At 43.0% G+C, this 71,091-nt stretch overlaps 3 protein-coding genes, 2 long non-coding RNA genes and 1 pseudogene across 7 annotated transcripts in view; 5 read left to right on the top strand and 1 right to left on the bottom strand.

The window, feature by feature from the left end:
• LOC148818247 (large ribosomal subunit protein uL3-like) overlaps window positions 1-4,993 on the top strand; it is a 10,704-nt gene extending 5,711 nt beyond the window's left edge. For both annotated transcript variants that reach the window (XM_088936777.1, XM_088936778.1), the window contains exons 5-10: window positions 1,623-1,809; window positions 2,512-2,672; window positions 3,517-3,618; window positions 3,707-3,802; window positions 4,093-4,212; window positions 4,791-4,993. In XM_088936777.1, the coding sequence (XP_088792903.1) occupies window positions 1,623-1,809; window positions 2,512-2,672; window positions 3,517-3,618; window positions 3,707-3,802; window positions 4,093-4,212; window positions 4,791-4,853 (729 nt within the window). In that variant the 3' untranslated portion in view covers window positions 4,854-4,993. The remainder of the gene's footprint in view (window positions 1-1,622; window positions 1,810-2,511; window positions 2,673-3,516; window positions 3,619-3,706; window positions 3,803-4,092; window positions 4,213-4,790) is intronic.
• Window positions 4,994-4,999: 6 nt separating this feature from the next.
• tex2l (testis expressed 2, like) lies at window positions 5,000-20,546 on the bottom strand. The gene is made up of 12 exons (XM_088936776.1): window positions 19,175-20,546; window positions 15,411-15,611; window positions 14,508-14,847; window positions 13,000-13,232; window positions 12,719-12,732; window positions 11,321-11,450; window positions 10,219-10,318; window positions 9,247-9,379; window positions 8,426-8,563; window positions 7,746-7,958; window positions 6,940-7,060; window positions 5,000-6,290 (listed from the first exon to the last, which is right to left on the bottom strand). Exons 1-12 carry the CDS (start codon window positions 20,540-20,542, stop codon window positions 6,156-6,158), a joined length of 3,126 nt encoding a protein of 1,041 aa, XP_088792902.1. The 5' UTR covers window positions 20,543-20,546; the 3' UTR covers window positions 5,000-6,155.
• On the top strand, window positions 6,303-12,864 carry LOC148818246 (uncharacterized). The gene is made up of 3 exons (XR_016094429.1): window positions 6,303-6,929; window positions 10,201-10,367; window positions 11,174-12,864. It is a non-coding gene; the product is annotated as an uncharacterized LOC148818246 (long non-coding RNA).
• Window positions 20,547-38,259: 17,713 nt separating the features above from the next.
• LOC148818244 (methionine-R-sulfoxide reductase B1-A-like) lies at window positions 38,260-41,228 on the top strand. Its single transcript, XM_088936395.1, has 4 exons — window positions 38,260-38,432; window positions 39,005-39,147; window positions 39,451-39,565; window positions 40,130-41,228. Exons 1-4 carry the CDS (start codon window positions 38,378-38,380, stop codon window positions 40,159-40,161), a joined length of 345 nt encoding a protein of 114 aa, XP_088792521.1. The 5' UTR covers window positions 38,260-38,377; the 3' UTR covers window positions 40,162-41,228.
• A 7,174-nt stretch (window positions 41,229-48,402) lies between these two features.
• On the top strand, window positions 48,403-51,429 carry LOC148818243 (uncharacterized). The gene is made up of 3 exons (XR_016094404.1): window positions 48,403-49,297; window positions 49,717-49,850; window positions 50,059-51,429. It is a non-coding gene; the product is annotated as an uncharacterized LOC148818243 (long non-coding RNA).
• A 9,869-nt stretch (window positions 51,430-61,298) lies between these two features.
• On the top strand, window positions 61,299-63,523 carry LOC148818242 (methionine-R-sulfoxide reductase B1-like; annotated as a pseudogene). Its single transcript, XR_016094437.1, has 4 exons — window positions 61,299-61,809; window positions 62,370-62,485; window positions 62,811-62,925; window positions 63,492-63,523. The product of XR_016094437.1 is annotated as a methionine-R-sulfoxide reductase B1-like (transcript).
• The last annotated feature ends 7,568 nt before the right edge of the window (window positions 63,524-71,091 follow it).

Genomic DNA, 71,091 nt, shown 5'->3' with positions numbered 1-71,091 from the left:
ATAAAAGTCCTCTGCACACTACATTAAAATAAAATCTTTCTGATGTCAAGCTGCTGGCTTGGGAGAAGCAGTGGACTACTAATTAACACTGTTTATGTGCTGGAATTTTCAAAATAATACAAAAATGTAAGATATTACAAAGGGTGCTTAATCGTAGCCCTGAGCAAATGTTGATTTTAGTGTGAGTCATGAAAGCACCACTGAAGCACACAATGCAGAAAAAACTTAGAATCTTTTTTATTTGTGGTTCAGATGTAATAAGCCAGAAGAAGCAAAACTGAAACCAAATCTATTGTATAAGAGTGTATCTGTTTCACCTTCAAGATGTGATTTTTAATGTTATTCTGATTATATCTGTTATTCATTTTTTATCTCCCTAGATTTGTTGTTATGGTTTCTTTTTCTGCTTGTTGTTACATTGCAAATGCCACTTTATTTTAAAGAATAAGTAAGTAAAGTAAGAGCAATAAGTAAGTAAGGTGGCCTGGCAATTAGCCCTGTTGCCTCACAGATCTTGAGGCCTGGGTTTGATTTCTGACAGGGGTGCTTGGGTGTGGAGCTTGCATGTTCTCCCCAGGCCCATTTACTGCTTCTCTGATGCATCGGTTTCCTCTGGGATTCAAAGACATGATGTCCAGGTGTCTTTGGTGTTTTCACCCCTGTTATGTGTGGTTTTAGGGTTGTGTGGGTGCCCTAGGTGTAGCCCGCCTCATACTTTTGGTATACTAGGCACAAGTGGCTTTCTGACTGAAAAGGAAATTACAAATTAAAAGGATTAAGGACAAAGGAAGGAAACAAGGATCACAATTCCAGACCTGGGTCAGCTCTCTAGTCATTTCTGAGGTTAATCTGCCATGGCTGTGTTTGTTAACACCAGTATCTTACCCTTGATTGTTTTGAATTATCAGAGCTCTATGCTCACAGTCAGGGGTCACAGATCAAGTATGGACCACATGACGCTGTCAGAGCAAGACTGTAGGCCACAGACATGCAGGTCTTGAACACACGAATGGATGATCTTGTGAACTCCTGGGCTTGCACACAAAAAGCTGAACTGATAGAGACAGTGTTTTTGAAACTAAGTAGTGGTGTGTTTTAAAATTCAACATATTTTATGGCCTTCAGAATTATACAAATAATAGGAAACAGCTGTGCCACTGTGTCCCTTTAACAAAGATGAAAAAGGTAATACACTTAGAATGTGAAATGAACAAGTAATAGGTTTATTCCCTGCTGAAAAGAGAAGAAAGAAAACACAATGTTTTGGCCATGGAGCCTTCTTCAGGTGTGAGTAAGACAGGCAGTATTGCTGATTCAGCTTGGTTCTGTGTGCAGGGAGAGGAGCACCGGGCTGCTGGTCTGTGGGAGTTTCTGAACAGTCCAGGGCTGTGTGTGTTGATGTGTGTGTGTCAATGTGTGTGAGTGTATGTATGTTTTGATGTGTTTGTGTGTGTGTGTTGTTGTGTGTGTGTGAGTTGGTGTGTGAGGTGATGTGTGTGTCTGTGTGAGTTAATGTGTGTTGACGTGTGTGTGTGCTGATGTGTGTTGATGTGTGTGTGAGGTGATGTGTGTGTCTGTGTGAGCTAATGTGTGTTGACGTGTGTGTGTGCTCATGTATGCAGATGCGCCTCCTGCCTCTGGCCCAGAAGAAGGCCCATGTGATGGAGGTGCAGCTGAATGGCGGCTCTGTGTTGGAGAAGGTGGACTGGGCCCGCGAGCGCCTGGAGAAGACCGTCCCCGTCTCGGCCGTCTTCACGCAGAACGAGATGATTGACGTCATCGGCGTCACCAAGGGCCACGGTTTTAAAGGTCTCAGCACAGCCTAGGGCACTGGGGTCTCATACCGGCCAGGGGGAGACCGGCGCTGCTTTCCTGTCGTGGGCGAGAAATACGTGAGAGGGCTGCCCAGGGCCTCCAGCCCTGAATCTGACTTCATACACTGTTCTCTGTCCTTGTTTCAAAACACATTTACATGCATTAACGGAAAGGCCAAAGTTTCCTTGCGTGTCTTTTTTAATTGCGAGTTGCCAGTTATTTTCATTACTTCACATGCAATTTGGAACATTTGTTTCTACTGTCCCAACTGGGAGAGCAAGGAAGTGTGGGCTGACTCTTTTGAAATGCCCACCTTCAAGCCGCACCCCTTCTCACACATCACAAGCAGCTCCGCCCCCTGCAGGGGGTTAGCTCTGATTGGAGGAGAGGTATGTCCCTCGCTGACAGCACCGCAGGCCTGCAAGCGTCCAGGAAGCTGAGGGGGTTGCTGTGTCGTTGAGACACGAGGCGGGGCTCAGCCAGTTATGCAGTACCTTTTTGGGAATCCCATTCACTGTCAGCTTGTGACATGACCCGGGCTCAAACCTGCAATCGTAGAACGCACTCTGCACCCAGGTGAGCACCTTCACCTGTTGAGCCACTCACGGGTCCCCCTTGCTTGTTCCTGGTCTTCTCTGTTCTGTTTCGGGATTCTGAGCTGTGATTCCGTGCCCTGCCCTCTTTGCTCTTTGGTAGGGGTGACGAGCCGCTGGCACACCAAGAAGCTGCCCAGGAAGACGCACAAGGGTCTGCGGAAGGTCGCGTGCATTGGAGCCTGGCACCCTGCCCGCGTGGCGTACTCCATTGCCCGTGCCGGGCAGAAGGGCTACCACCACCGCACTGAGATCAACAAGAAGGTGTGAGGAGCTGAGATGGCTGGGGAGAGACACTGTACTTAGACCATCCCCAGAGAGCAGCAATAAGCCTTCAGTACAACCTGGTGTAAATACTGCAAAGTCTAAGACATATGACACTGTTCTACTTCTTATGCTCAGTGCTTTCCCTTCTTTATACAGAAACACAATTTAATTAAAGTTTATTGCAGTCTGCTGAAGGTAAGCAGGATTGACTGGTCGAAGATAACACTCAATCCTCATGGAGCTGTGTTGTGCAGTTCAATGGAAACAATGGCACTCGAATTTCACCTGAGAAATAGATGTGTTTGAGGATTTTAATTAAGTATTAGGTATAGTGAGATTTGGGTTGAGCTGCTAAGCTAAGTGGGTTTGCTCCAGGTCCTCTGGTTTCCTCCACAGTCCAGAAAAGACTTACTGGCAGGTTAATTGGTTTCTGGCAAGACTGTGTATGTGTCTGTAAGTGTGCCCTGCATTTCTCCAGCTGCTCTTTGGGAAAGGGTGCGGCTCTGCAGCATCCCTGAATGGGAAGAAGAGGCTAGAAAACAAATGGATGTATAGATTACCTCGAGCTGTGATCCAGAATCTGATAAGCCTGGCATCTTCTTGTGCAAAGTGAGCTGTAGTAATAACACAATTGTAATAATCAAAGAAAACTCTAGTGGAGGAGTTTATTTTACCACCTTTAGATTTTCTTTTGTAAGGAGAGTGATTCATAAGCTCAATCAGATATAACACCACCTGAGAACCAGCAGATGAAGGTGCCAGAGGAAGAGATGAGGTTCTGGGGGGAAAGAGATGAACAGGAGGACAGCTGCTGTTCTGTTGTGTTTTATTCCCAATGCAGATCTACCGCATCGGCCAGGGAGCTCACATCAAGGACGGCAAAGCGATCAGGAGCAACGCCTCCACGAGCTACGACACCACTGAGAAGAGCATCACGCCTATGGTACCGTACCCTTCCCTGATGCCACTCTGCTGTCCGCTCGCCTGGCTCTCCTCTCCAGCTGTGCTAACTCTCGTCTCCTGTGCCCCAGGGGGGGTTTCCCCATTACGGCGAGGTGAACAGTGACTTCATCATGCTGAAGGGCTGTGTGGTGGGCACCAAGAAGCGCATCCTCACCCTCAGGAAGGTAAGATAACCCCTTCCCCCAATTCTCCAGCAGGTGAGAGTCGCCTTCATTATTACCTCTCATGGTATTGATTTAGCGCTGTGTCACTGGCCAGCCTCTGGACTATGGCCTGTGTAGGCAGTAATCTCAACAAGTCAAGGTCCAGAGTACTGCTGATGTGAGGAAGCATAGTAACCAGTGACCACCCTATCACAATGTCCATAAGGCAGTGACAGTGACCAGTGACCACCCTATCACAATGTCCATAAGGCAGTGACAGTGACCAGTGACCAGTGTGTCTGTGGTTGCAGTCCCTGTTGGTGCACACCAGCCGCAAGGCCTTGGAGCCCATCGAGCTCAAGTTCATCGACACCACGTCCAAATTCGGCTACGGGCGCTTCCAGACAGCACAGGAGAAGAGAGCCTTCATGGTATGTGAGGGGAGGGCACAAAGCTGGGGTGCCTCCTTCCAAATACAGAGTGCGAGCAGTGCTGCTCTCTTTACACTTGAAAACATACACAGCTGAAATAATTGATATTTATTTTGACACATCATTGATTATTTTGAGACATCATTTATATCTACTAGCCAACATGGAAAAGCAGTTAAAAAGGTACAAAACTGGTAGAATATGTCAATGAAAGCATTGGATTTCAATCCAGTGATGTTCTGTTAAAATTGCAGAATATTCTATAATTCATGCATAATGTATAAACATCATGGTAACTATATTAATCATAATTTAGAATATTGTGCATAATTGGAGATTAAAGGCATGTCGTACACTGACAAGCTGAAGGAACTGAACCTGTTTAGTCTTGAACAGGGAAACCTGATACAACCACTCACAATCCTCAAAGATATTAAGAAAGTCAATCTAGTGGACATCTTCAGAATCTATAGTGAAACACAAACCAGAGGAGACAAATAGAAAACAGTCTATAAATGTGTGAACCAGGAATGGTTTGACATACCTCTGTATGTTTGTCTCTCTCTCTTCTGCTAAAGGGACCCCTGAAGAAAGATCTGCTGAAGAAACTTCCCGTGCCACAGGAGGAGGAGGGGATGTAGAGGATCAGGGAGGAGCTAGGAGCGACTAATCTCAGGCGAACTTGAAATCAAGACTCCCATCCCAGAATGTGTATAAAGTATTCCTCCTGAGCCTTTATGCTTTTGAGAACTGTAATACAACACACATATCTTAAGCAAAACAGTAATGCAATCAGTGTCTCCTTTATTCTTTAATCAGAGTAATGATTGTTCAGGTACCTAAAAAAACAAATGCGGCTGGCCTTGAGCTACAACTGAGCTGGCTGTTCCAGGAGCATGAGAGATTACAAAAGAGCAGGGGTGATAGAAACACCCTCTCCCCCACAGCAGACAAGCACAACTGCCAGTACAGAAGTTCAATGTGCTCCTCCTTTATATCTGGCAAATTCATTGAAAGGATGCTGTAAATGCAAAGCAAGAACTGAACAAAATAACCAGTGAACAAAAATACATTGCCTGGCATCCCAAGATGCAATGCTTTGCCTGTGATTTTCAGTTCCTGTAGTATTGGCTCAATCCAGGAGAAAGTAAGAGAAATTAAAGTCTTTGAAGTTACCAAGACCATAATAGGAGTCTATTGATACTTACAAGATTTTCCCTGGATAGTTTTAGTGCAACAGATCCATCTCTACAATCCATCTCCATCTCCATTTGTCACTGGCTTTCCATGCTCTTGATAAGGGGAACATTTCACACTTTTCTGTTAAAATGCATGAGTATCATACAGTAGATGCAAAAATAACCATGCAGCCCAATATCCTTATTGCACTCATACAGGACTGTGTCACCTGTGAAGGTGATCTTTTGCTGATTTAGGAGGAGAGCTTGTCGAAGCTAGTTCCAGGACGTTGATCCCTCTGCCCTTACAGTGGTTCTCTCTAGGTTTAAGTAGCTGCGCAGGTCTGTGTGTTTCACTGAAGGGAAAAGTGCATGTACTGTCGACCTTATTGAGCAGCTGACGAACAAGAGAGTGTAAAGGTTGCAGGAAGAAATGAGGACTCATTTTTAAAATATTGGTTCAGGTAAATTCTTGATCCTGGAATCTCATCTGGCTTATTCTCCACAAGAGAGGCATATCCATGCGCTTACCCATGTTCCCTACAAGATGTCTAAGCAGCAGATTCCATATACAACAGTATTTTGTTTCACCTGCAAACCAAATTTCTCACACACACTCAGATACCATATCAGGACTGTTAGAGGTTAGAGGGAAAGGGGCTCCTAGTTCACATCAGGAACAGTTTAATTTGGGAACTTAGACCTCCTTTCCCTAAACTGGCCTCTGCGGATCCTGGTGTGTGTGCAACGCTCCAGAAGGGGGCACTATTCTTCAGCGTTGGCAATTTCTGCTCTTGCCATCTCCTCTGGCTGGGCTGGCTGAGAAGCAGGAGGGTAGTCAAGGCCAGAGTGCATAAGGGGAAGGTAGAGGTCGTCCATGTTTGGCATCACGAGAACTTTCTGGAAGGAGAAACATCTCTCTTTCAGCCAGGAGAAGAATGAAGCAGCAGACAACAGCAGCTTTCCTCAACCCCTACTCCTCCACAGGGAGCTTATTCTCCAGTCAAGCTCTTCATTGCCTAACTGAATTAACTAATTGCTCTTAATTGAGCCAGATGAATTCTTGTCCTGAGTCTAAAGGAGGAAATGATGTAATCATTGTAAACCCAACTTCAACATCTAAAATCTGACAGACCACAACCCTTGCACAAAGGAACTATTTAATAAAGCAAGAAAAATGCAGCCTGCCTTTCAAACTTGCAAGGAACAGGAGATTTTCTGATAGTCAAGACGTTTTTCAAACAGTTCCAGATGTACATCAGTGAAAGATAAGTGAATTCATACCTAAGCTCCAGGTGGTGATGTTCAGCCTTCACAGTAATTCAAAACATATTCTAGTTACCAATTTAAGGACAAAACATTTTAGGGGGATGCTTCCTAAGATTGGATTTAGACTTTTTTGATAAGTTACCAGTGAAAATTAATTTTAGGTCCATAAACTGAAGCTTATTTTTTTTGGAACAGGCAATGTGCATTTGAACTATGCGCACAGCTCAGCATGAGGTCAAGGGGTGAAACAAAACCACAGTTTGGCAGAAGGTGAGCGGACCTGGAACTCGTGCTGCAGTTTCCTCTCGATCCACTCGGTGACGTGAGTGAAGGTCACCTCCCTCTCGCCCAGCTTGGGCCTCACCCTTAGGTCCAGTCGTGGGGGAACACAAAAACTGTACCTGAGGGTAAAAGCACAAATAGTGAGGCACATCCCAGTCAGAGCTGAAACACTTCTGGGGGAAATATCTGTGATTTTCTGATGTGATGGGATTCACTAAAGTCAACTTGGCTTTCCCTTAGGTCAGTTCCAAAACAGCAATCTTTCCTTCAGAGCAGAGTTAATTTGCATTGGAGCATCTTCTAAAGCAAGCTTCTGTCCCTCAGCTCTATCCCTTACCCTGATGATAATAATCAATGAAAGCAAAGAAAGGACTGTGATCCTGGTCCTGGAGGGCCAGGGTGAGTGTCTACAGGTTTTCAGTCCAGCTGGACTCTAAATAACCTTAGTCAGCTCATTACTGGTTAGACTGGATCAGTTTATCAGCTTCTCCCAGCTCTTCAGGTGCTGCTGCTTAAGAGACATAGAAAACCTGTGGAGGCCCAAAGATCAGGGACCCCAGCTGTAAAGCCTTATCAATAACAATATAACAAATATTGGAACATCACAATAGAGAAAATTCAAAGCACTTGTGAATCAGAAAAAGTAAAATATTTTTTTCTGTGTATGTGTGTGAAGACATGAAAGGAGTAATAGATGAAGGAGAGGTCGCAGCAGCTAAAGACAATCAGGAGAAAGAAGCAACAAGCTCTGCCTGGGATATGGGGGAGATATGTCAGGTGGGAAGAGCATGGCTCTGGTCATACCATATTCGGTCAGTAGGAGGCGGAGGTATATTGACAGCGAGGAGCCCAGAGAGCTCCTGGACCTCCACAGTGAGAAGCAGGGGCGTGTTGGACACCTCCTCGATCTTCTTCTTGATGTACTCGTTCTCTGTGGCCTTCTGGAAATATTTGGACTTGGCAATTTTATCCACAAAACGCAGAATTTTCCTGCTGGTGCTACCGCCGGCAACGTGGCTGAAGGACAAAAAGAACCAGGCCAGAAGAGAAGCTGTTGCACTCAGTCAGCATGTTAAGAAAAAGCAGATTCATGCGCTTTCTGGCACATAATCATCTAAGCATTAAGCAGGCTGAGTTTGTCAGGTAATTACAGTATATGTTGTAGCAGCCTGATAGCAGTAAAAGACTGTAAAGCAAGGTGCTGTCTACAATGGTCAGATTCAATCCAATAGTTTGAATTATTATGTAAAATAATATTTTGTTAAATATGTTCGTTGACTAGAAAATCAATATGCTGAGAGAGAAAAAGGAGACTAAGATAGAGGGAAAGCACAACAGAATGAGAGAGTAGAGGGAATAAGAATTGTCTGAGCTACAGCGAACATAAAAGCAGGATTCAGTTGTATCTGGATTACGAGCAGGTAATGGAGGAACTGGGAGAGTGGTGGTAGTGAGCAAGGCAGAGAGTGAGAGGTGCCTTTTACCCCTCTGTCCCAGGGGGAGTGGCCCTCTCTCCCAGAATGCCCTGTGGTTCAGAAGGCAGGACTTCCTCTTCATCAGATGAGCCTGCGCTGGAAGACTCCTCATCACTGTCAGCTAAAACACACAACCTGGGTCTGGACCTGCAGACAGTAACACACATGCTGACTGTCAATTCCTACACAAGTACACACACTGATTGTCAAAGACAGAGCAAATATCACACATAAATACCCCTAAGGTCCTGCCCAGCAACAGGTGTGCATGCCTTTAGCATTTCTATTTAATGTGATGGGGACACACACCCCGTGCTATAAAATTCACTCTGGGAGTGCATAATTACAGAGCTTTACATTGAGTGACAAAACACACACTCAGATACCAGCCCATCTAAAGCCTTAAATTAAATTAAAGAGCTCTGTTGTTGCACCCATGGCTCAAGTTACAGTGAGGTCAGGTTGGGCATAAACAAGGCCAGTAGCTCCATCAGTAAATCATTACAGGAGGGCATTAGCAGTTTTTGGAGTAAGGTTAAGTAGACGTCTGTAGCAGATTAGTGAAACTGCTGGTCCTGTCAATCCACAGCCTCAGAACAGGAAGAAAATGTTTTGCCTAGGAAGAAAAAAGCCTTCCCGTAAAAGATAAAAAATGCAATTAAACTAGTCCGGTTTCACAGTAAACCAGTTCTGAATGTCTGGTGTTTAATCACTAGAATCCCCAAGGGGAGGGGTTTTTACCAGGGTCTGGATGTATATCGTGTCCTTAACAAGTAAGTCCTGGGGATACAGGGGTAGCAACAAAGAACAGAAGTTGCATTGTGACCTACCCCTCTCTGCTGGGCTCCAGAACACTGTCCAGCTCGCCCCCTATTTCCTTGCCCAGTTTGCACAGGTTCATCTTGGTCTCCAGGGTCATCTGTAGACAGCCTGTGTACATGATTTCCAGCTCCAGCCACAGCCCTGTGCCAGGATCAGCAAGGCCACAGCATACAGATTCACGCACAGAGACTGGTACAATGTACAGATTCCTGTACAGAGACTGGAACACTGCTGAACTCACAGAGCTTTAAAGAATGGAATGACAGGGTGCAATAACTTTTCCTGACCACTCAATTATTGAAATAGCTATACTGTATTCAATTAAGAAGCATGATTAGCTATTTTTTTAACGACATTGAGTAGGTTTCATACAAATGTGAAATTTGGCTTTTATGTTGGGTATGATCTGTAATACATCTGTTAATTATTACAGCTTGATGAAATGAACTCAGAGATCCATGTACACTTCAGAACACTTTCACAAAACCCCTGCCAGACACAATGCACCCTGAGATCTTCTAGTACTGATCAACAAGACTAAGGTACTTCACCATTTCTTAGTGGAGAAAGAGAACTGATTCTATAACAGCTTCTGCAGGAATACAATATCAATTTCACCAACAAATAAGAAAAAATGCAGTTTCTAAAATGGTCTTGCTGGGGTGTGCAGTTCCACCACTTAACAGGTTGCCAGTAGGGGGTGCACAGGGTAGCAATGCCATAGGCAGCCACATTATCAGTGCTCCTGGGTAATCCTCAACAAGTCTCAGCAGAGCACACACACATAGCAGAAAGAGGAATTGAAGAGAGATGCTTCACCAAATGCCCCTGGCAGAGGATTACAAAAGGATAAAAAGGTCTCATCTGATGTGAGCAGAATCACTATGTCGCCATGCTGTTGCCTTGAAGCTATGATTTTTTTAATTTCATTTTATTCTTTTTTCCCATCTACTCCCCTGCAGTGCAGTTCCCTGTCTCACCTCTGTAGTTGACCGAGGGCTTGGAAGTGCTGATCACCTGAGGCAGAGAGCTCCCCATGTCCAGCTCTGTGAGAGTCAGCTCGTTCATGAAGTAAGGCAACTGCAAGCAGACACAGGCAGAGATCAGACAGTGAAGATCCCCTTCTTAGGTATGAGTCTCAGTCTGTCGGATCAGGGTCATTCCTGGCAATGGAAATTCATCAACGTTTTCTGTTGGGGCTTATCCAGCAGCTGTCCATGTGAAGGTTAAGCCACGAACATCACAAAATCAAATGTATCCTTCTGCAATCTTCATAACAAAATTGTACATTGCTTTAGCCAATTAACCAGTTTATTAATTAATTGGCTTTATGGAGCATTTAATTAATGGGTAAACAGAAGAGAACATCTAGCGCTAGAAGAACCAGAAATGATTCCTTAACAGATTGTCTGATGACTATAAAACTGACAGGGTTTGCAGAACCACACTGTACATTTCTGCTTGTGACCTTGCACAGAAGCGTATCTGCACTAACTTTACTCACTCGGAACAGCAACGGCCTGCACAGTGTGAAGAGATGTCCTGCAATTTACAGACATCCCATTTCCTGTCTTCACATGCAACAGGGTTCCCCAGCTCAGAGACTGCTGATAATCTGAAGCCAGTATCCGACTACTAATCTTAACACCATCCTTTGCTGGATTTTGTCATAGATGGTTTATTAATTGTAATTTCAATTCGTAACTTATTTAATTATGCTATTAAAGAACTGGGTGTACCAAAGACATTGAATGAAATGCTTTGAATCTATCTACCTTATACCTGTTTTACATGTCAGACATCCTCTTTCATTTAGTTCAGGTGGGTAGCTGCGTCAGCATGCGTAGGCTGCAAAGGAACAAGTAATAGGTTTATTCCACACCTGAAGAAGGCTCCACAGCCGAAACGTTGTGTTCTCTTTCTTCTTTTTTTCAGCATGGAATAAACCTATTACTTGATCCTCTTTCATTTAGCCAATGGTGCAGAACATACTGGCTGCAGCTTGCTATTTATACAGAGCTCTTCACCTGAAACCCTGCTGAAGCCTACTGACTACCTGTTCAGATTACCAAGTCATCTTACCCGGATCTTACTCAACTTCTTCTGGATCCTGTACGCCACTTGGTCTGCCCAGTATTTCTCTCGCAGGAAGTCCCAAAAGATGCGACCAATCAAGGCATTGATCCAAGCTGACTGACCCTCTGTGCTGCCCCCATGTGGTTCACAGAGGAACTGTGAGACGAGAGACGGCGAGAACAGGTGGGAATGATCCCATCACACTACAGCTAGCCTTTGTGCTTTAGAATGTAACGATGGTCGCTGAAAGTGTAAGATAAGATGGATTTTTTTCTCGTGTGTTTATGTACCTGGATCAAACAGCCAGAATGGGAATACCACAATTCATCACATAGCCTTTCAGAGCTGGCATTAGCTCACATGTGAGACATGGAGTTCATACTGCTGTTGATCAGATTGGCAATGGTAGAATTTCACAAGCAAATCTTTGTCATCTGCCAGAGAACAGCGTGTCTCTTAGAGTGATTACCAAATGGTTTAAATTAATGCATCATCACAGAAAGCCAGCTGCCCATCTCAATCACACTTCCACAAGCTGGCAGGGTCGCCACACACTTTACTGGAGGTTGGCCAGTATCAACACTTCTCATTTTCTGCTCAGCTGGTGCAGAACACTTTTTCCACCTTTCCTGTTAAATTTCAGATTGTTGCAAAAGAGTAATAAAACAGACTTCCGCATTTTGCAGCAGTTGTGTATCTATTTCACTGAAACAGCAAGCAAATGCACTGAAATGACAATTGTTTTTCCACCTCTGCCACCCCTGGGGTTTTGTTGTGGGAAATGCTCTGTAATATGTGACCACTCTGAGTGCTATGCACACATTTTGTGTCTGAGAGGTTATGAAATTTTATTTCAATGGCACACATCCAGAGCCGCAACATCATGGAACAGCAAGACAACAATCATGAGCACATGTATTAGTTACAGCACCACGATATTCAGGATTACATGGACATAGCCTGAGATGATGTCTTCTGTGTGTGTTTAGGAGGGTCTATTCTGTGTGTGCTTGTTCTCCAACTGTTAGCCTGTTTGTGTGGAGTGCTGGGTTAATGCCTAGCCAGTAAATTAAAGTGCAGTATCAAAGCACGGAAAATGTCAACATTCCTGTGACTGTGTTAAGATGATTAATTCAGCAGCAGATGAAGGATATCCATCGCAGAGTGAATGGGGCTGTTTACTCTCTAGATGATCAAAGGAAGTATGGGAAGCTGTTGAGATATACGAGCTAATCATTCTTAGTTCTCAATGCAGAACGGCCTACCGCCTAGTGAGGGCTTGTAGGGTTAGTTCTGGCTTGATCAACCACTAGTCTCCTGTATGACGATTTGATTAACATGCTAGTGGACTAAATTACTGTAGCCTTTTTGTACTCCAGTTCTGTCATAGGCCTCCATAGGCAGTGTCCACCTGGACACTGGCCATCCTATAACATTTGTAATAACTTTGTAAATGTAAATACAGACAGTTAGATGCAAATGGAAGAGAACTTATATGAGTATTACTGTATTGTTTTCTCAATGAAGCACTGAGGCTCTAACACCTTGCTCTCCTTTGTGAAATGTCATCATGCCAGCCTGCTTGGTACCTGCTCTTATGCAGTCTCACACCTTGATCTGGCTTGGGGTGAGTTAGCTTGCAGGTCTAGGGTGCCGGTTCTGCTGCTGAAGGCCCCCACACTCACCTTCCTCCTGGCAGTGGGGCTGCTGGCAGCACTGTGGCAAGGGCTGGGCAGGGCGCTGGTGCTCTCTGGCATGATGAAGCGCGCCATGTAGGTGCTGTAGTCCAGCAGGATCTTCTCGCGCATGCTGCCTGCCAGGTCCCTCAGCCGGAACAGAGAAGAGATGTCTTCAGTGCTCCCCCTGCTGGAGCCTCCGCTGCACAACACCCGGCTAGAGGGGCTGGAGGCTCGCACGACTGACAGCCCAGAGACAGGAAGGAGGGAGAGAGAACTCTCAGCACTTAGGACAACAGCATGGCCTTCTGTGACTACTGGTAGCTACTGGTATGGTTGCACATTAGTCAACACACCACACAGAAAATACATTTAGTTTAAAACTCTGTTCAGGATTTGTCTTAAATTGCAAAGCAAATGAAAGAAGTAAATATTACAAATGAAACAGTTCTTAGAGAAGAGACGCAGCTGATGACACAACCCTTCTGCTTTACACAGGTTCAAGCTGCCTCAGCAGAGAAGACTCAAGAGCAGAAACTATTTCTTCTTTCTACTTTTCATGGATGGGGTTAAAGGGGAACTGCAACACTATTTTTATATTTTGGGGTTAGAAAGAATCAGCATTGATGAGTACAATTCAAGCCACAATAAAAGTAAAATGTAACTTGTAAAACCACCAATTTACATCACAATATTTCCAGGTATGCGCAGCGCCATATTCTGAGATTCAGAGTAAGGCAACAAAACCTCCGGTGAGGTGAAGCAGCCCTATGACTTTGTAAACAACAGGCTTGTGAATACTTCACTTTTAATCCAATAGAAATATTGCTCTCAACTTCGTGGCAGTTTTTCCAACAAATACTACTGATTGAACTCAGCCTGCAGATACACATCCTTAACAACTAACCGCAGTGCCTCAGAACTCAATGCACCTCTGCATTAGGGACTTTTTGCACAGACCATCATGTTTTTTTTTTTTCACTACCACATATCTATTGTTTCCTATATTGTATTGTTCTCATTGTAACTTTTTATGATGTACCATTTGTAATGTACTGTCTACATTGTGTGGTGTCTTCTGCTGTACTGTGCGAGTCCCGAGAGATCAACACGATTAAGAATTCCAGAGTAAGTGTACATATGGCAATAAACTCCTCTACTACTCTACTACTCTCCTTGCTCATACATTGCATTAAATTAGTCATTACAGTGACTAGTGAGCAGGAAGGGACAAATTTACAACACAACTCTCGCAAACTCTCGCTATCCCCCGTGGCGAGACCAGCAGTGTGCGACAACATAGCAACTATATGGTACTCTCACAAAGTTCACGATTTTAGGTTTTTGGAACATTTTTTCTATACTGTCAATGAGTTTGTTACCGAATTGTAATAACCGGTCTGAGAATTTGGGGCTCCAGTTCCCCTTTAAACTTTACTTGTCCTTTTCCTGACATTTATCAGATATTATGATAGAAAGTCTGGAGACAAGGTGGAACACTGAACAGCTCCTCTCACCAAACTTGGAACCACACTTGGTAGGAGTGTCCTGGTCTTCGGTGAACCTCTTGGAAGCAGACAGGAAGTTCTGGAACCACACCTCCTTCTCTCGCCCCGTCCTGCCGAAGAGGTAGAGTGTGGTGGTTGGGCCGGGCGGGGCAGCAGGGTGCTCCAGGGTGCTGGTGGCCCCTTCGCCTCTCCTGACACCGTCGGCCAGCATGTCCACCCTCTGCTCTTCGGACAGCCCCTCAGGCTGGCTGTCTTCAGCGCCCTCCTCTGCCCGTCCCAGGACAATGCAGATGGGATACTTTTTGTTCCACATTCTCTTGCGGGCCAGAGCCGTTGGCACAAGGAACACCTGTTGTTAGAGCACAGCAAAAACCTAAAAACCATTCTCCATTCTGCCAGTCCAGACCCAGGCTGTCTTGCATCAAATGGGTTGTGTTGTCCCAAGGAGAATCTAGTCAGTGTGCTGTGCATGTGCATTCTTTCACAGCATGACTGGCACAACTGCCACGTATTTAAAGGTGGAATCAATGTCCTGTCCTTAAGAGCCATTAAGCCTTCAGTTTTAATTTCTCCAAAATAATTAATTGAACTAGTTTCCTAACTGAATGAAATCTTTAATCTTTTCAAGGTCAAAAGCAGCTGTTTCATTAACGGTGTCTATAAACTGCTTTTCTGCATCCCTTGAGAACCGGCGATCTACTTTTCTAAATTACAGGAAATCTCTAGGGCCTGCGACGACTTCCTATATTTTCCCGGTAACATCTCAGACTAGATATCTTGCTAGTTTCTCACAAGCTCCTTATTTATACACCTGAAGAAAACCCCTGCCCCCCGCTCGGCTCTTTCCGTTCCCCTTGGCCAGCGCCTTCACTCTCTGGCCATGAGTGCAGGTGTATCGCGCTCCAGGCTTACCTGACTGTGTGCCAGCCGAAAGCAGCGGGCGCTGACAAAGACGAAGTCGTGCGGGGGCTCATCGAAGGTGGCGCGGCGTGGGATGTTGCTCCTGGGGTAGGCCAGTCGGAGTGTGCTCCCCTCCAGTGTGACGAACACCGAGTGGGTCAGGGAGGGGTGGTATGTCTCTGGGTCATAGACGTACATTTCATTCATCCAGCCCTGCAACACAGCAGCCACAGCTGTCGGTGCCTCATGCCAGTTCACCCTTGTAAGATCACAGAGTCAAGTACACTGGCTTTAATCCCGAAAGAAGAATAACAGAACAGGGGAAGATAAGGAAAGTAACAGAAGAGAGAAGGTCATTTTGTGGATTTACAGTATACATATTAACTATTGATCTGAGGATCTCACACAGCTGTGTCTTATAAGAAGTGACACTATTGACTTCAACAACTTGATTGGGCAGCTTGTTCCATGCCCCCACCACCCTTGACCTCATGACCTCCACTTTAAGTGTACTTCACCATAGCTCTTATTTATAGCTTTTTTTGTGTTTCACTTTTCATTAAGAAGATATTATAAATATATAATATAATCTATATAATATATAATCTATAAAATAATCCATTGGGTTGATTTTGTTCAGTGCCCTTGAGGATTTTGAGTACCTGAATCAGGTAAGCTCATAGTCTTCTCAGTTAAGATTAAAAATGTTATTAATATATCTGGGCACTTCAAGACCACAATATAATTTACTGCAGTAAAATCATACACCTGTCATTGTCTATTACAGTAAAGCTGAATGCACTGTGAAAACACAGGACCACAATACAGCATTGTTCAGCCAAGTTAAATGAGTGTAAATACAAATTTACCACGGTGAGTGTTAGTAATTCTTATTGCATAACACTATGTACTGTACAATAAGAGACAATCTTCAATAAACTCTATGAAGACAGGTTTTGGTCTAGCATGTGGCCTGTGTCCTATCCACGAAACAGATTTTTGCATCACCTACAAATTGCAGAAAAGGCGAACGCCCTAGGAGTTATCCTATTTTCCTCCCAGAGCGTGGATGTGTGTGGGTTGTGAGTGCATTCACATTACTCTCTAGAGTGCCTTAATGAAGCAGCAACCATGCTGCTTACAATCCATTTTGTGTGAGTTAGATAACCCTCTCTAAGACGTCATTAGATGATCCAAGATGAGCAGGAAAAATTGGCTTCAGTGAATTATTAATATGGTGAATTTACAAACTCCACGAAGGCTAAGAGTTATTGTGTTTAATGGTGCAGCATCTGACAGAATCGTCCCCAATGGATGTTAGTTTAAAGACAAGACAGAGCATCTGTCATGAATACATCTCCATTCAAAACATTATAAACAAAATATTTATGCAGTGGGAAAATACTCTCTCCACTCCTTTATCATTAAATGAACTCCCGTGCTCATAAAAATTCTGTATGACAGACAAATTACAATTCCTGGCAATGGCACAGAACACTCCCAGTGTCTTTCTTTCCTTTTTTAGTTACTAGCTCTGTAGCTCTATAACACACCACATTCTCATTGGGGAAATGTACACCTGATTTCTTGTTACATTATTGTCACGATCGCTAACCCCTCCTCTTAAGGGAGCTCCAGCTCTTCCTCGTTCCCTCCCATTGTCTGCACCTGTTCCCTATTCCGTTCCCCCTTAAAAGCCAGACGCGGACCTCACTCGTGCTTCCTCATTGATTTCCACATCATGAGAGCCCGGGGTCTTGCCGCGTCTGGCTCCGTTATGCTTTTAACTTTCTGTTCCTGGTTCCCCTCGCCGGTTCCGACCCGGTTCGTGTTTTAACTCCCTGGATGGATCCCCTGGCCCTGGACTCTACCCTTTGTCTCGGATTACTCTTTTGGATTTCCTACATGGATTGTTCGCCTGGACTCACTTCCCCTGGACACCTGCACTGCATGGACACGCCCCCCGTCTCCAGACCCTTTTCCTGCATGACCATTTTTCCCCTTGTGTCTTCACTATTCTGGATCGTGTCGTCCGCATAGGGCCCGGAAAGAACTGTTCGTGACAATTATAAAAAAGAAAAAAACGACACATTAAAACTGACGAGGCTGCTGCAGTCCACAACAAGGGAATATTCCCTATTCTGAAGTCGGAGAGACAGCTGTTTCTGCCCACTTCCACTTTGAGGAGGTATAGCTCCGTTTTCCCAAAGTAGGCAGACTCCTGGTCCTGGATCACTGAGCACATTGACTAATTGAGCTCATAAGTAAACATCTGCACGCTCGCAGGAGGGATTCAGCGTCCTTCTGAATGTTTGCTGGACTGTTGTCAAAACCAACTGGCCGCTGCTGAGGGAGGCAGGCTGGCAGTGTGACCTGGGGAGAGGTTTGCGGAGAGCAGCGGTTTCGGGGCAGGGGAGCGAGGCAAGCGCCAGGCGACGGAGCAGGACGTCAGAATGGAGAGGTCTTGTCCCACCAGTTCGATCTCTCTCTGAGCTGTGGTGCTCTTTCTTGCCCTTCATAACCCCCTTCCTCCTTAGAAACTAGCAGAAATCAAAACCTGGTCCTGGGGACCCCGATCTGTGTCTTCTAAAGGAATGCTTGGAAGTCACTGCTCCGTCAAGCCCAGGTCTTTGGAGGACCGAATGGTATTCAAGTTGTTGTTCCAATTAATCTCGAACTGAATCAATTTTACAGATGATTTGCTTAATCATAAATTGTCATAAATCTTAAATGATCTTTGGGTTTTTAATGGCTCTCTGAGACCAGTGTTGGAGAGCTCAGCACTGTAGCACTAATTAGCGGCTGAGTCTTAAATCTGCTAAAACCTCTTTGCAACGGGACTGAATGACCTCTTGCTCAGATGAGTCCTCCAGACTCGTAGCTATATTACAGTGCTTCGGTGACAGTGGTGGAATGCTGTAGATACATTATTACTTCTGTTCTGCTTGTGCTGTCTGTAGATCGATATAGGGACATAATGCGATTATATAAAATGAAATCTGATATGATATGTGTAATGGAATCTGACAGAGAACAGCTTTTAAGGTTTTCTCTCTGCAAATGTCCAACCACTAATTTTTTTTTAAAGAACAAATGAACGTACATGTTAATGGTTACCTCTGTGCTGAACTTAGTCTGTTTCTAAATTAAGGGTAAGACTGACAGCCAGATGACAGGCTCTTAACGTAAGCCTAATGTCAAAGAGTTAATTTGAACTGTATCTCTTCTTTACAATTAAAAGCTCCTGATGAGGCTGGAAATGAACACTGGTGCCTTCTGCTCAGATTGGCTTAATACCACACCTGGGGCACTGGAGGAGAACTGTTTGCAGAGTGATGAACAGTAATAGAAGCTTTAGTCTGTAATAAGAAGCCAAAAACAAGCCATTAATTGCAGTCATCACACAGCAAGCTTCTGGGTTATACAGGCAGTTATGGAGAAAAAAAGGATTTAATTACAGAGACAAGCTACAGTACCCTTTGAGCCTCAAGCTCTGCAGTCACACAAGCAGGAAATCCTTCCCTGCTAAGACTGTAGCTCTCAGGGATGCACCTGATAGCTGTGGTTAACAATATAATTGACAGCACAGTCAGATCTGCAGAGCAAATCTGGTTTTTGGTCTTCAGTGGGGTCGCTTAAGAGTAGTTTTTAATGGGAGGCCTTGCACAGAAGGAACTGCCTATCACACTTGAGCTTCCCATATTAAATTTTGCTCTCCAGTCTGTATCACCATGATTTTCAATGACGTAATTTTGAATTTCAGGCACTCGGCTTACCTTCATGACCTCGGGGTCACTGCCCTCCCTGGCGAGGCTCGCAGACGGCCGGCTGTCGGCTGCCGGTGGAACGATCTTGGAGGATGGCAGGGGTGTCCTGGGTGCCAGGAGAAGGATGAGCAGCAAGCCCAGCATGAATCCGCAGGCCAGGCCCAGAGCCAGGCCGGACAGGTAAGGAGGCAGAGGCAGGACGAAGTAGCTGTAGGCCAGTGCAGCCACAGAGAACAGGCACTTGCCTGGAACTGGTGGACAGGGCCGCAGAGGGACCTGCTCCCCAGGAAGTCCCTGGGCCAGCTCTGCGTCAAGTGTCCTGGGGGTGCCAGCGGCGGGCTCGATCTCCACCACCTGCATGATGTCTCCGAAAGTGCAAATCTCGTACCTGCTGCACTGGCTGCTCACTTTGCACTGCGGCTCGGGGGATGTGCACAGCTTCTGCGGACTCCTCTGGGGGTTCCTCACGGGCGTGCTGCAGACAGACAGCCTGTCACACTCTCCTTTCCAGGGGTTCCTGCCAGCTGTCCCTGCATCCCCGCCCAGCCCCCACTCCCCATTCGCCTGACCCCCCCAGCAGCCACCTCCGGAGGACCCCGGAGAATCGGTGAGCCCCGATTTCTGCTTGGGGCTGCCGGAGTTCTCGTCCCCCATGATCTTGCTCAGCATGCTGAGGGGGTCCTGGATGGCTTCCGAGAACTTGCGCTTGGTGTCCTCCAGCCGGGCCTCCACCTCGGGCACCTTGAAGAATGCCGCTTTGCCCTCGGAGGGCGAGGCGCTGCCGGGGGAAGGTGGAGCGGTTTTGGAGTCACCATTGCGCCCGCGGGGCTGGGTGAGCTGGCGCCAGAGGTGCAGGTTCAGCCTGGAGTCGGACTTGGACTGGGTGACCTCGGGCTCACTGCGGGAGATCTCTGTGGAGATGGACTTGACCAGGCTGAGCAACGGCCGGGGCTTCAGGGACGCGGCCTCCTTGGGCTCGATCTCGGTGGACAAGGACTTGACCAGGCTCATGAAAGGCCTCGGGGAGGGCTGCTGGGAGAAGAAGCTTGGGGCCAAAATGGAGAACTCGCCGCAGGAGCTGGGGGAGGATGGGGAACAGGACACGGAGAAAGCTGCTGAGCCCAGGAAGTCTTCTGACAGCTGCCCCGTGTCGGGGCAGGTCCGGTCCCTTGAGAAAGCCACTGCTGGGCCCTCTTCATCTCGGTCCAGGGTGAAGATCAGCTCACTGTCCCCTGGGCCGCCCCACTCCTCCTCCGTGCACGCTGCCGTGAGCTGGATCACGACGCCTGGGGGCTCTGGCACAGGGCGGCAGGGGGGGTGCTGGCTGGACCCGCGTGGAGCCCCCAGGCCTGGCTTGTCTCCTGCTGGCTCTGTCATTGCTTATCTCGGCACTCCCGACTGCCAACTCCTGGGCAAGGCCAGAGCATTCCAGGATCAGGATCTCACGTTTAAGGTCTGCAGGGCAAAAACACGGAGCAACTAAAACTGTGTTCCATCATGAGTAGCAGGGGACTGAGCTACTGTATGCAGAAGCATGATTCACTAGTGTTTTCATGATGAAACTGCTTGTCTGGGTTTGCGACAGAACGTCAGCCTGGCTGCCTCATTACTATCGTTTGAGCTCTTTTCTCACCGTGAGGATGAATATGTGTAAAATCGAATGAACAGCTGTGACAAACGCCTTGTTTTCAAATGTGTATTATTATTACATTCCCAGTGAAACCAGCTGGAAAGTAGGACAGTGCAGATGCTTTAATCCAAAACGTTCAGTCAGAAACTCCTAATCTCCGATGAAAATCCATGCTCAATCCACAAAACAGGCTGACAGTGGCCTGTGTGTGTCAGGGCTTCTCAATGTGTGTGTATTCATAGGTGTTCTTTAAGAGTTATACTTATTGTTTTTTAATTGAAGTAATAAATTTAATTTATGCAGTCTCTTTCAAAGCAGCATTAAGAAAGAATCTCTGGGCCCTGCGACCTTCATATATGATTAATTTCTTAATGGACAGTATAAAGCTCAGATACGATTCATTTCATGAATGATAAAGACACATTCATGTATGTACCTACAAGCACTGCCAAATTCTACAAAGCCCCTGATCATCAAACATGTTACTCACATCTCACAAAGGTATGCATCCACACATTTGAACACTGCCCAGAGGGAAGAGGAAAGAAGGAAAGTGGAACCAAATGACAACACAGGGAGAACATGCAACTATCTTGTGAAGGCAAAACATGAAAAATGTAAGATTACACTTTACTTACATTGGTGCTGGTTATACAGCTCTTTCAAATACAATAACAATCTATAGCATATACCTATGGTTTCACATGCAATGTGCCCTATTATCTATAGTTTATGTGCAGCAGGGATGGCATTTATAGTGTTAAAAAGCAAACCATCCTGTATGATCCTAACAGAGGCCCACCTACACAGCACATATACATAGTCTTTGCCTTTTCTTCTAAGAGATTTGCACTGAGTTTGACATGAATTGACCCTGCGGAGAAGAAGATATTGTGCACCACTCTGTGCTCACTTTCTGTAGACATTAGCAGTCAGTGCAGGGGATCAGGGAGATACTGCTCAGCCCATCTTATTATCTAGTGTGCTGACAGATTAAAACAAAAAGTCCACAGAGTTATTAGAGCTCGACTGCTGTTTTTCCCCTGAGCTCCTGAACAGAACACTTCGAAGATCAAAGGAAAAGATCTCTCTAGGCTTTTAACCTCAGCACATTCATCTGCCAAATGGATGGATTTCCGTGTAGGTCTCATTAACATCCCACTGCAGCATCTGTCAGTGACTCTGCAGTGAGATTTCTGTTTCCTCCTCTACCTCTTATAGATCCATAAGAGAAACAAAGATAAAATATGCACTGCAGAAAGGTCTAAAAAGCTCATTTTGTAGCACTATGGAAAAAGAAAGAACGAGTAGATAATACACAATAACTCAAATATGTTTTATTGGTTTGATCACTCTTTTTTCTTTGGTCTAGTAAAATGAGAAAAGATACCATGTGCTGCTGATATATTGGTCATGCATTCTTTTCCAGTGGCTGTAAATGTATTGTCTCAGCTGTTCACAGTTATCATATCTCAGGGAACCACAGAAGGATTAAAGGCCATATCTCCTAGTCGTTCAGCTTGACTTCCATCGACAACATGATGAAATTCCCAAGTCCTTCCCTGAGCATTAGAGCATAGCTCTGGCACTTTTTTTTTCTAATATATTACTGATAATGTATTGTCTACTGTACCTTAGAGAACCATTCAAAAAAGGACTATAATGAAAATTCCTTTCAGTTCAAGTCAATTACTTTGTTTTAAAATGAGCTAAATGACCCACGGTTACTATGGCTGGTCTCTTCTGTGAACAAATAAAGGATGGTTCAAAAACTACTTTCAGGGCAGCTGCCAGATTTGCTCCACACTCCAATAAAAGCCCCTGTGATCACTGTCAGGGCTGTTTGGCAAGGAGCTTTTGCATGCAGAACAGCATGCATGACAGGCATAAAATACCACCCTCTCTCACACTCCACATGCACACACAGCAGTGCACACTCAAAGACACACATACTCCCACATACAAATATGCACATATGCTCATCTAAACACAGACACAAACCAATCCCAACATCATGGAAAAAGACAAACGTGCAAAGATATTTGCTAGTGTGCACACAGACACAAACACACAAAAAGCTTGTTTCTGCTGCTATAAACCCTCTTGTGGCATGTCCCATAATCTGAATCCGGTCACTGTATGAAGCTTAGCACTGAATATTATAATAAACTGCTCAGTAAAAATTCTAAATCTCCTGTTATTATTTGTTCATTTGGAGGGTCTGATGCAGTTCCGTAGATTTATACTGACATAAGCACGATATACCCAGTATCCTGGCAGAATAAAATCTGCACTTATTTAAGATGTTGGTGGGAGTGTGACATGGACCTATTCATTAAATATTTCACTAGTCTGAAATAAGACGCAACCTTGTTTCAGAATTGTGACGTCCCCCTGTGTGTCCGTATGTTTTGTTTTTTTTATCCACTTCCTGTATTCAGCTACCCCCCTCATTGGTCACCATCTTTGCCGTTGTGACATCGTCTTCAATCGGCTGCTTCCAAAAGAAGGCTTGGAAAAGTCAGAGGACCTGCCTGGTGTGTAAAACACTTAGTTGCAGCATTGTGGGTGTTGTGGTTTAAATGCTATTGGCTCATGAACAGCATCCTCCTATCCCAGTGCGTAGTTCCATATTAAATAAAACCATGAGAAAACAAGATTCACAACGCAAAGCTGTGTCAGTCTTCTGTGTAAAAAACTGGTTTGAACATCATGGGTGCTGTTTTCAAAAGGCTGTTGAGTAAAGAATAGGAATTGCCCCGCTGTCAGCAGTATTATGTATATAGTTGACCCTTACATGAAGGGAAACAGGACATAAAGAAAGGGTTTCAGAAATCAAACAAAGCTTTATTCCATGCTTACAGGCTGGATAACTGGAGGCTGCGCTGTTCTGCTTCATATGGTCATAAACGGGTTTTTCTCACGAACTCGTATTGAGCATTATTTCTCGTATTGTAAACGTATGCACACAGCGGTCCCACAGTGCTCCAGTTAGTGCGTAATTATGCATCGATGAAAAACCCGGTTTTCAAAAAGAGAATTAGCTCACTGATAGTTTTATGTAGAGGTTGTGAACATTTTCACAAGTCGAGGTCTTTAAAATTCGTTTGGTTTGAAGGCTTTATGTGTTTCCCTTGAGAAGATATTGTAACGCAACGGGGGCTCAGGCGGGCGCCCTTGCCGCATTTGGTCGGCCCCGCACCGTCCGGGGCTCGAACCCGGGACTCCCGCGTCACTCAGCAGGGACCCAGCCCGGTGAGCTAAAGAGAGATCTCTCTACAGCCCAGTAGCTGTAGTCCTGCTATCACAGGGAAGGGCGGTGACGTCACCTGCTCTGGTACGCCGGCTCTTACACAGTGCCTGTCGGCCGTAAGCGTTACAATATGGACATAAGACTGTGTGTGGTACAAAAGTGGCGTAAAAACGACAAAGTCAAGGCTGTGAAAACATTCACAATGTACTTTATACACAAAGCAAGTGTTTTCGTAACTCCTGAAGCTCTTGTGAGAACGCTACAGGCGTGCCAAAGTCGTTTTCGAACTTCAAGCTAACTTTACCACGGTAGAACAGGACGAGGTGCACGTGGTGGCTGAAGACTCAGCGGAGGCTGAGGTCAATGTCTCCCTTCGTGCCATTCTCTCCCATCTCCACTGGGTCAAAAGACGAGACTCGTCTGGCCCGCTTGCAAATGGAGGCGCAGGAAAAAGCCCAGGCACGCCAGGCAGAATTTGAGTTGCGCCTTGCGATTCGTAAAATGGGGATTGAGGCGGAAAAAGAAGTTAAATTGTGACACCTTGAATTAGAAGCAAAACGGAATGCTCCTGCTGCGCAGCCGACCCACTCAGAGGCCTCCAGTACGTCTCCTGTGCAAGATCCACTCTCGACCACCTTTGATGTAAGTAAGCAGATTGTTTTAGTTACTTTATTCAGGGAGTCGGAAGTCGCCACATCACTTCGCTGGCCTAAAGAGGTCTGGTCACTGCTATTACAGTGTAGACAAGTGGGTAAAGCTCAGGAAGTTTGTTCTACATTTTTTTAGAGGAAATTTTGAATTATGACATTGTGAAAGTTATTTTACGTGCTTACGAACTAGTTCCTGAGGCGTATAGACAGAGATTTAGAAACCACAAGAAAGTGTCAAGCCAAACTTTCGTAGAATTCGCTAGAGAAGGGCATTCTCTTTGACAAGTGGTGCGCAGCAAGCAAAGTTAATGGTTTTAACTCATTACGTGAGTTAGTCTTGTTGGAGGAATTTAAAAATTGTTTGCCTGAACGTGTCGTAGTTCGTTTAAATGAGCAGAAGGTAGTTTCTTTGTCTCAAGCAGCAGTGCTAGCAGACGAATTTGTGCTTACCACAAAAATGTTTTTACGTCTGCACGGGTGGAAAAGGCTTCGCTTACGCCTAGTACACCACGTCCTAAAGAGGAGCGTGACTGTTTTTATTGTCATAAGAGGTCATGTAATATCAGATTGTGTGGTACTGAAACGTAAACAGCAGCAGCAACATCCTAAGAGTGCTGGGTTTAAGACCGTTTCCCGTTCTGCTATTCCTTTGTCTAACGAAAAGAATCTCATCGACCCTAATTATAAACCATTTCTTATGAATGGATTTGTTTCGCTAACGGGTAAACCAAAAGCTTAGCAACCAACTCAAATACTAAGATACAGGTGCAGCCCAGTCGTTTTATGGAAGTGCCTTTACATCGTGTACATCTGCAATGCGACCTAGTTAGGGGGTTTGTTAAAGTTGGGGTACGACCTTTGTTACCCGTCAAAGGCATACATTTTATTTGAGGAAATGACCTGGCAGGGGGTAGAGTATAGCCTATTGTATTTCCCCCCCTCGCTTTAACAAACATTAGATGTTTGTTTGTATGGGTGGGGGTGTTACGTCCCCGTTGGTCAATTGCAACGAACTTCCCGAGTTAGTAGTTGCGATTTAGTTAGTACGGTATTTTCTGGAGATCACCTCCAGCTCTGAGTTCAATAGCAGCGGAACAAAGTTGGAGTTCAGCTGAACGTGTGCCTAATCCGGTTCCCAGGGCTCGGCCTTGTTGTACTAATTAGCCCGAACTGTAGGGGACTGTCCATCAGAACATTTCAGTTCATCTGATTACTAGGCTAATACGTAGGCCACGTTAATATAAAGTTATTACTTTGTCTGTTTCTTGTTTATATTTAAACTAAATTTCCTGACAAGTTAATGTTAGTTTTTAATTTAAGAATTGCGTTTAGGCTACAATTCACCGGATGAGGGTACGTAGTTATTAATGAGATACTCAATTGCAATTAGTCACGAAACAAATGAGAACCGCAAATACTGAACGCTACCGTATAATCGCGGCTTTAATTTCGTTTAACTAGACACTCCAGACGAACAAGCGGACACGTCGCTATTGCTGAATCGTTACAAAACACACCAACTAATGACCAGTAAATTTTTATTTTTAACAGAACTGGAAATTAAACGTATAAAATTACTTGAGAAAAAAACAACGTTTATGGTTCCTCTGGCCTAAGCATTTCTATTTTTTAAGATAATACATTTCTTTAGCACGGTGTGCCTTTTGCTTACTTTTCAGAACTTTCATTTTCTCTCGAAATAAACTTTTATCTCTCTCTCTCCCCTCCTGCGTCAATAGGAGCTTGCATTTCAAATTAAGTTCTTTTTTAGTCAGTTCCAACATCTTCCTTTCACAGTGGGGAAGAGCTCGCTGGCGTGTTGTTTTGTCAAGTCGTGCTTATCCTTTACGACGGTATCTTCTGACACCTGTGCACAATCCTACAGCATTACAAGATCAGCGCTATAACAGGAGTCATAAAAACAAAAGAAGCCACATTGAACGAGCTTTTGGAATTGTAAAGCAACGCTTCGCTTTTCTGTCATTTAGTTTGCATACCAGTCCATCAAGAGCCAGCCCCGTCATTGTGGTATGTGCAGTCCTACACAACCTTGCCATTGACCAGGATGAGCCACCTCTTCCGTCTCCAAGGCGTGCAGCACCCTCTGGCTGTCTCAACAGTCATTATTGGACCACAGAGAAGGGACAGTGAACTATCATAAATAACCACTTATAAGATAGCGAGTTTTTTTTAACGTATGCTTAGGTGCCATCCCTTTCCTCATTATCCCTGCTTTCCTCTGATAACCGCAAATATGAAGACCCATCACAATAAAATATTTAACAAATGTATTCAGTTGACTCCCAGATTTTAAAGAACGCATTAAAGGCTCACGCTCCATTTATATAACTATTTGCTTAAGTTCTGTGCTCTTTGCTCCCTAGGATATCTTAAAATTCACAGCTTGTAATAATGATTGACTTTAAACGTAATTAATAGTAAATAACACTTTTGTCAATACACATACTCCCTCCTTCTGTAAGAGCTAAACCTGAAGCTTTCAAGGAAGATACATTGAGCAAGATACCCATAAAAGCAACAAACTGCTTTTATCCTCATTTGCTACAGTAAATGCAAATTAAATGCATTGCCACTTCGATGACATTGATGAGCAACCTCCAAACTATCCACCCCCTGTCAGCTCATGGCCACCTGACGTGTGCACACTCGGAGTGCTGTGCATGCTCGGAGGGGAGTTTCAGAGCAGTATCCTGGGGAAGAAACCCTGTCAACTCTCAAATGTCCCTCCCTGGGTGGGTTTAATAATGTCACTGTCCAAGATAAAGCCAAACAGAGAGAAAGAGTCAGTGTCCCCAGATGATGGATTTAAAGATCTTAGAAAAGCTGGACTGGACGTTTTAGCTGAAAAGCTCCCTGAGACTTTCACTGCCCTCTGCTTTGAATTCTGCTCCTCTTTAATCTATACGGGTTTCTTTTTTATTGCTTTCCCTGTCTGCATCCCTTCCCTTTTCTTCCCCTGGTTGGTGGTGGTAATCACCGCAGAGTATGATCAAACATCAATTCCCTTGTTAAAGATGAGGTACAGACTATATCTAATATTAGATTATCGAGTACAATTTCATATTAATTATCCCTTTGAAGATTTGAAATAATTCTTGACTGACTGGCTGTCAAGTACTTCTCAGGACTAAATACAATTGTATGTATGTATTAAGTTTTTTAACAGATATGTAGTTAATGAAATTGCCAAGACAGGTTGTAGAAATAATATAATTTGTTAAGTAAAGTGATTACCTGTAGTCCTAATATTTAAAGCAAGAGACTTTCTTTGCTAGAATAATGTCCAACATATTTCCTACAATAATGTAGGACAGAGGGTATCAAGCATGGCTCTTTGGGGCTGCTGTTGAGTAGATTTCCTGTCTCTTTTAATCATCATCTTCATCCAGAAAGGAGCTCAATTGGGTTAATTATGCAAATAATCAAGCTTAATTTAGAGCTAGAGTGAAAACTAAACCTCTGAAGTAGACAGTAGACAGTTACTTCATATTGCTTGATAATCGCACAGCAGTACCTATAAGATAGGGAAATATTGTCCTATAATTACACTTGACAAGGTGACATTTTCGGACATCAGGCCAAGGGAGCCCATTTTAAAAATGGAGCTTGGCTGACCCCTTTCAGAAATACCGAGCCAGGCTTCTGCTCCTACACCTTTTGTACCCCCCAGATCCCCAAACACCAAGCAGTGCGCTCCTTCATTTCTAGCAGGCTCTGAAAGTGCTGTTTTCTTTCTTGTCCTGGGAAGCTGATTGGCGAGGAGTACTGATGTGATTCCGGCTGACAGGACTCCCCAGGGGCCCGTCCTCTCCACAGTGTGTGCACACGCAGGCACGCTCACACACATGCGAGTTTCAGGTCCCCATTCCTGTGCCATTAATTTAGCTAGAGAGCTTTTCAAAACAACAAAGCGACGAATTCTGGCATCTGAGGTTGACAAAGTCATAAAGACATTGAACATCGCCTGTTGAGCTCTATTTTGCATTCTCTCTGGGCTTTCAGCACATACTGTAGGAAAACAAAAATGAAGATGATAACACCTTGAGGCTTGTTTGCCAAAACAAACTCCTCCCCCCCAGCCCTCCTCCTTAACCACACTCCTCTAACCCAGAGTGGGGAGAGGTGGGAGCCAGCTGTGACTGCTGGGAAACAGCCTCTAACAGATGCGAAAGGAACTGGTGTTGCTCACTTCTTGTTCTCTTCATATCAAGGCAGTGTCCAGTAGTCACATCAATCATCCTGAGCATCTCTTTCACATCAGCAATAATAGAATAATACACCCTGCAGAATAAACACTGTCTTCAGGAATAACATCAGCAGAGACATGCTGCCTGTTGATTATCAGTCCTCTAAAACTCTTCATGGCCACCTGCTTGTCTCCCTCTAATAAATCTGATCTCATTCTGATAATCACACAGTTACATAATTCCCCATTACATCACAAATAAGGTTCATGCTGACTTATGTAAAAGGGAATTAAATTAATTGTTTTAGAAGATAAAAGATGTGAACAAAATATGATTTCTATTATTGTGCCAGTTTGTATCTGTATTTGGGACATTGTTTTAATATCTGACTAAGATGATCCTGGGATAAGGACTTTTGAGAGTAACAGCTTGTGATAATTTTATAAGGGGATATTACATTTGCTAGTGACAATACATTTTCCTCTCTCTAGCAATACTGGGCTGTCCTCATAGCAAAGAGAGTCATTGTGATGTCAGGGACTCTTCTTAAAATGTAAAAAAGAGGAAGTTTAGCATGTGGAAAGTCTGTTTTGAAAATATTGATTGTTGACCATTTTTCTTCAACAGGCGCACGGCTTAGCAAAAAAAGCAAAATTGGGCCAAATGTTGTTTTCGAGGAAACAACAAAAGAACACTTTTCCTGCATTTCACGTGCATCCTGAAGCACGGCAAATGCATCACAAATTGTCTAGGTGTTGTTCAGACCCTAACCCTAGCTCGGGCTCTTGCGGAACATATCAAAAACAGAATGATTATTAAGTGTGCCCCATAAGGTTAGCAAATGACCAAATTCCTAAGAAACACTAAAAGTAGCAGCATTACAATATTGTAAATGTATTTAGTGTGAAGCTCTTTAAAATTGTTCAGTATTTCTTATTTTGTAACCTTCTGCTGAATTAGCCCACGGCATGTTTTGTGCCGTGAACACATTAGGATCCTAAATAACACTGAAGTTTAGCTAAACGTATCATTTTGTCTGTTTTAATGGTGGCAGTATGTGAATTAAAAGTTAAACGAGACAGCTGTGGAGGAGGTTGGATTTGACAAGCTCCGTTAATTCCTCAACACAAGCAGTTTGCTTTCAGGGCCGCAGCCAAGTCACCTTGCGGTTCTTTTGGGTCACATGAATTTGGACAACAAGCCAGAGCACGATCCATCCCTGTCAATGCTGGCATCCTGGTTCAAAGTCTCGCAGCATTTTCAAAGTAAGGAGCATCCCCCAGGCAAACTGTTCGCACCTCCTGTACAGGGGGTGTACAGACCCCTGACTGATCTGATTCAGTCTTGTTCAGTCAGTAAGACCCGTGCCAGTGGGTGGATTCTTTTCCAACCGTTCAGTAAGTTAGAGTGTCATGGGTATTGCATTGCTTATTTTAAAAACCAAACATTTCTCTGACTTAAACTTCCTCACTGAGCAATGGAGTTCTAACAAAAGTTTAGAGGGGATGAAGGCAGCCAAACGAATTAAGCTCAGCTGCCACTATTTACTATTTACTAATCCTGATGTACTGTAATTACCTCTCTTTCCCTGATATACCACGCAGCTGCCTCTCCTCTTCCTCGCTCATTTTTGCATCCCTCTTCCAGCCCATTTCCACTTACAGCTGCCCCTTGGTTGCCTTTTCGCCGAGCTTGGAGGTCCTAGCCTGCTCGTTTTATGGCCGGGAGGATTGCTCTCAGCCAGCCGGTTATGTCAGGTGTCCTCAAACTCAATAAATGTTTAGACTTCCACACAATCTTTGGCTTCCTTGTAAATCTGCAGTTAAAAAGACGTTTATGTAAACCATAACACTGTTATTTTGTACATCTAGGACCATGACAGTTGCAATTTGCACTATTAATCAAATGTATCTGTCCTAATTGATTCTGGCACAGCCTACTACAGAAAACCATGACAACTTTGTGCATTACAGTCATTTTGCTACTCCTCTTAATCTACACTAGACAAACAGTCTAGATGATGTGGACAAGTATGTTTCATGGCCTAATCTCATCTCTGCCTACTTCTGCCAGTGTTGACCTAGACTTCGGTGTCTTTAGGGCAGAGTGCAGGCCAGGCTATTAGACTCTGCCATCACTACAGATTAACAGCCTCGGTATCTCTCTTGTGCTTTTGCTTTTGAAGGCTGCTAAAATAATCTGGGCTGATGATTTCCCACAACATGACTATCTTAATTTGGCTAGATTTGTACTGTGTAGTTTCGCCTGAAATGTATATAAAAAACTAGAAACAACATTCCAACTGTTTATAGTATCTGCAAGGCTTTCCATGTATTTATATGTTCTTCATACAGTACAAAACATTTTTCCTTTGTCAATCACTCTCACAATGATGTTTGATTGCTTTGACCTCATGCTATTTTGTGGATTTTGTGGTCAGATCATGGGAGATGTATTCTGAAGGTTTTTGTTTCAGAAGTAGGAAGTGCCACTCAGCCAAGCATTATCAGAAAGTGCTGGTAAGATAGGAGCAGCCCTAGATACTACCCAACAACCACAGTGAGGTAAGACAGGACTACACTCTGGGTGGGATGCCAGTCCATAACAACACAAGCACTCAGGGACAATTTTAGTGACACCAGTAAATACAGCCTGCTTTATTTAGAGTTTGTCCAGAACTCTCTGCTCTGGAATTGTGACACCTGCTGGGTATTAAGTGACCTTCCGTTTCAAGGTTCCCTGCCATTGCATTGGACAAATGTGATCTTGAGGAGATTGAAATGCTGGCACCTTTAACTCTCTTTTTCAGTGCTTGTTGGTGCAAGGAAATCTGACCTTGAAGAGCCTGACATGCTGAAAGAGCAAATCACATTCCTGTATTAATATAGTATATGAGAATGGGTGCATGGTTTATACACAAAGAATCATTCATGCACTCATTTTACTAAAGTGGTGTACATGAGCACGAAAGACAAACTTGAATCGCCAGTTACTGACTGTGAACTCTCTTGAGATAAATCCAGGTGCAAATAAAAGATTTCGTGAATTATACATTTTAGACTTTCCTGCTCCATAGATAATAACAATAGGATGGATCTTATGTCTTACCCGAGAGGGGTCTGCACACGACGCATATTAAACCCATTCTACACACTCGCTGCCCTGTGTATTGACAACGCGTGGGGAACTCACCTGTGCAAAACCAAGACCACACGAATGCACGCAGCTCCCGCGATTTCTCTCTCTCCCTCTGACTGCGCTGCGACGTGCCGAGAGGGTGCCAGGTTTTGGGAAAGCCTGCCCGCGGACACTTTGCTGTTGTTGTTTGGCAGAGCCGCCAGATGTTCACCGCAGTCCAGATGCGCGGCCGCGTGCTGCAGGTGAGCGAGTCCGAGAGCTACAGCCCGGCAGGCACGAGCTGAGCTCTGCAGCGGAACGGCTCTGGACGTCCAAATGCGCTTAGATAAAAAACCCATAAATTAGGAAATGGATGAATCGTAATAAAATGAACGAACTTCTACTGAACTTCCGCGACCGCAATATTGTTTCTATCTTCCTTTTTTTGCGAAAACGAAGCCGTAACAGTAGCTTTGCTTGTGTAACCTGTGTTCTGATGCAGCTCTCGGCACTGCGGGGATTCCTGTTACTACGAAGTGCCCAATGCAATACACCTTTCCAGGGACACTGCTACCGCCTATGCACCGTGGCAAGAACTGACCGCCCGCGCTGCCGGTCTCTGGCAATGCGACGCTTGAAATAGCTGAGGAGGGAGCGAGGCTGTGTGTCATACAGACAGCAGCACGCGGCGCTGTCCCGATTTCACACACCGGCTGCGCATCTCGCTCTGCTCGAAAAGTCCACAGCCCATCCGCGAGAAAGAAAAAAACTCCTCACAGGCGATGGGAATCATACAGCACCACAATCCTCCTCCGCCCACTATATAATCTCCCTGTCTTCCGCTCTGTCCCGCCTCCCCCCATCCAACAGAAATGCTTCTACGTGCGACCTCCGTGCCTCTCCAACTGGGATTTACAGCAGGCGGAGGCGGGTGTGTGGTTGAGTGCCTTCTAATCCGGATTAAATGTTGATGACCTGCCCCGTGCAATCCCCTTTCTCTCTACATAGCCCTCTGCAGAGTCCCACTCCCTCAGTACCCTCTCCACCCACACACTGACATGCAGTGCTCTGTGCGCCTTGTGTACAGCAAAGCCTTCCTCCCAGTCCAACCATGTGAAACATACTGTGTGATTTCGCCTCTTCGAACTGCACTTGGCTACTGGTTAATGCATGTTCTGGAAATCATTAATCTTTTGCTACTATACATTAAATGACCCATGAGTATCTATTAAGAGTAGAAAACTACAAATAAATAACTTGAATTTCTATATGGACTGGATTTGAGCTCGGGAGAGAGGAAGGGGTTGGTTTATTAGGTTTCATTGGCTGATTTGATGGTGAAAAGGAAGATTTTATGCCAAGCTGCACAGTGCCTGTTACATTTTTCTTCTATGTCTGTACTGCTTTGCTGAAGAGCCACACAGTATGAAGCAAGCTCTGAGGTCCTGTGGGAGTGGCACAGTTCCCCATTGTGGTAGAAGGCCAGGAGAGACCAGGCTTTGTGCCGGTGACAGACGTGCTCCAGAATTGTCATCCTAGCATATAACATGTGTGCTAGATCCATCTGAAGCACTAGCAACACCACCTACCCCATCTATCAGGAAGCACAGAACAGGAGCCAGACAGAGCACAGACCCCTCCCTGCCCCTCCTGAGAGGCAGCAGTCAGTGAAGACACCCTCTTCCAGACAGGCAAGAATGGTATGTGGAGCAGTGGTCAGGCTTTCAGACTTGACACCTGGAAGGTTTTGGGATCAAATCGAAGCTAAAATGCTGGTGTTATCCAGAACATGAGTGAAGACCTCACCCTCATTATTCTAGTAAAAATACCCAGCTCTATACATGAGAACAAAAGTAAAATGCTTTGGTGCAAGTATCACCCAAATAAAGAATAGTACAAATATCAGATCACAGCCTAATCACCCTGCAGTAGCGTGAACATAAATTGCTTGCTGCAGTAATTGCAGTATAGGAACCTTGCTGTCACACCTAATGTAAACAACATTACAAACAAGCATTTAGCAAAGGTTTGCTCAGTTATGGGTAACAGCTCATTTTGCAAATAGGAAAAATTTAATCTGAGGCTGTCGATTTATCTGAATAGTTGTAAGAGATTAAAATCAACACATTTACTGTGTTAAGGAAATAAACAAGTTTCTCTTTTCCACTGGAGGTGTTAATATATAGTACATTGTATATTGAACAATTGTGACATTTGACACAGAACAGCTTGTCACTGTATCAATTCAAATTGTGTTTTGAATAGGAATTATGGTGACTGGAGACACTGTGCTGTAAGAGCTGCCCTATTTTGAAGGAGATGTTAAGCTGGTGTCCTATCTCCTTTACCATAAATTATGCTCTGACACAGGCTGTAAGAGTAGGGTGTTATACCCTAGACTTGTACATTTGGCTTCCCTGAAGTTCCCCTTAATTCAATTAAAGAAGTCATTTCTGACATCAACTGGGGGTTCAAGTGAGCTCCTTCTATTCTATAGCTGAAGTGCTTTGGGGATACAGAGTTCTATATAAATGCGAGGAATTATTATTGTTGCTGTAACACCATTCTGTGATTGAGTATTTCATATGCAAGTATAACATTCTCCCTTGATGAGCTGCAGATCTACTTAGCTCTTCAGGCTTGACAGAGAGTGGACTGGTCCACAGAGGCAATCTCTCTCACAGGAGACGAGCACAGCTCCTGTACGAAGCCCCCCTCACTGATGCAAAAAAGCATCCAGCACCTCCTCCTGCCACTGCTGATGCCCTGAGACAGAAACTGGCTGTGGACAAACATTCCAGCTCCTCAGTGCTCCTCGGAAGAGCCCAGAGAAGGACATCTGACAACTGAGTCACCTGCCAGGTTCTTCTGAACTTCTGATTCTGCAGCTAATAGACTGGTTACAGCTCTAGTCTGCCTGTTCTTCAGCAGCAGTACAGTTACTGCTACTACTACCAATGACAGCAAGAATATTGGTATCATCATCATAATAATAATAGTTAATTATTAATAAACTTTAAGATTCTGTTTCAACAGGAAAAAGTCATATGCACAATGAATGCAAACAGAACCTCAGTTCTCTGATTTAACATGTTACCAGAATTGTTTTTTTTTCTTTCTGGAACTGTGGTTGATCCCAGCAGTCCACATGCTTCCGGAGCAATGATTGATTCCTGGACCACATCCAGGATTCTCCCGGCTGCAGTGCCTGGCCTGGGGAGCTTGAGTTGGGCACAGGGTTATTCCCTGGCAACCGTGACCCCTGGCACGTTCTGGGCACCTGGGAGCCTACAGTGTTGTAAGGTAGACCTGAGTCTCTTTTCCGATCAATAATAATGCACAGGTACTCAGTGTCAAACAGCAGAGGTGTGTGTGTGACTTCTTTAAAATGTTCTCCTTTATGGAACAGAGGGAGAACAGTCTTTCACCCTCTTGTGCTGGAATGGAGTTTGAAGAGGCAAAACTGAATCGATCAAGAACCACCATTTACAAGCTGCCAGGCTGACACAAAAGAGATTGTGCCTCTTTAACAAATCCTTAAACACTACAGCCTAGAGTTTTTTTCTGTTTTCACAAATCGTATTTTAGTCAAAATGTGATCTTTTAATATGTGGGAAGTGTAGAACGAACCAGGTGTGGTAGTTTAAAAGAGCAGCACTTGTTCAGGTCTATGGTGTCGATCCACACTGTGCGTCAGACAAACAGAGACAACAAGTAAGAAGTACCCCCGTGAAAGCTTAGTGACCTTTCACTCTCGCTTCCTGCAGCTGGAAAGCAGGGAAGAGACTGGGAATATTCAGGGTTGGTTGCAAGATGGGAGTGATTAATTAGCGATGCTTGGTTTATTGCTGCGATGAGAAACATGCTGCCGCAGCACAATTCTCTCCAGGAGCAGGCAGATAATTCTGCCTAACTCAGCACTTCCTTGGCAACACAATTCCTGGGCCCCACACACAACCCCACTCCAGGGCAAAAGGCAGAGCGCTGTGCATGGGACACCTCCTCTGACAGGAGCCAGCTGGGCACTGCTCTCCCTTTTCGGACAGAGGGAAGCACAGACTGGGTCTTTCTGGCAATGGGGAGCAGTCCATCGGCCAATAAGGTGAGAAGAACTCGCCCATCTTGATGATGCTTATATCAGTATTTGCTGCAGTTAGGGAGGATTTAATAAATATGAGTAGACATTTTAGTCAAATTTTAAATGACCCTTACAACATTTGTCTTGTTGTAGCTGTTAGCCACAGCCATTTTTATCTTCTTTTTCAAATGTTTTACACATCGTTGTTTAGACTGGTATCACAGACTAAATTTTTTTTTTTGCTTATCAAGCATGATTTTTAGATGCAGCCTGGTCGGGATCAGAAAAGGAGACTTCCAGGAGGGAAGAGGAACAAGGTTAAACAGGTTAAACCCCAGACAAGCTCGTGGGGCAGCGAGAAGAGAAAACTCACTGATTCCCAGGTGGTGTCTGGTGTCTGTTCAACTGTGACATCATGCAGCTCTTCCTGCTCACTAGCACTGTAATGACTAATTTAATGCGATGTACAAGTGAATAAGTACTGGTTGTATAGCAGAAGTTTTACCGCAGAAATGTTCTAACATGATCTGCATGCAGAGTTAACAAATAAGTATTATTTGTTGGCAAAACCGTCTAGAAGTAGAGAGCAATATTTCTATTTAATAAGAATAGAAATATTGCTCTGAATACATTATAAAATGTTTGGTCGCCTGGTTCTGAATCCCGAAACATGGAAACATGGTGTTACGCATACCTGGAAATTTGGTCTAAATTAGTGATGTAAATTGGAAGATTTACAAGTTACTGTGGACATTTACTTTCATTGCGGTTTAAAAGGCACTCATCAATGCTGATTCTTTTTAACCCCAAAATATAAAAATGTTGTTGCAGTTTCCCTTTAAGAAGGACTATGTATGTTAGAAATATGTAGTAAGAAATATATCTAACCATCTTTTTGGTATCACATTTCTGAGTGGCTGGTCTTTTTTGTCTAAACGAGTTGACCACTGCTTCTAATAGAAGTTATTAAACGGGATCCAGGAAAACAGAAAAAAGAATGTCTCAAGTTGAACTTGTTTCAGTGATTTTGGGAGTTAACTTCAAAAAGAGGGGACACTTTTTTATTGTTTTTCTGTGCAGGATTATTTAGCACAGATTGGCAAACACATGCTGTGTATCTCCTGTGCCGTCTTTCAAAATTAAACTTAAATGAAAACATCTATTATGAGTTTGTCTAATGAATTTAAACTTTTATGAAAGCAAAAGCAATTAGTACAACATTTACAGCAAATAACATATAGTATTATTATTATTAATAATAATAATTCTTCTTCTTCTTATTATTATTTGAGAGGGTCATTTTCTGTGGCAGAAGATCACATATTGGGCTGCATCTCTAATGAGTTTTCTCCCTTCTACCCCATTAGGATTGATAGCTGTTGTGGTTTTGGCAGGTGTATATGATTGTGAAGAATGTGTATATGATTCTTGAGCGTTTTGTGCAGTGCAGCAGAAAGTGCATCTCTGTGCTTCTCCCTGCTGGCGGTAGGAGCACAGCCTGTCCTCTCTCTTAGCCAGGTTTACCTTTGTTGTCCGGTCTGTGAGCTCTGAGCCTGTCAGGGTCTGTTTCTGCTTGTTGTCTCCCTCCTGGCCCATATATATTGCCTAAGGGCTCCGGAGTATCCCTGATTTGTGCTGTGTTTGTGTGTCCCAGGGGGTGAGGCAGACTTGTTTGGTTTGTGCAGCAGTTTTGTAGATTCTGATCTAAGATGTTTTAGCAGGGCTGTTCTGAAGCTGGGGCAGTGAGAGACTGGAGAGAGAGCTATCCAAGACCTCAACGCAAACCACATCTATCAGCTAACATCTACATTTAAACTTAAGAACACCATCACGGAGAGCATACTAACCATGTCACCGAGACACCTTAGGGATTTGATTGACAAGCCTGAGATGGGACACAGACCTCTAAAGAAAAACAAAAACGTGATGTTGCTGTACCAGCAGGTGGTGATCTCTGGTGCAACATTTTCAAAACCAGTGCACGAGTAATTGCATCACATAAACCGTGCCTTTGCACTGGCCCAATGCTGCATCCAAAAGGTCAAACGAAAGGAGCTACGACTTTCACATAGAAGCTATAGCCGTTTGGCAGAAGTGATGGATCATTGCCATCTAGCGTCAGTGGTTGTGTCACACGCTACAGGAGAAGCCCCCCGTCACGTGATCTGAGTGTGGCCACCTGATCCTGCGGGCTGGTAGACACTTGCAAACAAGACGCTCGAAAGTTACGTTTCAACTGAAATCGGAGAGTTACAGCAACTTTTTAGTTTTGCAAAATGTCTTTTTGCTCTTTCCTAGGAAACGAGATTTATAAAGATCACTTCAAGCCGGGTAAGCGGGTGCATTTTAAAGTATTTTTATCTCAAGTTTGATCGGTAATGTGATATAACTAGTGCCCAGTACGTTTCGTAACAGTGTCAGTGGGTTTAACAGACGAAGTAGCAACAAGAAGACAGAATCAAACTTCTTTTATGCCACATCCATAAGGATAGCTATTAATAATAGGCTGCAAATAAAGTAACTGAATATAAACCGATATTAGACCTTCGGTCGGTATACAGGTGAAGCGAATATTTGTAAGACAGATCTCTTCCTGTTTTCGAAATTTTTCGTATTTTATTATTTGAGGGGACATTTTAAGAACAGTGCAAACAAGGTAGCCCGCAAAAAGATGTACACGATTTTTTCCACCAATCGTTGTCTCCAAAAAATCTATTAGTTTATATTAATAAGTTTAAGGGACGATACGCTCAGCTAGTTAAGAGGACGGACCGCCGTGTTTCTCACAGTGCTGTTCAAAGACAACCCCGCAGCATACAAAACCGGCTGTGGTGTCGAGTGTCTTAGCGCCTGCTCCGCGTTTCGTGCTTTTAATCATCTGTAATGACTGCTCCTTTCTCAAGGTATCTACCTGTGTGCGAAATGTGGCCACAAGCTGTTTTCTAGCAGGTCCAAGTACGAGCACTCATCTCCCTGGCCCGCCTTCACCGAGACCCTTCAGGAGGACAGCGTGTCCAAGTTCGTGGAGAGGCCGGGCGCTCTGAAGGTGAGAGCTCCCTCATCCCACCTGCGAGACATTCAGGCGAAACGCTTAGCTTGTTCGGTTCAGTCAACACGAAAGAGGTTTTTTTTCTGGAAAAAAAAATTAAAAATCTAATAATAACCCTATCAGATAGTTTTGCATTATTTCAACATTGTAAAAAGGATAACGTAGGAACCTGATTTTATGCTGCAGCAATATTGTTGCGTTTCCTCAGAACAGATTTGCTCTTTGGCAGTGGAGTGGGTGGGACTGCTGGGGCCGTGTCCCCCCGCTGACCGCAGTGACCCCTGTGGCTCTGTGTTTTAGGTGTCTTGTGGGAAGTGTGGGAATGGACTGGGCCATGAGTTCCTGAACGATGGGCCCAAGGATGGGCTGTCCCGCTTCTGAATCTTCAGCAGCTCACTCAAGTTTGTCCCCAAAGGTATGTACTGTCCAGACCTGGCAGCTGGTGGACAAGTCCCTCTAGAAACAGAGTGGTGTCCTCGATTGTTCATGCGGTCAGCTCGGTCATGATGGTAGTCATGTAGAGCGCGTCAGCCGCGCCTTCATCCCCACCCACTCGCTTCCAAGTTACACAGCGCTAGGAAACCTTAACATGGGCACAGAAGAACCATGTTCCTGTTTAAACTCTGGGAGGGTTTTATGTACGACAGGCCTTTGCTGAAAATCTGTACCAGTGTCAAAAGTGACTATTGACAAGATCAACATGGAAGCCTGCTTTGGAATGAGAAGTGAATCGTGATCCAGAAAGCATGAGGGGAAACTATGTGGAATGGCATTTCTTTACACAAAGGGTTGTGGGAGTATGGAACAAGTTGCCCCAGCCTTGTTTTTACCCTTCAGGAAACAGCTGGAAGACTTGAGCAGGTCAGTTAGCTACTATCTCCCGAACAGGCTGAGTGGGCTGAATGGCCTCTTTCCTGTAACGAAAGCTACAGAAGGTGACCCCTACTCCTGCAGTGACTTGTGCTCTTTTGTTTTCCAGACAAGATGGATGGAGCAGGGAAGGGGCAGTAAGAGTGGGCTGTGGTACCCGGACAAGCAGGGGTCTTCAGGACAGGGCTGAGAGGCCCCTGTGCCTCGCTAGGGTCTGAGCAGATCATGAAGTGCTCTGGAAAAAGCCCATGTGGGACTTCCAGTGCACCGATGGGTAAATGACCATGCCAGACAGCAAGAACTGGGCTTCTGCTTTATTTTTCCACACGGACACACACACATTTGTTTTAATTTGTTTTCTTGGCTCCCACTCTCTTTTCTGGAACCAGCTCTGCTTAAAGGAAAGCTCATCATGGGGTGAAAATAGACTCAGAACATAAATCTATTGATTTAGCTTGACGTCTAAAAGAAGGTGCTGTTTGGTTTCTTGAAAAAATTCATAGACATGATCAAGGACATTGGTGTAGCTGACAGTTTCATGGCTAGAGAAGCCCTCTAACAGTGACATGATTCACAGAATTTCGTGTTATACCTACACATATAATGAGTTTATTAATTATCATCAGGAAAGCCACCCTCTTTGAGCTGGTTTTATCCTCCATTACCGAATACCATCGCTTTATCTTTGTGTGGAATTGGCAAACTTTATAAACTTTTCAATATTTATTACATTCTCAGAAAAAAAACATCAAGAGCAGCTTTATAGTTGCCTTAATTAATTTTTAACAGTGTTTCTATTATTTATCAATTAATTTACCAGATGTATAGGTGGTTTTTGTAACAATATAATTCGTTTTATAACACACGAAAACAGTTTTGTTAATTTCCACTCAAGCCCAGGTCCTGTGAGGATGGCTTCGAAATCCAGTCCACACGTTTATTTGTACCAGAATTTTAGGGATGAAATGATATTTCCAGAAAAAAGATTTCAAATATCTCTTAAAAACTGTGTTTTACTTCAGCTCATTTCAGGTGCTTTCCAGTGTTAATGAATAGAAACATGCTGCGTGATGTAACATTGCTGAGTTATAAAATACAAATTTACAACACTTAAAACAAATATGTGAACATGTTCATGTACATTTCAACATTCTTTAAGACAAAACAATACTGTCCTTAAAATAAATAAAGTTTGTCCACAGACATGATTAGAATGTTCTTCCTTGTGGTGATTACCATGTGCAACTGTAACATTAAGAGTATTATTTAGGCAATAAAATTACTTTTTTTGTTGTTTTCCCTTTCCCTTATAATACAGTTACTACTAGCTATACTTTACCACAAATCCTCTAGCCCCTTCCCTAATTTTTAAGTTATTGTGTCTTTTGTCTTAAATGATCACAGTTTACACACCTATTTCTCTTCGATGCTCCTTACATATGTCATTCCCACTCATGGATCTCAGCATGCAGTAGATACTGTATTGTCTGCATCCTGTATATCTAACCGGTTTTTCCTGTTATTGAAGGTATTTTCTATCATTGTATTGGATCTTTCCTTATTTCTGTGTTCTTTACCAGAAATCCAGACACCTTCAATCAGAATTGGTTGTATCTTTATTTGTACAATTTAACACAATTTCATACATTCTGAAAAGTAATTACAAATAAAAACTCTGAAAAAGAATCTGTATCTTAAAAGTAATACATTATGTATTTTTATAAATAGTGTTTTTGAAATCTGTTGTATGAGATGAGGGCAATTATTGTCAGGGATTGTAAGTTATTTTGCAAATTCATAATTTCTCAGTTTATAAGTAACGTTTTTTTACAGCTCTGAAACCCTTTTTAGCAAATGAGTTTTTGTATCTTAGAATGCTCTCACACACTAGCAGCTTTTCTGGACCCTTTGCAGTTTGCCTGCCAGAACAACAGATCAGTGGATGATGCTGTCTCCCTAGCGCTGCATACAGCTTTGGACCACCTGGACACCAAGAACTCATATGTGAGAATGCTGTTTGTGGACTACAGTTCAGCATTCAATTCCATCATACCAAGTCCACTGGTGACAAAGCTCAGGGGACTAGGACTATGCAACTCTTTCTGCAACTGGCTGCTGGACCTTCTAATTGAGAGAACACAGGTGGTGCAGACAGGTAATAAAACATCAACACCACTCACCCTGAGCACTGCCACCCCTCAAGGCTGCTGTCTGAGTCCAAGGTTGTACTCCCTATTCAGTCACGACTGCACAGCAAGACACCACAACAACTGCATCATTAAATTTGCGGATAACACCGCTATAATAGGCCTGATCGGTGATGATGACGAGTCCACTTACAGGGATGAAGTCGTACAGCTGCTGAGGTGGTGTCATAGCAATAACCTGGACTTGAACGTGAGTAAAACAAAAGAGCTAATAGTGGACTTTCGAAGACAGAGGCCGCACACTCAATATTGATGGAACGGTCACCAACTTGAGGTTTTTGGGAATTCACATTTCTAATGACCTAACCTGGACTGTGAACACTGACTCTATCTTGAAGAAGGCTCAGCAGGGCCTTTATTTCTTGAGGTGCCTCAAGAGATGGGGGATCCCAGTACCTATGTTGGTGAACTTTTACCGCTGCACCATCGAGAGCATTCTCACCAACGGGATCACTGGGTGGTACAGCAACACCTCTTCTCGAGAGAGAAAGGCACTGCAGAGAATGGTCAATATAGCCCAGAAGATCATTGGCTGTGGTCTCACCGAGATTAAACAGCTCTATGAGGATCACTGCCGTTGTAGAAATCGGGCCAACACAGAGGACAGTCGCCACCCAGGCCATGACCTCTTCACCCCACTGCCATCAGGTAAGAGATACAAGAGCTTATAGACACCACCTTCATTAGCTTCAATTCTTCATTAGCTTCTACCCACAAGCAGTGCGATTGGTGAACACATTTGACCATGCCCCTCGGACCACGCTTACACCATCTACCTCATTGTAATTTCATTTATTGCAATCATTGTTTACATATCTGCATTATTTGTTTATTTGTACATTGTTTACTGTTTATTTGTATATTCTCTTGATACTCTGTGAGCTGGAACAGGTAATCTGCAGCCTGTTTACTGCCAGCCCTCCTCAGAAGGGAAATCAGATGGCTGGAGACCCTGAGCTGGATATTTGAGGATCTCTGAAGCGAGCTACAGTAGCATGAATAGGTGTGTCTGTGAGGGAAAGGTGGTGGATTTCTCTCCTACAGCAGCTCGGGGCTCACTCGAATTACAGTTCCCACACACGGGGATACTGAAGAGTGGAAAAAAAACTTTGTCTCCCAGCTGTCTTGACGCAGTTTGAATATTATGAACAGCAGATTTCTTCAGGATCCGATAGATTTTCAAAAGGATTTGAGTCAGGACTTTGATCATCTCACAAGGACATTTACTTTCTTATTCATAAGCAGCTTCAGTGTAGCTCTGGACTTAAGTTTTTGTTATTGTCCTGCTGAAAGGAGATTTTTTCCTAGTGTAAGGTCTAAAGTTTGTTGTTGTTTTTAATCTCTTTACAAGCTATTTCTTTCATCCTCTGGTACTGGAAGAGGTCAGATTGAGCCATGTTGTTAAATGGTGTTTTGTATTATGGTACAGTGCTGTTGTTGCATTGTATTATTTTCATGTATTTTCTATGTTTATGAGCCCTTGATGTACAAAATGAATCTCCTTTGGGGCAGTAAAGTCGAATTCAATTTAATTTTATCATGATGAGCATGACAGTCATCAAAATTTATTTTAGTGCTGGATTTTTTTGCGTTGCGCTGAATATTCTGAAGTTTAATTTGGTCCTTCTGAAAAACGACATTGATCTAACTGGAGAAGATGTGCATACGATTTATTGTGAGTCACAAAAGTGCGTATCGGAAAGACTAACATCACAAGACGTACTCTAGTTCCTTTCAGGAGTTCTCTTTGTGTGGTACACGGCAGGCAGTGATTGGTTAACAGATGTGCAGGTAAAATCATTTTAATTTTTGTTTTGTTTGTTTACTTTGGACCTTAAAATCATTTTACTTTTCAAATCATGCTAGTTAGATTAAAATATTTATTAAATTCTTTAGAGTGAATTAACTCCTGCTCTATTTGACATTAAATGAGTGAACATTTATTGCAGAATTATTATGTACAGATCCTCAATATTCCGATAAAGGCTTTTCATTGCTTATTGATAGATTATATCAATCTACTTATCAATTAATTAATAATTAATTTTGAGTATTTGTAAGTGAATTAGTAGTTAGTGACCTCTGCAAAGCTCATGAGCATATATATATGATTCAAAAGTAAATATCTTTAATAACTTGTTTATTACATGTTTATAAAGAATTAATTACATTACCTAAACTGCAAAATTTCTTGTCTACCTTATTGCCCTTTACAGCTTGTGATGTATTCAAATGGAGTGATACAGTTACTGTCAGCTTTTTAATACATTTTGACAGCTTTTTGAATACTATATTGAAGTGTCTGTGATTTTTTAATAGAAATAGAATGGATTGATGAATTTTCTGTTTGATAAGGTTTTTTTTAAATTTGGCTGGAAAAGAAAATGCAACACATAATATACCAGACAGTAGACATTTGTTCACTATTTTTTTAGTTGATGCATGTTTGCTGTTCAAAATGCAATAAGGCTTTACAAAGTTCAGATCTCTGTCATATGTCATACAAAATTTCACACCACAGTTGTAGATTTTGGGGTCATATTCCCAGTATATTAGTGGCTGGAGAATTTTTGTATAGAATCGTATGCCTTCTGTTCTTCTGTTTTTTGAGTGCTTTAACTGTTTCTCAATATAAATAAGCCTGATGACTCACTGCTTCAGGATAGAAACTACTGCCGATGAAACCAGTGGTATAAGCAAGCAAAAAGAGATGGGTCCTTCTAAAGCACAGAGGCCATCAGGAGGGCAGAAACTGGAGCAGCTACCTGCCATCGTGGGACCTCCTGCAGATTGGGAATGGGTAAGGCAATTCGACACGAGCCCATTCCTCTTCCCACTGCTTACACTCCTATAATAAATAGTTTCAGGGTATTCAAGTACAGGATAAAGAGATTACAGGTGTTCCCAATTGGCTGATGATACAACTATCTCTCTGAGAAAGCACACAGAGGTGGACAAAGCAATTTAGTGCTTTTACAAGTCTTTTCCTCTGTATCTGGTCTTTCTTTACATATCAGAAAAGTGAACTGGTGGCTGTTGGAGAGTTTCTGCTCCATATGTAATATCCCTGTAAAAGATGTGATTAAATATCTTGGTATTAAGATTTTCTAAAATCCAAAAAGAGATGTACCATAGTAAAATATATAAAAAAACTTTATTCATGGCTGTTATTTGTCAAGCACAGGCAGAAGGAGGCCTAAATGCTTCAGGTTGTACATCATCTAATACTATTTTCAAGATAAAACTGATACAGAATTATTAACAAAATTAAGCAAAGTATGTTGGGTATATTTTTTCCCTTATGTGATATTTCAAGAAGTAGAGGGTATAGATTTTTACTTGAATGTAATTTGGATGCTGGGAACCCCTCCCCGAAACTTGCCAGCTTCCATGAAGAAGTTCTCCTCACATGGTCTCTTATGGATAACCATACCCCCCATAGATACATCATCTAGAATACAGAGAAATAACTTTGAGAAATAAACCTGTGCTTTGAAAACCGGGTTAAAATAGTATAATCTGGGTGAACATATTAACTGATGTGGCTGATTAAATGTAGAATTAAGCAGATTTTGTGAATACATATAATGTTTGTGTTAAGTCTTAATGCTATTAAGAAACTGTAACAGTAGTCCATCAGAAACTAAGGAAGAATTTACAACCTTTATTAGACTACAAGGAAACACATATTTAGTTATACTTGTACTAATATATATTTAAGATCCCTCTTGCAATCTCACAATATCTTGTAAAACTATTTTGGAGCACCTCTTTGGGGAAACTAATTGACTGGAATAAAACATGACTATTGTCAAACAAATATTGTCTGAACAATAAGGTTAAGGAGGCGTCGTTACAAAATTGCACATTGAATTGACCCGGTAAAGATAGATTGTGTGCTGTGCATATATTTAAAAGTAATATAGATCATAACTGTCTTTTTCAAAGCAGCCCAGAAACTTTACGTTTGTTTTTGGTTTGTTCTGTTGTTTAAACTCTGAATTGATCTGCAAAATTGTGTAAAGGTTTCAAATACTGACATTGCTTGTAGAGAAATAGATGTTATTTTACTCCTCAACAATTTATCATCATTGATCATTGACTTAATCATTAAAGGTGCTCGTTATTGTATACATAAATAACCTAAATATAATAAATAAAATAATTTTACCGTATCTCGTAGTAGCAGATTATCTCCTAATTACGAGATTCTACTTCTCGCCTAATTTATGTGGTCGAGCAGGGCAGACTCGTTCTTGTTTGAGGATCCGTGTGAATCATCGCACAATATAACAGGTAGCTCATAATCTGAAATTATCGTTGCTATCTCCTCATTACGATATAATTTTCGAAGATTTTGTTTTCCTTGGTAGAAGTAATGCGCTTCCAAATGGAAGAGACTCGCATCTGAAACACATGCGGGCACGTCTCCAAACTATTTCTAAATGTCCGAACATGAAAGCTGTGCGTACCTTATCTTTATTTGCCTGTATTTTGTACCCCGGTGATCTGTAATGTACTCTTGTGTGCATTGAGTAGCATTTTTATTATTGCAATATAAATGTTAAAGAAGAGAAAAAACAATAAGGTCGAATTAATCAACAACGTGAGCTGACCCGCCAGTAAACACTCTCCAGCGGCGTCTGGAGTTCAATAACTCTACCCTGCAATACGGTTTTCCAGGATCCCGCAGTGCTTGACAAGCAGAGAGCGGAACCAAGGCATCCCGGGCCGCTGCTCCACACCGACCTCAGCGACGGACCGGTAGTGCCCCGTCGCGCTAATTATACGTCAAATCTGGATCCGTCGCAGTTATGTGACGTCACCACGCCGCCGATGGCTGGAGTAGGCTTGACTTCCTTTTAAATTCGGTGAGTGACACAGCTCTTGGCCAATCACCCTGGACTTCCGTGTTCCTCCACGGAAATACCGCCCTCAACTTGAGTGACTCGGCTGTGAACAAATCACCGCGGATTTCCGCGTACCTCAGCGAAGTTACCGCCCTCACCGTGAGTGAAGCGGCACTAGGCCAATCACCACGGATTCACCAGTCTCAGCCGAGTGTCGATGCCTTTGTCCAATCAGCTCCGAGATTTCATCAGGAGGCGGGAGGGATACGGCTCTCGTCCAATCACAATTTCAGTTCCGGGAGTTTACTGAATTCCGGCGGGCGGTGACACTTCCGAGAAATGTCCAGTGGGCGGCGACAGAGATACACGAGTCTATGGCGGCGAGTCTTAAAGCGCTCTTGTTGTGCAGAGATTGGAAATCAATACAGATGATAACTGTGACTTTTCTGAAAGCAGCCCTGAAACTTAACATGTAATTGGTTGTGCTGTGTTGTAAAAATATTCTGGACTGATTTGCAAATGTATATAAAGAAAGAAGCTTAAATTAACCTTACTTTAATGAAACAGATGGTATGTTAATTTTTAATCCCATTGAAATTAACACGAAAACATATTTTTAATTGACCTAATTGTTATACATGCATATTATTATATATATATAAATGATCTGAGAAGAGTGCTGTTCGAACATTTTAAATAGATGTAAAAGTGTATTTACAGACTATATCAGCCCTTATCTTTATTAACCTGGTTTAATCTTTTTTCAGAAGTGTAAATATATTATACTATGAACTCCGATGATATTATTGATTTCCTATATATGCTCTTGTTTGTATTGCATCTCTTTATTTGCTACAATAATAAAGTTAAAAAAGAATTGCATTTTCGAGAAATGTCCACTGGGCGGCGACAGAGATACACGAGTCTACACCGGCGAGTCTTAAAGCGCCTCCGTACAGCTACATTTAAACCCATTGAAAGTAATATGAAAATATCGTTTGTATTTGAAAAAAATTATACTTGCACGATATAATAATTAACGAAATGGTGTGGGAGGAGACCCATGTCTGAACAGTTTAAAACAGATGTAAATGCGTCTGTACTGACAATTTCAAACATGTACGGACCTTATCTGCTTTTGTTTGCTATTAAACAAGATTACTTGTTTAATCTTTTTGCATAAAATATACATGTATTATCGTATGTACCCCTGACAATACTCTACGTTATATGTATTCTTGTTTTTATTGCATGTATTGTTGTTATAATTAAAAATAAAAAAGACGCGAATCGATTACGTCAAAAGGAAGTGGCCCACAGGGCTTATGGGAAATGTAGTCTCTATAGTACTCTGGACTGCGCTGTCCATGTGTTTCGCAGATTTGATTGAACGTCAGAAATAATTATACAATTTCAGCGTATTTATCGTGTCGCGGATTTCTATGTCTCTCTTACAAGACGGACTCGGCAGGAGCTGTTTCCTGCTCTCCGGAGTGAAGCTGCTCTGGGAAGAAACGAGCAAATCTTCAGACTCTTTCTAATTGAGACAACATGACAGCTGTGCCGACCTGATCTTAATTGACCTGTTGAGCCTGTTTGTGTAAAGAGCAGGAGTATTGTGTAGCCCCGATTGTGTTATGTGTACTCTAGTGTGTATTTTTTCTGTTTTCTATTTTTATTTCAGAAGTCGGACTCGGGCAGCAGCCTGTGTCTTCAGCGCTCGTCCTGCCTGGTTGATCGACTCGGCACAGAAACAAAACCCATTGCCGTCGTGTCTGTGGGTTTCTTAGCTCCGCTGTTTTGTTTGCAAACTTTTCTCCTGTGTTTATTTTGCTTTGTTAAATAAAATGTGGTTTCCAGAGCAACCGTACTACAGGAATTGTTGCAGGAGAGGGTCTGACCTCCAGCAGGTAAACAGCCGGCTTTTTTAATCTAATCGGGGAGGAAAACAGGAGCTGTAGTTCAAAACTCGTTGTCAGGAGCATCTTTGTGGATATTACATGAGTGAGGAAGAACCGTTGAGAAGCGGAGCTGGTCGTGAGTCACAGGCTGTGGAACAGGACTGTCGGGTACACACGCAGCTGGTGGAGAAATATCAGAGCACACCAGACTCACACCGCTGGGCTCACTGCACCATGAGCGAGTCCGTCGGCTGGGGTGTGTTACTGCAGGAGCGAGGAGTCTCCGGTCGCATCATGATCTGCAAGTGGAGGTGAAAAGGTAAGAGGTGGCAGCGTTGGTGCCCTGGGTCCGGATTCGTGGGGTGCTGTCTGTGTGGAGTATGCATGCTCTGCCCGTGTTCTCGTGGGTCCGGTTCCTGGGGTACTGTCTGTGTGGAGTTTGCATGCTCTGCTTAGGTTCTCGTGGGTCCGGTTCCTGGGGTGCTGTCTGTGTGGAGTTTGCATGCTCTGCCCGTGTTCTCATGGGTCCGGTTCCTGGGCTGTTGTCTGTGTGAAGCCGACTAAAGCAGTGACCTCCTTCCTCTACAGATTTTTTTTTTTATTCGGGTTGGATCATCTGCAAACTTAATTCCTTTCACATTCAGCAGTACATACACAGTTGTTAGCATAGGAGGAGTACAGAAGAGGTGACAGCAGTGCTGGGGTGTGAAACTGCCTCCATTCTTTGTAAAATTACAGGTTTCTCTGGACTGCAGTCCCCTCACACTCCGCTTAGAATGTGCGGTGCTGTTCTCTACAACAGAAGACCCTTTGTTTGAAGGAATGGGAAGCAAAAGGGAGAGTCGCAATCTCTGATACATCTAATCAAAACAGTAAGTTCTCTAAAACAACTAAAAAATTGTCATCAAATAAAAACTAATTTGCAAGTCATAGTGCACCACTTAAAAAAAAATCCCTGATCGTATCACAGTCAAGGAGAAAGCCAGGGCCCAGGCGCTGTGAGGCTGCAATGCCAACCAGTCCGTCACTCCAGGTGTCCCGACATACGAGTAAAAACCTTTCCTGTTCATCACCTGTCAGGTTTCAAGTCATCGGAGAAGGATGGGCGTCTCCAGGCCGGTCTCTGCAGCTGAGGCTCTGAGGAGCTCCTGACAGACACGAGTGGAGCTTCGCTTTCAACACCACTGTGGTCAGTAAAGGTTTAATATTCTTAAACACCGAGAGCTGGAGTTTCTCTGAACGTTATCTGCATCACAGTAGCTATGTTTCATTCACACCAGATCTCACAACACACACAAACAGTGCAAGTTAACGTGACCTTAAAAATACGTATCGTATTGTATAATATTTTTGTAAAGCAACCCGAAGGCACTGATTTTACACGTGTCGCCGTGATGTGCTGTAGAGTGGGACTGCTGGACGATGGATGGATGAGTTGGCCCTTCCTGCAGATGCAGTACTTTGACACCAGAGGGTGAAAACATTTGTAGAAAAGTCATTTTCAGATGCGTTGTGTTTTCTTGAGAGGGGGAGTCTTAATTATCCCCAAGGTGGACGTGTTTCACGGCAGCAGGCAATATGTAGAAAAGCACAGAAACTGACAATACACAGGCACATGCCCAAGCCTTCTGTTGAGACAGGGTTATGGCTGCAGGTCTAAATGAGAACTTGACCCTGTTTGTTTTCAGAGGGGCACTTTCTGTGTTCGGAGGTCAGGGATTGGAAATCGTAAAACAAAGGGTGCAGATGGTCCTCTGGGATGGAACAGGCTTTGCTCAAACATGTGACGATAAGATGTGGGGAAGGGTTAGAAGAATAGCTAGAAGAATAAGTGACCTTCTGACACTGTCTGGCAGCACTCCCTAACTCCTTCCCTCCTCTGATTCAGAGTCACACACCAGCAGAGCTGTGCACAAGTTGCAACAGTGTCAATAAGACTGATCAAACAGGATTCACACAGGACATTTACATCCACCGTCCAACTCATAGAACATTATTGAGAGACAGGCTCACTGTCTGTTCCTCAGGCTGGGACAGGAGATCACACACTGTATTATTATTGAGAGAAAGGCTTACTGTTCCTCAGGGTGGGACAGGAGATCACGCACTGTGTTATTATTGAGAGACAGGCTCACTGTTCCTCAGGGTGGGACAGGAGATCACCCTGTAAGCTGCAGCTTTATTGAGTTTCCTCTCCCAGTAGGACTAGACATTGTTCTGATTCTGGTAGGTGTGGGATACATTTGGGTCTTTGTCACCTAGTTGCTATGGCCTGATTGTGGTCTCTGAACCTGTGCTTGTCAGAGTCTGTATCTCTTTGCTGTTTCTTAGCCTGGTCAAATATCCAGCTAGATAAGATATGATTTCATTGTCCCCCGAGAGAATTTTTTATGGACACCCAGCAGTCCTGTACATTTAAATAGAATGCAAACAAAAAAAAAAAGAAGAAAAGAAGAACATTGCACATTATTCTATTACAAAAAATAAGATAAACATTGCACATCACTCTCTTGCACTTGTACAGCAGCATGTAACTTTTATAACACATCAGAAAACCTATCGCACTCAAGTGGGTTGTAACAGTCAAAAGTGTGTTGGATAGTGGAACAAAGAAATGTTTGTATCTGTTTGATTTACGTTTGGGAACCCTAAAACGTTAATAGAAGGAAGAAGTTGATTTTCAGAGTTGAGAATGTGGGAGGGATCTGATATAATTTTTCCTGCCTGTTTGATTAGGGATTTTTCCAAGATTGTCTGCAGGGAGGGATGGCATTTCATGACATTCAAAGCTGTCTGGAAGAGGCAGGTTATTTGCGATTTTAAATGAACTGATAGATGACCAAACCACACTGTAATCCCACATCTGATAATGTTCTCAATTACAGCACGGTAAAAGAGTTTAATTAATTCCTGATGAACCTCAAGCACTCTTAGTCTTCGCAGGAAATATAAGCACTACTGAACTTTGGAGCAGACACTCTCAACATGAGTAGTCCAGCACAGGTTATTGCCTATGTGTACACCTAAGTGCTTATATGAATTCACCTGAGTGATAAATTTGTTATGGATTACTACATGCTAGTGATCACCAACTGCTCTGGGATTAAAAATTATTTCTTTTATTTTTTTAACTTTGAGAATTAGGCTATTGTTGTCATACCGTTGCACAAACCTTTGGATTTCTGACATGTATACAGTTGAGCTGCTACCTCTTTGCATTAAGCCAAGAACAGCTGTATCATCTGAGAATTTGAAAACGAAGTTGCTTTGACTACTGCTTGTACAATCATTTGTATAAAGTGTGAACAGAACTGGAGAGCTCACACAGCCCTGAGGGGGCACCTGTGCTAATAGATTGTGACTTGGAAGGAGTTTTGTTGAGCTTGATATACTGTGTATGATTTGTTAAAAATGAATGGTACCATCTTATAATGTTATGGTTAACAGAGTTAGTGTGTATTGTGTGTAATGCCTGTTTAGGATTCTGTAGCATTCCAGTTGGGAGGATGTTTTTACAGAGCTCTGTGCATGGAGTATCTACAGGCTGTTTGTCCCATTTCAGTGTAATCTTGCTCAGTGACACTTCACTGCGATATAGGGCAAAGGATTCGATTGCACTTCTAAATATTTAGAGCCAATTTTATTGGGGGATTGATGTTGTAGACCCTCCTTTTACTGGCATGGAAAGCCCTGTGTGCCTTCTCTTTCAGTGACTTCACTGCAAGGAAAACTCCCAGATGAACTGATTGTCAGTCAGAGGTATGTGTAGTTGGTTGTGTTCCAAATTGTTGTTGTTCAGTGTGAAGTTGTAACTGTTTTCCTGAGATCTAGATCTCTTCTGGAAAACCAAGACTCTGGAGTCTCCAGTCGCATCATTATCTGCAGGTCTGACAGTCCTGCTCCAGCAGTGCCAGGCTCTGCTGCAGCCCCAGTACTGGGTCCAGATGGGCTATCAGTGCCCAGGTGTAAATGGGATGGGATGTGTGGTGGTTTGGTAGGAAGCCAGTCTGATTCTTATTCAGGACAATGTGCTCAGTAAGGAGAGCTGGTAATCAGATATTCAAGATAGTTCCTTTCCCAGGGTACTGTTCACACTGAAGCCCCGGTAGCTGTTAGGGTCGAATCTGTCTTCATTCTTACAGATGGGCATGATCAGTCTTTGATTCCAGGCCCCAGGGAAACAGCGAGCTGTCAGGACAAGGTTGAGGAGTTTGAGCAGGCTTTGCTGTAGGTCTGAGCTGCAGCTGAGTCAAGCGTTGTTGACTGTGTCTTGGCCACAGACCTCTTGTGGTCTGAGAGTTGTCTGTTTGTGTATGTATTTTGTAACCTTCTGCTGAAATAGCCCATGAAACACGCTCGTTTTGTGCCATGAACACGCTAGGATTGTAAATAACACTGAAGTTTAGCTCAACGTATCATTTTGTCTGGTTTAAAACGTAAAACAGTTTCAAAAGAGATGGTTTAGCATGTTGAAAGCGTGTTTTGAAAATTGAGGTTTTTGATCATTTCTCGACAGGAGCACGGCTTATGAAAAAACGCGAAATTGGGCCAAATTTCGTTTGCGAGGAAACGGGCACAGAACACTTTTCCTGCATTTCACATTCATCCTAGAGCGCAGCAAATGTATCACAAATTGTCTAGGTGTTGTTAAAACCCCAACCCTAACCCTAGCTTGAGCCCTTGCGGCGCATACCGAAAACGGCACGTTCAATAAGTGTGCCCCGTGAGATGCGCGAATGACTTCCAGATTCCTAAGAAACACTGAAAGTAGCAGCAGTACAATATTTGAAGTGTATTTAGTGTCAAGCTGATTGTACTTGCTCAGTATTTCTTATTTTGTACCCTTCTGCTGAAATAGCCCCTGAAACGCGCTCGTTCTGTGCCGTGAACACGCTAGGATTATAATAACACTGAAGTTTAGCTCAACGTATCATTTTGTCTGGTTTAAAATGTAAAACAGTTTCAAAAGAGATGGTTTAGCATGTTGAAAGTATGTTTTGAAAATTGAGGTTTTTGACCATTTTTCGACAGGCGCGCGGCTTATGAAAAAACGCGAAATTGGGCCAAATTTCGTTTGCGAGGAAACGGGCTCAGAACACTTTTCCTGCATTTCACATGCATCCTAGAGCGCAGCAAATGTATCACAAATTGTCTAGGTGTTGTTAAAACCCCAACCCTAACCCTAGCTTGAGCCCTTGCGGCGCATACCGAAAACGGCACGTTCAATAAGTGTGCCCCGTGAGATGCGCGAATGACTTCCAGATTCCTAAGAAACACTGAAAGTAGCAGCAGTACAATATTTGAAGTGTATTTAGTGTCAAGCTCATTGTAATAGGTCAGTATTTCTTATTTTGTAACCTTCTGCTGAAAAAGCCCCCGAAACGCGCTCGTTTTGAGCCGTGAAAACGCTAGGATTGTAAATAACACTGAAGTTTAGCTCAATGTATCATTTTGTCTGGTTTAAAACGTAAAACAGTTTCAAAAGAGATGGTTTAGCATGTTGAAAGTATGTTTTGAAAATTGAGGTTTTTGACCATTTCTCGACAGGCGCGCGGCTTATGAAAAAACGCGAAATTGGGCCAAATTTTGTTTGCGAGGAAACGGGCTCAGAACACTTTTCCTGCATTTCACATGCATCCTAGAGCACAGCAAATGTATCACAAATTGTCTAGGTGTTGTTAAAACCCCAACCATAATCCTAGCTTGAGCCCTTGCGGAACGTATTGAAAATGGCACGTTCAATAAGTGTGCCCCGTGAGATGCACGAATGACTTCCAGATTCCTAAGAAACACTGAAAGTAGCAGCAGTACAATATTTGAAGTGTATTTAGTGTCAAGGTGATTGTATTTGCTCAGTATTTCTTATTTTGTAACCTTCTGCTGAAATAGCCCCTGAAACGCGCTCGTTTTGAGCCGTGAAAACGCTAGGATTGTAAATAACACTGAAGTTTAGCTCAACGTATCATTTTGTCTGGTTTAAAACGTAAAACAGTTTCAAAAGAGATGGTTTAGCATGTTGAAAGTATGTTTTGAAAATTGAGGTTTTTGACCATTTTTCGACAGGTGCGCGGCTTATGAAAAAACGTGAAATTGGGCCAAATTTTGTTTGCGAGGAAACGGGCACAGAACCCTTTTCCTGCATTTCACATGCATCCTAGAGCGCAGCAAATGTATCACAAATTGTCTAGGTGTTGTTAAAACCCCAACCATAATCCTAGCTTGAGCCCTTGCGGAACATATCGAAAACGGCACGTTCAATAAGTGTGCCCCGTGAGATGCGCGAATGAATTCCAGATTCCTAAGAAAGACTGAAAGTAGGAGCAGTACAATATTTGAAGTGTATTTAGTGTCAAGCTCATTGTAATTGGTCAGTATTTCTTATTTTGTACCCTTCTGCTGAAATAGCCCCCGAAACGCGCTCGTTCTGTGCCGTGAACACGGTAGGATTGTAAATAACACTGAAGTTTAGCTCAACGTATCATTTTGTCTGGTTTAAAACGTAAAACAGTTTCAAAAGAGATGGTTTAGCATGTTGAAAGTATGTTTTGAAAGTTGAGGTTTTTGACCATTTTTCGACAGGCGCGCGTCTTATGAAAAAACGCGAAATTGGGCCAAATTTCGTTTGCGAGGAAACGGGCTAAGAACACTTTTCCTGCATTTCACATGCATCCTAGAGCGCAGCAAATGTATCACAAATTGTCTAGGTGTTGTTAAAACCCCAACCATAATCCTAGCTTGAGCCCTTGCGGAACATATTGAAAACGGCACGTTCAATAAGTGTGCCCCGTGAGATGTGCGAATGACTTCCAGATTCCTAAGAAAGACTGAAAGTAGCAGCAGTACAATATTTGAAGTGTATTTAGTGTCAAGGTGATTGTATTTGCTCAGTATTTCTTATTTTGTACCCTTCTGCTGAAATAGCCCCCGAAACGCGCTCGTTCTGTGCCGTGAACACGCTAGGATTGTAAATAACATTGAAGTTTAGCTCAACGTATCATTTTGTCTGGTTTAAAACGTAAAACAGTTTCAAAAGACATGGTTTAGCATGTTGAAAGTATGTTTTGAAAATTGAGGTTTTTGACCATTTTTCGACAGGCGCGCGGCTTATGAAAAAACGCGAAATTGGGCCAAATTTTGTTTGCGAGGAAACGGGCACAGAACCCTTTTCCTGCATTTCACATGCATCCTAGAGCGCAGCAAATGTATCACAAATTGTCTAGGTGTTGTTAAAACCCCAACCATAATCCTAGCTTGAGCCCTTGCGGAGCATATCGAAAACGGCACGTTCAATAAGTGTGCCCCGTGAGATGCGCGAATGAATTCCAGATTCCTAAGAAAGACTGAAAGTAGGAGCAGTACAATATTTGAAGTGTATTTAGTGTCAAGCTCATTGTAATTGGTCAGTATTTCTTATTTTGTAACCTTCTGCTGAAAAAGCCCCTGAAACGCGCTCGTTTTGAGCCGTGAAAACGCTAGGATTGTAAATAACACTGAAGTTTAGCTCAATGTATCATTTTGTCTGGTTTAAAACGTAAAACAGTTTCAAAAGAGATGGTTTAGCATGTTGAAAGAATGTTTTCAAAATTGAGGTTTTTGACCATTTTTCGACAGGTGCACGGCTTATGAAAAAACGCGAAATTGGGCCAAATTTCGTTTGCGAGTAAACGGGCTCAGAACACTTTTCTTGCATTTCACATGCATCCTAGAGCACAGCAAATGTATCACAAAATGTCTAGGTGTTGTTAAAACCCCAACCCTAACCCTAGCTTGAGCCCTTGCGGCGCATACCGAAAACGGCACGTTCAAGAAGTGTGCCCCGTAAGATGCGCGAATGACTTCCAGATTCCTAAGAAACACTGAAAGTAGCAGCAGTACAATATTTGAAGTGTATTTAGTGTCAAGCTGATTGTACTTGCTCAGTATTTCTTATTTTGTACCCTTCTGCTGAAATAGCCCCCGAAACGCGCTCGTTCTGTGCCGTGAACACGGTAGGATTGTAAATAACACTGAAGTTTAGCTCAACGTATCATTTTGTCTGGTTTAAAACGTAAAACAGTTTCAAAAGAGATGGTTTAGCATGTTGAAAGTATGTTTTGAAAGTTGAGGTTTTTGACCATTTTTCGACAGGCGCGCGTCTTATGAAAAAACGCGAAATTGGGCCAAATTTCATTTGCGAGGAAACGGGCTTAGAACACTTTTCCTGCATTTCACATGCATCCTAGAGCGCAGCAAATGTATCATAAATTGTCTAGGTGTTGTTAAAACCCCAACCTTAATCCTAGCTTGAGCCCTTGCGGAACATATCGAAAACGGCACGTTCAATAAGTGTGCCCCGTGAGATGCGCGAATGAATTCCAGATTCCTAAGAAAGACTGAAAGTAGGAGCAGTACAATATTTGAAGTGTATTTAGTGTCAAGCTCATTGTAATTGGTCAGTATTTCTTATTTTGTAACCTTCTGCTGAAAAAGCCCCTGAAACGCGCTCGTCTTGTGCCGTGAACACGCTAGGATTGTAAATAACACTGAAGTTTAGCTCAACGTATCATTTTGTCTGGTTTAAAACGTAAAACAGTTTCAAAAGAGATGGTTTAGAATGTTGAAAGTATGTTTTGAAAATTGAGGTTTTTGACCATTTTTCGACAGGCGCGCGGCTGATGAAAAAACGCGAAATTGGGCCACATTTTGTTTGCGAGGAAACGGGCTCAGAACACTTTTCCTGCATTTCACATGCATCCTAGAGCACAGCAAATGTATCACAAATTGTCTAGGTGTTGTTAAAACCCCAGCCCTAACCCTAGCTTGAGCCCTTGCGGCGCATACCGAAAACGGCACGTTCAATAAGTGTGCCCCGTGAGATTTGTGAATGACTTTTAGATTCCTAAGAAACACTGAAAGTAGCAGCACTACAATATTTTAAATGTATTTAGAGTCAAGCTCCTTATACTTGTTCAATAATTCTTATTTTGTACCCTTCTGCTGAAATAGCCCCTGAAACGCGCTCGTTTTGTGCCGTGAACACACTAGGATTGTAAATAACACTGAAGTTTAGCCCAACGTATCATTTTGTCTGGTTTTAATGGTGGTAGTCTGTGAATTAAAAGTTAAAGCGAGACTGAGCTGTTGATGAGGTTGGATTTATAAGCTCTGTTAATTTCTTAACAGAAACAGTTTGCTTTCAGAGTCGCAACAAGGTCACCTTGCGGTTCTTCTGGATCATGTTGGACAACAAGACAGAGTATGATCCATCCATGTCATTTCTGGTGTCCTGGTTCAAAGTCTCATAGCGTTTTCAAAGTAAGGAGCATCCCCCAGGCAAACTGTTCGCACCTCCTGTACAGGGGGTGTACAGACCCCTGACTGATCTGATTCAGTCTTGTTCAGTTAGTAAGACCCTTGCCAGTGGGTGGATTCTTTTCTAACCCTTTAATAAGTTAGAGTGTCATGGGTATTGCATTGCTTATTTTAAAAACCAAACATTTCTCTGACTTTAACTTCCTCACTGAGCAATGGAGTTCTAATAAAAGTTTTGAGGGGAGGAAGGCAGCCAAATGAATTAAGCTCAGCTCCCACAACTTACAACTAATCCTGTAATTACTGTACTTCTCTTTCCCAGATATACCACGCAGCTGCCTCTCCTCCTCCTCGCTCATTTTTGCATCCCTCTTCCAGCCCATTTCCACTTACAGCTGCCCCTTTGTTGCCTTTTCACCGAGCTTGGAGGTCCTAGCCTGCTTGTTTTATGGCCGGGAGGATTGCTCTCAGCCAGCCGGTTATGCCAAGTGTCCTCAAACTCAATAAATGTTTAGACTTCCACACAATCTTTGGCTTCCTTGTAAATCTGCAGTTAAAAAGACATTTATGTAAACCATAACACTGTTATATTGTACATCTAGGACCATGACAGTTGCAGTTTTCACAATTAATCAAATGTATCTGTCCTAATTGATTCTGGCACAGCCTACTACAGAAAACCATTACCACTTTGTGCTTTACAATCATTTTATTACTCCTCTTAATCTACACTATACAAGCAGTCTAGATGATGTGGACAAGTATGTTTCATGGCCTAATCTCATCTCTGCCTACTTCTGCCGGTGTTGACCTAGACTTCGGTGTCTTTAGGGCAGAGTGCAGGCCAGGCTATTGGACTCTGCCATCACTACAGATTAACAGCCTCGGTATTTCTCTCTTGTGCTTTTGCTTTTGAAGCCTGCTAAAATAATCTGGGCAGATGATTTTCCACAACATGACTATCTTAATTTGACTAGCTAACTGCTAGATTTGTACTGGCATGGATAGCATAGTTTTGCCTGAAATGTATATAAAAAACTAGAAACAACATTCCAACTGTTTATAGTATCTGCAAGGCTTTCCATGTATTTATATGTTCTTCATACGGTACAAAACATTTTTCCTTTGTCTATCACTCTCACAATGATGTTTGATTGCTTTGACCCCATGCTATTTTGTGCATTTTGTGGTCACATCATGGGAGATATATTCTGAACGTTTTTGTTTCAGAAGTAGGAAGTGCCACTCAGCCAAGCATTATCAGAAAGTGCTGGTAAGACAGGAGCAGCCTTAGATACTATCCAACAAACACAGTGAGGCAAGACTGGACTACACTCTGGGTGGGATGCCAGTCCATAACAATACAAGCACTCAGGGACAATTTTAGTGACACCAGTAAATACAGCCTGCTTTATTTAGAGTTTGTCCAGAACTCTCTGCTCTGGAATTGTGACACCTGCTGGGTATTAAGTGACCTTCTGTTTCAAGGTTCTCTGCCATTGCATTGGACAAATGTGATCTTGAGGAGATTGAAATGCTGGCACCTTTAACGCTCTTTTTCAGTGCTTGCTGGTGCAAGGAAATCTGACTTTGAAGAGCCTGACATGCTGAAAGAGCAAATCACATTCCTGTATAAATATAGTATATAAGAATGGGTGCATGGTTTATACACAAAGAATCATTCATGCACTCATTTATCTAAAGTGGTGTACATGAGCAAGAAAGACAAACTTGAATCGCCGGTTACTGACTGTGAACTCTCTTGAGATAAATCCTGGGGCAAATAAAAGGTTTCGTGAATTATACATTTTAGACTTTCCTGTTTCATAGATAATAACAATTGGATGGATCTTATGTCTTACCCGAGAGGGGTCTGCACACGACGCATATTAAACCCATTCTACACACTCGCTGCCCTGTGTGTAGACAACGCGTGGGGAACTCACCTGTGCAAAACCATCAAGACCGCACGAGTGCACGCGGCTCCCCCGATTTCTCTCTCTCCCTCTGACTGCGCTGCGGGGTGCCGAGAGGGTGCCAGGTTTTGGGAAAGCCTGCCTGCGGACACTTTGCTGTTGTTGTTTGGCAGAGCCCGCAGATGTTCACTGCAGTCCAGATGTGCGGCCGCGTGCTGCAGTCCGCAGAGCTACAGCCCGGTAGGCACGAGCTGAGCTCTGCAGCGGAACGGCCCTGGACATCCAAATGCACTTAGATAAAAAAACATACATTTGGAAATGGATCAGTCGTAATAAAATGAACTCACTTCTACTGAACTTCCGCCACCGCAATCTTGTTTCTCTCTTCCCTTTTTGCGAAACGAAGCACAGATTGGCAAACGCATACTGTGTATCTCCTGTGCCGTCTTTCAAAATCAAACTTAATTGAAAAAATCTATGATGCGTTTCTCTAATGAATTTTAACTTTTATGAATGCAAAAGCAATTAGTAGAACATTTTAAGCAAATAACTTATTGTTATTATTATTTGAGAGGGTCATTTTCTGTTCCTCAGGCTGTGACAGAAGATCCCAAACTGGGCTGCATCTCTAATGAGTTTTCTCCCTTCTACCCCATTAGGATTGATAGCTGTTGTGGTTTTGGCAGGTGTATATGATTGTGAAGAATGTGTATATGATTCTTGAGCGTTTCGTGCAGTGCAGCAGAAAGTGCATCTCTGTGCTTCTCCCTGTTGGCGGTAAGAGCTCAGCCTGTCCTCTCTCTTAGCCAGGTTTACCTTTGTTGTCCGGTCTGTGAGCTCTGAGCCTGTCAGGGTCTGTTTCTGCTTGTTGTCTCCCTCCTGGCCATATATATTGCCTAAGGGCCCCGGAGTATCCCTGATTTGTGCTGTGTTTGTGTGTCCCAGGGGATGAGGCAGACTTGTTTGGTTTGTGCAGCAGTTTGGTAGGTTCTGATCCAAGATGTTTTAGCAGGGCTGTTCTGAAGCTGAGGCAGTGAGAGACTGGAGAGAGAGCTGTCCAAGACCTCAATGCAAACCACACCTATCAGCTAACATCTACATTTAAACTTAAGAACACCATCACGGAGAGCATACTAACCATGTCACCGAGACACCTTAGGGATTTGATTGACAAGCCTGAGATGGGACACAGACCTCTAAAGAAAAACAAAAAAGTGATGTTGCTATACCAGCAGGTGGTGATCTCTGGTGCAACATTTTCAAAACCAGTGCACGAGTAATTGCATCACATAAACCGTGCCTTTGCACTGGCCCGATGCTGCGTCCAAAAGGTCAAACGAAAGAAGCTACGACCTTCACCTAGAAGCTATAGCCGTTTGGCAGAAGTGATGGATCATTGCCATCTAGCGTCAGTGGTTGTGTCACACGCTACAGGAGAAGCCCCCCGTCACGTGATCTGAGTGTGGCCACCTGATTCTGTGGGCTGGTAGACACTTGCAAACAGAAGACACTCGAAAGTTACGTTTCAGCTGAAATTGGAGAGTTACGGCAACCTTTTAGTTTTGCAAAATGTCTTTTTGCTCTTTCCTAGGAGACGAGATTTATAAAGATCACTTCAAGCCGGGTAAGCGGGTGCATTTTTAAATATTTTTATCTCAAGTTTGGTCGGTAACAGCCTAATGCTATATAACTAGTGCCCAGTACGTTTTCGTAACAGTGTCAGTGGGTTTAACAGACGAAGTAGCAACAAGAAGACAAAATCAAACTTCTTTTAAGCCACATCTATAAGGATAGTTATTAATAATAGGCTGCAAATAAAATAACTGAATATAAACCGTTATTAGACCGTCGGTCGATACAGGTGAAGCGAATATTTGCAAGACAGATCTCTCTTGCAGTTTTTGAAATTTTTCGTATTTTAATTTTTGGGGGACATTTTAAGAACAGTGCAAACAAGGTAGCCCGAAAAAGATGTACACAATTTTTTCCACTGATCGTTGTTTCCAAATCTTGTAAAAAATTATTAGGTTATATTAATAAATTTAATGGACGGACCGTCGTGTTTCTCACAGTGCTGTTCACACAACCCCGCAGCATATGAAACTGGCTGTGGTGTCGAGTGTCTTAACGCCTGCTCTGCGTTTCGTGCTTTTAATCAGCTGTAATGACTGCTCCTTTCTCAAGGTCTCTACCTGTGTGCGAAATGTGGCCACAAGCTGTTTTCTAGCAGGTCCAAGTATGAGCACTCATCCCTCTGGCCCGCCTTCACCGAGACCTCATCCCACCTGCGAGACATTCAGGCAAAACGCTGAGCTTGTTCGCTTTAGTCCACACGAAAGAGTTTTTTTTCTGAAAAAAAAATTAAAAATCAGATAATAACCCTATCAGATAATAAACAGTGCGTGGAATACATACAGTAATGGTTACATACGGTGCTTTATCGCCTGGCGAGTTTTGCATTATTTCAACAATGTAAAAAGGATAACGTAGGAACCCGATTTTATGCCGCAGCAATATTGTTGCGTTTCCTCAGAAAAGATTTGCTCTTTGGCAGTGGAGTGGGTGGGGCTGCTGGGGCCGTGTCCCCCCGCTGACCGCAGTGACCCCTGTGGCTCTGTGTTTTAGGTGTCTTGTGGGAAGTGTGGGAATGGACTGGGCCATGAGTTCCTGAACGATGGGCCCAAGGATGGGCTGTCCCGCTTCTGAATCTTCAGCAGCTCACTCAAGTTTGTCCCCAAAGGTATGTACTGCCCAGACCTGGCAGCTGGTGGACAAGTCCCTCTAGAAACAGAGTAGTGTTCTTGTTTGGTCACGCGGTCAGCTCGGTTATGGTGGTAGTCGTGCAGAGCGCGTCAGCCACGCCTTCATCCCCACCCACTCGCTTCCAAGTTACACAGCGCTAGGAAACCTTAACATGGGCACAGAAGAACTGTGTTCCTGTTTAAACTCTGGGAGGGTTTTCTGTACGACAGGCCTTTGCTGAAAATCTGTACCAGTGTCAAAAGTAACTATTGACAAGATCAACACGGCAGCCTGCTTTGGAATGAGAAGTGAATCGTGATCCAGAAAGCACGAGGGGAAACTATGTGGAATGGCATTTCTTTACACAAAGGGTTGTGGGAGTATGGAACAAGTTGCCCCAGCCTTGTTTTTACCCTTCAAGAAACAGCTGGAAGACTTGAGCAGGTCAATTAGCAACTATCTCCCGGTAACAGGCTGCATGGGCTGAATGGCCTCTTTCCTGTAGCGAAAGCTACAGAAGGTGGCCCGTACTCCTGCAGTGACTTGTGCTCTTTTGTTTTCCAGACAAGATGGATGGAGCAGGGAAGGGGCAGTAAGAGTGGGCTGTGGTACCCGGACAAGCAGGGGTCTTCAGGACAGGGCTGAGAGGCCCCTGTGCCTCGCTAGGGTCTGAGCAGATCATGAAGTGCTCTGGAAAAAGCCCATGTGGGACTTCCAGTGCACCGATGGGTAAATGACCATGCCAGACAGCAAGAACTGGGCTTCTGCTTTATTTTTCCACAAGGACACACACACATTTGTTTTTAATTTGTTTTCTTGGCTCCCACTCTCTTTTCTGCAACCAGCTCTGCCTAAAGGAAAGCTCATCATGGGGTGAAAGAAGACTCAGAACATAAATCTCCTGAGCTTGACGTCTAAAAGAAGGTGCTGTTTGGCTGCTTGAAAAAATTCATAGACATGATCAGGGTTTTTCTGACCAAGGACAATGGTGTAGCTGACAGAAATACCGCCCTCAACTTGAGTGACACGTTTCTGGAGCAATCGCGACGGACTTCCGTGTTCTCCCACGGAAATACCGCCCTCAACTTGAGTAAGTCGGCTCTCGACCAATCACCGTGGATTTCCGTGTACTGCAGCGAAGTTACCGCCCTCCTCATGAGGGACGGGGCACTAGGCCAATCACCATGGATTTACCTGTCTCAGTCCGAGCAACAAAGCCTTTGTCCAATCAGCGCCGAGATTTCAGCAGGAGGCGGGAGGGATACGGCTCTCGTCCAATCACACAGTTTAAATTCCGGGACTTTACTGAATTACAGCGGGAGGTGACACTTCCAAGAAATGTCCAATGGGCGGCGCCAGAGATACACGAGTCTATGGAGGTGAGTCAAAGCGCCTCCGTAAAGACTCTTCGTTATGCAGTAATTGAAAATCAATATAGATGATAACTGTGACTTTTCTGAAAGCAGCCCTGAAATGTAATAGGTATTTTGGTTATGTTGTGTTGTAAAAACATTCTGGACTGATTTGCGAATTTATATAAAGAAAGAGGCTAAAATTAACCTTACTTTAATTACACAGATGGTATGTTAATTTTTAATCCCATTGAAAATAGCATGAAAATATCTTTTTAATTGACTTAATTATTATACATGCACGTTATTATATATATATGAAGTGAAATGAAATAGATGTAAAAGTGTATTTTCAGACTATATCAGCCCTTATCTTTATTAACCTGGTTTAATCTTTTTTTCAGAAGTGTAACTATATTATACTATGTACCCCTGATGACATTATTGATATGCTGTATATACTCTTGTTTGTATTGTATCTATTTTTATTGCTACAATAAAAAAAGTTTAAAAAGAATTGCACTTTCGAGAAATTGCACACACCAACAGTGCAAGTTAATGTGACCTTAAAAATACGTATCGTATTATATAATATATTTGTGAAGCAACCCGAAGGCACTGATCTCACAGGCGTCTCCCTGATGTGCTGTAGAGTGGGACTGCTGGACGATGGATGGACGAGTCGCCCCTTCCTGCAGATGCAGTACTTTGACACCAGAGGGGTGAAAACATTTGTAGAAAAGTCATTTTCAGATGTGTTGTGTTTTCTTGAGAGAGGGAGTCTTCATTATCCCCGAGGTGGACATGCGTTTCATGGCTGCAGGCAATATAAAGAAAAGCACACAAACTGACAACACACAGGCACATGCCCAAGACAGTCATCTGTTGAGCAGGGTTGTGGTCGCAGGTCTACATGAGATCTTGACCCTGTTTGTTTTCAGAGGGGGAAATCGGTATCTGTTTTCAGAGGGCAGGGATTGGAAATCGTTAAAAAAAGGGTGCAGAGGGTCCTCTAGGATGGAACAGGCTTTGCGCAAATGTGTGACGGATAAGATGTGGGGAAGGGCTGGAAGATCAACAGCAGTGACATTCTGACACTGTCTGGCAGCACTCCCCAACTCCTTCCTCCTCCCGATTCAGATTCACACACCAGCAGAGCTGTGAGCAAGTTACAGCAGTTTCAATAAGACTGATCAAACAGGATTCACACAGGACATGTACACCTAACATCCAACACATAGAACATTACATTATAGAACAGGCTCACTATACCTCAGGCTGGAACAGGAGATCACACACTGTATTATTATTGAGAGACAGGCTCACTGTCTGTTCCTCAGGCTGGGACAGGAGATCACACACTGTATTATTATTATTGAGAGACAGGCTCATTGTCTGTTCCTCAGGCTGGGACAGGAGATCACACACTGTATTATTATTGAGAGACAGGCTCACTGTCTGTTCCTCAGGCTGGGACAGGAGATCACACACTGTATTATTATTATTGAGAGACAGGCTCACTGTTCCTCAGGCTGGGACAGGAGATCACACACTGTATTATTATTGAGAGACAGGCTCACTGTCTGTTCCTCAGGCTGGGACAGGAGATCACACACTGTATTTTTTCTCTCCCAGCAGGACTCGACATTGTTCTGATTCTGACAGGATTGGGATACGATCTGTTTTATTGGTGAAGAATGTTTGTCTTGTCCAAGAATATTTCTCACCGTGCGGCAGAAAGTGTATTTCTCTTTGCTTTTGTCTTCAGGCAATGGGAGCACAGCTTGTCCTCTTTGGACATTTGGGTCTTTGTCAGCCAGTTGCTATGGCTTGATTGTGGTCTCTGAACCTGTACTTTGTCAGAGTCTGTATCTCTTTGCTGTTTCTTAGCCTGGTCAAATATCCAGCTAGTGTGTATTGTGTGTATTGTCTGTTTAGGATTCTGTAGCATTACAGTTTGGAGGATGTTTTTACAGATGTTTTTACTCTTTTTCCATAGAGTATCGATGGGCTGTTTGTCCCATTTGGTGTAATCCTGCTCTGTGAGGGGATCCCACATTTACCTGCTTTATAGGGCAGTGGGTCTGATGTCTGATTGCACTACTTTTGAATATTCACAGTCAAATTTTTATGGGGGATTGATGTTATAGAGCCTCCTTTTACTGGCATAGAATGCCCTGTGTGCCTTCTCCTTCAGTGACTTCACTGCCAGGAAAACTCCCAGATAAACTGATTGTCAGTCAGAGGTATGTGTAGTTGGTTGTGTTCCAAAGTGTTGTTCTTCAGTGTGTGGTTGTAACTGTTTTCCTGAGATCTGGATCTCTTCTGGAAAACCAAGACTCTGGTCTCACACAGAAGGGCTGTCAGTGCCCAGGTCTGACAGTCCTGCTCCAGCAGTGCCAGGCTCTGCTGTTCTGGGTTCAGATGGGCTGTCAGTACCCTGGTCTGACAGTCCTGCTCCAGAAGTGCCAGGCTCTGCTGTTCTGGGTCCAGATGGGCTGTCAGTGCCCAGGTCAGACAGTCCTGCTCCAGCAGTGCCAGGCTCTGCTGTTCTGGGTCCAGATGGGCTGTCAGTGCCCAGGTCAGACAGTCCTGCTCCAGAAGTGCCAGGCTCTGCTGTTCTGGGTCCAGATGGGCTGTCAGTGCCCAGGTCAGACAGTCCTGCTCCAGCAGTGCCAGGCTCTGCTGTTCTGTGTCCAGATGGGCCGGCAGAGCCGAGGTGTAAATGTGATGGGATGTGTGGCCATTTGATAGGAAGCCAGTCTGACTCTTATGCAGGACATTGTGCTCAGTAAGGAGGGCTGGTAATCAGATATTCAAGATACGATAGAGTTCCTTTCCCAGGTTACTGTTCACACTGAAGCCCTGGTAGCTGTTAGATGGGCGTGATCAGTCCTTGATTCCAGGCCTCAGGGAAACAGCCGGCCGTCTGGACGAGGTTGAGCAGGCTTTGTTGCAGGTCTGAGCTGCAGTTGAGTCAAACATTGTTGACTGTGTCTTGGCCACAGGCCTTTCGTGGTCTGAGGGCCTGGAGTTTGTGTTCTGGTCTAATGCTTCTGTGTCTGGGATCTGTTGGTAGAGATTTTCACAGTATGTTTTCCAGACTTATCCATTTTGGAGGCTAATTCTGCTGGTTTTCATGTCAATGGTTCCATTGTTCCTAGACATACTTTTGATTTATAGACTCCTATAGTGTACGTTATGTAGGATATATAGAATTTACGCATATAAATTATTCTCTAGTTGAGTTGTCTGTTTGTGTTTGTGCTTTTCTTCTTTAGGGTGTGCTTGTGGTGTCTAACCATCTCACAGTATCTGTGGTGCAGATCAGAGTGGTGTGGTTGTGTTTTTGTTTTAGTTCTGGTAGTTCTCTTCAGGTGATTCTGCACTCTGTATCAAATCATTTGATTTTGTTTTTGAGCGTTTCATTTTAAATTTTGTCATTTTGATTTTAAGGCTAGTTTCTCAAAAACATTAATTATTTAAATTTATGGCCGATTTGTTGGTTTGATACAGAATGTTTTGAAATGTAAAGGAACAAGTAATAGGTTTATTCCCTGCTGAAAAGAGAAGAAAGAATATAACATTTCGACTATGGAGCCTTCTTCTAGTTTTGAAATGTAGTTTATTTTGTTTGAAGTTTGTCATTAGTGCTCTTTGGCATTCGTGGCTGTTTAGAGCCCATCTGTACGCCTGGTGCAGGTCATACAGCTGGCGGGGCTGTGTCAGTGTGTCCCTGTGCTGCTGTGCTCTCTTGATCTGAGTGTGGCCTGACAGTGAAGGCACTCTTACAGCACAGTCCAGCACACGGATGCCCAGAGCTGAGCTGACAATGAACTTACTTGCAGTAGTTTTATTTGCACCAGGTGGCAAAATCTTCTATAGCTGGCCCATGACCCCACACATCTGCCTGCAAGAAACTAATAACAGAGTTGTCTGCAAATGTGTCTTACTTGACTGGTAATAACGTACAAATTGTATACTGAACAAAGAGAAAGGAAGACAATACAGATCCTTGGGAAGCACTTGTGCAAGAATACAGCTTGTGAGACAGAGTATTGTTGACTCTTAGCCCCTGAGTTCTGTCTGTAAGGAAATCAGCAACCCAACAGCAAGATTAAGATCAGCAACAAAATTAAACAATAGTGTGGTTGCCAGTAAATATGGTAGCAATACTATGATTTAATTTATCTGCTTTATAATTTAATTCATCTTTAGTGTCCTGAAGGTAATTTGTTGTTTTCATCAAAAGCTCAGATATAAAACATACATGACAATAATAAGATACAACAATGGTACATTACCATAATGCATATTGTAAGATTAAAATTAAATCAGACAATTAGCTTGTAAAAAGTTCATAACAACAGTAATTGGATTCCTGCAAGCACTCTTTTCATTGTTCAACAACTGAAAGCTTTTAGGTATAAAAGAAGGATCTTCTATTTGTTGTGTGAGATTATTAAGATGTCGCTCTGTTGGATTTTTGAGTCTGACAATTTTTGTTAATATGACAATACTAGTACTACTACTAATACAGCGTTGCAAGACTTCTTTCGGTCATCTCCCACCCCTCCACCTCAATGAATCAGACATGTAAAACTTTCATCTTGTGTTCTAGATGGACAATCCAATATTACAAATACCACCAGACAATGTAACATTTTCTCATAAGTCATCCATCATGAAACTAATCCACATTCATTTTCATAATTTCATAATTCATTTTCCATTTCATTTTCCATAATTCATCACATTTTCCCATCAAGAAAAGAAGTATAAGTGAAAGCAATTATGAATTCAATAGAAGCAGTAGGACGAGTGAAGTGCCCCCTCTGTCGGCCGATCCGTGGAATTAAACTGGAAACATACATTTTGAGCTTACATAAATGGTCCAATGGCGCCTCCTTGTGGCCATTAAGCAAAATTTCACCTTCAAAACTTTTTAAATTTAAAATACTGTTAACAGAATATTAGTTTAATAGTTTTTATTTTTAAAATTTTATTCATTAATAATTTATTTTAAAAAATATGTAAGCATTATCGAACACAATACAAACAAGAGTACCTATAACATTTCAAGACAAAAGCATCGCAGGGGTACATATTACAAAATAAATACAAATTATCAAAAGTTGAAACAAATTAAATAAAGTTTGCACCGCTTTCATATTTTTACAATTTGAAATAGTCTGCAGATACTCCTTTACATCCATATTAAAATGCTCAAACATAGGATTCTTCCCAGACCATTTCATTTTATGTACATGATAATGTGCCATTCTAATAAAGTTACAAACGATATTTTTGTATCCTTTTCGATGGGGCTGAAATTGAACACGACATCGATTTCTTCAAAGCAAATATCAATATTGGTCTCTTTTTTAATATGTTTGCAACTCAGTCCAGAAATGTTTTACCATGGGAGATAACCAAAATAAATATAGAAAAGTTACTACTGTCACAATAAAACACATTTATCACCTCTATCAATTTTAAATTGCTGGACAACAAGGGTCTCAACTGGGTAAGTTTGGTTAATTATTTTGTATGAAACCTCCTTAACCTTATTAGTTATACAGTATTTATTGGGCAGCATCCACATTTTTTTTTCCCAATCAACCCGTTTTACAAATGAGGAATTCCAATATACTGTAACAGCGAGGATATTGTCATCTTGCAACAGAGATCCTAATTTATTACATCCACAAATATTCATATAATTGTTTAGTCTCAAAGTAACGTTCCTAGATTTTGTCAAGACTATGAGCTGGACTTTAGTTTGTAAAAATACTCTTCACCTGTGTCAGAATTGAGGAGAAACTTACAGGGATCTTTAAAACTTATAAACATGTAGCCCGTTAACTATGTTGAATTACAAAGTGTCTATTTCTGCTCATCATAAGCGTCTGCAATTTAATTTTCAGCACAGAGTGTATTTGACGAAAAATGTCATCAAACAAAAACTGATTTGCAGCTCACAGTGCAGCTCTTAAAACACTCTTCACTCTTTAATAGCGTGAAAATAGAGGAGAAGCTCACAGGTGTATTTAAAACTTATACACATGTAGCCTGTCAACTATATTGAATTAACAGGAGCTCTCGAGTATCAGCGTATCATGCAGTTGAGTTGATCTGGGAGAAGGAGCTGGCTGAACAGCTGAACAGTGGAATAGGGTCTGGAAAGATGTAAACGGTGTCTATTTCTGTACATCATAAACTTAAGCAATTCAATTTTCTGCACATAGTGTATTTAATGTGCGGGAAACAGTCCAATGCAGCCGTCTGTATCAGACTCGTGCTGGTGTTGTAAAGAGGGGAGCTGTCTGTTTTCATGTAGGATTTGGAAATGCTCCCAGTTAGTGCAGTATCGGTTTCAGTATTAAAAAATCTTTCATGTTTAAATGCAGTGGTCACCTCTTAGGATCCCAAGAGCTTTTGATCTCTTTAACTAGTTTCCAGGGGAAAAAAAATCAAGAAAAGAGAATAATTACCTGAAGTTGTGCAAAAAGTGGAAAAATATAAGGAAGGAGGAATATGAGATTAATACGTTTAACATTCACTTAGTGATTCATTGTCTCGTGTGGCTGGTATAAGAGACGTACTGAAATCGATTGCAAAACGGTTTTGTAAGTCGGTGATGAAACAGTACCAATTATTGTTCAAGTACGTACATTTCTGAATTACTAAAGCCATCAAGTTTTTCTTTGGTAATGTTTTTTCATGTAAATATTTGCATGTAAATGAGAAAACATAAGACAATCCCTGTGTATGAGTGAGACCTTTAACAATAAAATTATATTGCAGTGTCA

This window comes from Atractosteus spatula, chromosome 18, assembly GCF_055471065.1.
Source record: "Atractosteus spatula isolate fAtrSpa1 chromosome 18, fAtrSpa1.hap1, whole genome shotgun sequence".
Taxonomy (NCBI): Eukaryota; Metazoa; Chordata; class Actinopteri; order Semionotiformes; family Lepisosteidae; genus Atractosteus; species Atractosteus spatula.
Note: the sequence above shows the minus strand (reverse complement) of the source record. Positions and strands in the feature narration are given on the sequence as shown.

Bases quoted from the DNA above. Each gene is read 5' to 3' on its own strand.
- tex2l (XM_088936776.1), bottom strand. From the start codon at position 20,542: ATGACAGAGCCAGCAGGAGACAAGCCAGGCCTGGGGGCTCCACGCGGG. The intron at 13,233-14,507 runs GTGAGAGGAGCT...CTGGGCTGTCAG, and splicing joins CAAGTGTGGTTCCAAGTTTG to TCGTGCGAGCCTCCAGCCCC. The intron at 8,564-9,246 runs GTAGGTCACAAT...TACTGTCTGCAG, and splicing joins CTGGAGCCCAGCAGAGAGGG to GTCCAGACCCAGGTTGTGTG.